Source organism: Citrus clementina, unplaced genomic scaffold, assembly GCF_000493195.1.
Source record: "Citrus clementina cultivar Clemenules unplaced genomic scaffold, Citrus_clementina_v1.0 scaffold_1, whole genome shotgun sequence".
NCBI classification, from domain to species: domain Eukaryota; kingdom Viridiplantae; phylum Streptophyta; class Magnoliopsida; order Sapindales; family Rutaceae; genus Citrus; species Citrus x clementina.
In genome coordinates, this window is record NW_006263303.1 from 4,819,200 (window position 1) to 4,888,985 (window position 69,786).

The 69,786-nt window shown below is 34.8% G+C and overlaps 8 protein-coding genes across 18 annotated transcripts in view; 4 read left to right on the top strand and 4 right to left on the bottom strand.

Annotated features, from left to right (window-relative positions):
* Positions 1 to 10,062: 10,062 nt before the first annotated feature.
* Positions 10,063 to 15,435, bottom strand: LOC18055696. Its single transcript, XM_006450924.2, has 8 exons — positions 13,575 to 15,435; positions 13,385 to 13,483; positions 13,159 to 13,311; positions 12,005 to 12,168; positions 11,639 to 11,786; positions 11,378 to 11,500; positions 11,193 to 11,280; positions 10,063 to 10,530 (listed from the first exon to the last, which is right to left on the bottom strand). Exons 1-8 carry the CDS (start codon positions 15,417 to 15,419, stop codon positions 10,364 to 10,366), a joined length of 2,787 nt encoding a protein of 928 aa, XP_006450987.1. The 5' UTR covers positions 15,420 to 15,435; the 3' UTR covers positions 10,063 to 10,363.
* A 10,620-nt stretch (positions 15,436 to 26,055) lies between these two features.
* Positions 26,056 to 30,549, bottom strand: LOC18055698. Of its 2 annotated transcripts, none has more exons than XM_024178652.1 (3): positions 30,271 to 30,543; positions 30,032 to 30,180; positions 26,056 to 26,331 (listed from the first exon to the last, which is right to left on the bottom strand). In XM_024178652.1, the coding sequence occupies exons 1-3, from the start codon at positions 30,394 to 30,396 to the stop codon at positions 26,289 to 26,291; spliced, it is 318 nt and encodes a 105-aa protein (XP_024034420.1). In that variant the 5' UTR covers positions 30,397 to 30,543; the 3' UTR covers positions 26,056 to 26,288. The 2 variants fall into 2 exon arrangements, with proteins under 2 accessions (XP_024034420.1, XP_024034421.1); XM_024178653.1 differs by lacking the exon at positions 26,056 to 26,331 and adding an exon at positions 26,683 to 26,894 and having other exon boundaries at positions 30,271 to 30,549.
* A 2,201-nt stretch (positions 30,550 to 32,750) lies between these two features.
* On the top strand, positions 32,751 to 35,963 carry LOC18055699. The gene is made up of 3 exons (XM_006450927.2): positions 32,751 to 32,933; positions 34,428 to 35,568; positions 35,667 to 35,963. The coding sequence occupies exon 2, from the start codon at positions 34,489 to 34,491 to the stop codon at positions 35,512 to 35,514; it is 1,026 nt and encodes a 341-aa protein (XP_006450990.1). The 5' UTR covers positions 32,751 to 32,933; positions 34,428 to 34,488; the 3' UTR covers positions 35,515 to 35,568; positions 35,667 to 35,963.
* A 1,957-nt stretch (positions 35,964 to 37,920) lies between these two features.
* On the top strand, positions 37,921 to 41,073 carry LOC18055700 (deSI-like protein At4g17486). 3 transcript variants are annotated; one of them, XM_006450930.2, is made up of 4 exons: positions 37,921 to 38,331; positions 39,596 to 39,883; positions 40,235 to 40,315; positions 40,456 to 41,073. In XM_006450930.2, exons 1-4 carry the CDS (start codon positions 38,190 to 38,192, stop codon positions 40,590 to 40,592), a joined length of 648 nt encoding a protein of 215 aa, XP_006450993.1. In that variant the 5' UTR covers positions 37,921 to 38,189; the 3' UTR covers positions 40,593 to 41,073. The 3 variants fall into 3 exon arrangements, with proteins under 3 accessions (XP_006450993.1, XP_024034283.1, XP_006450994.1); XM_024178515.1 differs by having other exon boundaries at positions 37,921 to 38,322; positions 40,453 to 41,073; XM_006450931.2 differs by having other exon boundaries at positions 37,924 to 38,331; positions 40,453 to 41,073.
* Positions 41,074 to 42,246: 1,173 nt separating this feature from the next.
* LOC18054822 (acyl-protein thioesterase 2) lies at positions 42,247 to 46,960 on the bottom strand. The gene is made up of 10 exons (XM_006450933.2): positions 46,845 to 46,960; positions 46,358 to 46,446; positions 46,023 to 46,137; positions 45,368 to 45,404; positions 45,167 to 45,236; positions 44,805 to 44,909; positions 43,923 to 44,073; positions 43,751 to 43,833; positions 42,707 to 42,800; positions 42,247 to 42,625 (listed from the first exon to the last, which is right to left on the bottom strand). The coding sequence occupies exons 2-10, from the start codon at positions 46,386 to 46,388 to the stop codon at positions 42,538 to 42,540; spliced, it is 774 nt and encodes a 257-aa protein (XP_006450996.2). The 5' UTR covers positions 46,389 to 46,446; positions 46,845 to 46,960; the 3' UTR covers positions 42,247 to 42,537.
* A 2,814-nt stretch (positions 46,961 to 49,774) lies between these two features.
* LOC18054824 (probable receptor-like protein kinase At5g20050) lies at positions 49,775 to 51,684 on the bottom strand. The gene has a single exon (XM_006450934.2). It carries the CDS (start codon positions 51,445 to 51,447, stop codon positions 50,086 to 50,088), a length of 1,362 nt encoding a protein of 453 aa, XP_006450997.1. The 5' UTR covers positions 51,448 to 51,684; the 3' UTR covers positions 49,775 to 50,085.
* Positions 51,685 to 54,756: 3,072 nt separating this feature from the next.
* On the top strand, positions 54,757 to 59,992 carry LOC18054826 (protein arginine N-methyltransferase PRMT10). 2 transcript variants are annotated; one of them, XM_006450935.2, is made up of 8 exons: positions 54,757 to 55,277; positions 55,432 to 55,624; positions 55,731 to 55,836; positions 56,539 to 56,728; positions 57,446 to 57,631; positions 57,733 to 57,816; positions 58,245 to 58,465; positions 59,427 to 59,992. In XM_006450935.2, the coding sequence occupies exons 1-7, from the start codon at positions 55,041 to 55,043 to the stop codon at positions 58,419 to 58,421; spliced, it is 1,173 nt and encodes a 390-aa protein (XP_006450998.1). In that variant the 5' UTR covers positions 54,757 to 55,040; the 3' UTR covers positions 58,422 to 58,465; positions 59,427 to 59,992. The 2 variants fall into 2 exon arrangements, with proteins under 2 accessions (XP_006450998.1, XP_024033743.1); XM_024177975.1 differs by having other exon boundaries at positions 59,430 to 59,992.
* A 6,154-nt stretch (positions 59,993 to 66,146) lies between these two features.
* The window catches only part of LOC18054828, a 5,836-nt gene continuing 2,196 nt past the window's right edge, over positions 66,147 to 69,786 (top strand). For all 7 annotated transcript variants that reach the window (XM_024178001.1, XM_006450939.2, XM_006450937.2 and 4 more), the window contains exons 1-3: positions 66,147 to 66,354; positions 67,205 to 67,646; positions 68,013 to 69,786. The exon at positions 68,013 to 69,786 is cut by the window's right edge. In XM_024178001.1, coding sequence (XP_024033769.1) covers positions 67,245 to 67,646; positions 68,013 to 68,858 — 1,248 coding nt within the window. In that variant the 5' untranslated portion in view covers positions 66,147 to 66,354; positions 67,205 to 67,244 and the 3' untranslated portion in view covers positions 68,859 to 69,786. The remainder of the gene's footprint in view (positions 66,355 to 67,204; positions 67,647 to 68,012) is intronic.

The following is a 69,786-nucleotide window of genomic DNA, read 5'->3' on the forward strand; positions in this document are numbered from 1 at the left end:
TCAGTGTTGTGCATTCTCTTCTATATAGTCAAAATAATCTAATGCATCTTCAGGACTTTTATCCTTAAACTCACCATTACACATCATTTCAACAACTTGTCTACCTTAGGATGTTAATCCCTCGTAAAAATAAGACATTAATCTCTATGTTTCAAAACTGTGGTGTGGGAAAATGTTAAGTAGTTCTTTAAGCCTACCCCAACATTGGTAGAGTGTTTCTATTGGTTTTTGAGTGAATGTGGATTTATCTTTTGAAAGAATTTGTTCTGTGGGGTGGGAAGAATTTTTTCAAAAATTGTGCTTGCATTTCATCCCAAGTTCTGATAGGTCCTAACCTAAGATTTTGTAGCCAAGTTTTAGTTTTATCCTTTAATGAAAAAGGAAAAAACTTAAGCCCGATTATATTCATGCTACAATTTTGATCAGTACATGTGTTACAGACTTCCTCCAATTCTCTTAAATGCAAATATGGATTTTCACACTCAAAACCATGAAAAGTAGGAAGAAGTTAAATAATACCAGGTTTGAAATTAAAGCGTGATGCATAAGGAGGGAAAACTATGCATGATGGTGACCCTGTTCTAGTAAGATGCATGAAGTCTCTAAGAGTCCTAGGTTGTTCATGAAAATTTTGCAAGGCTTGGTCATTTTCGTACTCCGAAAAATTTTCAGCTCATGTGTCAGTCATATCTAAGGGTGGTGAAAGTGATCTTCTAATTAATCTGCTACTATGTGTACGAGACCAACGACGCATGCAATGCTAATGATGTGTGTTAAACCAATGATGCATAAAACGCTAAATAAAAATTGCAAAAATAAAAATAAACTGGAAATTAAATAAGCAAAATAAAAAAAACTGAAATTAAATAAATAAATAAATTAGGCAGTGAAACCAGCCATAAACAAAGAAATTAAAAGAAACAGTTTAGGCGATATTTTAAAACCAGCCATATAATCAAAAATAAATTAAATAAATTAATGTACAAGAATAAATAAACTGAAATTAAAATGATAGGCGGTAGAACCGACCATATAAAGAAAAATACATAAATTAACAAAATTTAAATAACTGTCAGGGGGTAGAACCGATCATTTAAAATAAATATAAAAAGTAAATTGCAGAAATTTAAAGAAATAAATTCGATTTGAGGACTGATTTGCAAAGGTTTCTGGGTTAAGATGAAGTTTCTCACAAATTTTATGGATAATGTTAAAGTTTGAAGAGATGAAGGGTAACTAAAGTTTTGCAAAAAGAAAATAAAATAAAATCACGGAAAGATAGTAACGACAAAAAAAATAATAAAATAAAAATAAAGTAAAATAAACTAACACTAAATTTAGAAAACTCTCCGGCAGAGGCCCCAAAAACTTGACACGACTCAAAAGTGTATTATTCTCAAGTATAAGAGTATCTAGTTATAATATAACCCGGTGAGTCCGGGGTCGAACCACGGGGAATTTTAAATCCAGTAGTTAATTTAAAACTAAGAAAATTAATTGTGGGGAAAAGAAATTATTTGAAATCAATTTAAAAATATGCTAAGGTTCGGGATCCACTCTCTGTATTTAAACTAAAATTTTAATACTCTCTCATTTATATTTTGCCTTCACTTTTACTAGTTAATTATTATATTATTTAATTTTATGTGTGTGGATAAATATAGAATAAAGTATCTAATGTGCCACACTATATTAATGTGTCGACATTATGTCAAAATACCATACAGATCCAAAGAAATTTATAAATTAACATACATAAAAATAACTTTAAAATAATTTAAAAAAACTTAAAAACTCATTTGAGAAAATAATAAATTTAATAGTTTGAAACATTGAGCTTCACTTTTAACCTCAGCTTAATAAAATTAGTCACTCATATTGAAAGAAAACACAACACTCTTTTTATTTGATAAATTTTGAAATATGTTACAAGGAAAATTGATACAAAAGGAAACAAGAAAAGAAAAAAAAGAAAAACAGAAATTCTTCAGTTCCCTATTGGCTACAACTCTCTCTCTCAGAAATCAGCTTAACCTTCTCAAAATAGCTTCCTCCCCCCTTCCTTGTATTTCCTTGCCTTTTATAGGCAAAGAATTGCATTATCTTTATTTATTTTATTATTATTTTATACATATATTATATATTGAAATGTGTGATGGTCAAGAGGAGTGATGGCCTCCTGACCATCACCAACATGATTTTGTTCTTTTGTTCTTTTTTTATTTATTATTACATCTCTTTAATTGTGTTCTAATAGTTCTTCTTTGTTCCCGCTTTCAATTTCAATTCCATCTTTATTCCTGAAAAATATTTACAAGATAAAAATTAACAAATTGTGAATTAATTTAACATAAAATATATTTGGGGAGTATTCAAATAATTTAAAAATAATGAGCGCATTAATCTACACAATAAGTGTAAAACTAATAATTTTATCTTTATTACACGTACACTTTTTAATGTTAATCAAAAGGCCTTCTATGTGTGTCTCATGTTTCTACAAAAGATCAACTAGCTTATGCTCTCACTAAACTACTTTCTTCCTAATACTTTGATTATTTGCGGTCCAAGATTGGCGTTCTTAATGGAAGCTTAATCTTGCAGGGGCATATTAAGGATGAATTCTCACCAAACATATCTCAATGATTATGGTCAAACATATGATCCCTATGATAGAATCAAATTTTTATAGTCTCCATGATTATCGCCAACATATCCCAATGATTATGGTCTCCATAATTATTGGCTTTGACTTATTAATTTCTAGCTTGTATATTGATCATTATTATGTAAATAGCTCCTGGAATATAGCTTGTCTATAGCAAACTTTCCTTTTTTAATTTACTTCACTCGTGTATATATAATGATGAAAACAATTGAATAAAGTTGAAACTTTTCATTATTCATTTATCTTTTACATGGTATCAGAGCATCAAAGCTCCAATGAGCGATTCAAACCTAATTTTATTATGGTTGAACAAATTGCCAATACTACTTAAAATTCTGAGATCATCACTCTAACAATTGAGGCCACTTCCAACATCCACCTAATTTTAATATGATTTTCAAGGCTCAAAAGTGCTATTAGTAGCATATATCTATCTATCACTAAAAAAAATTATTCTAAAAAATGTTTATTTTTTCTTATTTGAGGTTATATTATAGATTGAATAAGAAACAAGTAAAATTGATATATGTAAAATCACGAAAATGACTGTTGTAAGTTCTATTTAGACTTCAATTAATTATGCACATACCATAATTAAATTAGTAACGTTTATTTTTCTTCATTCTTATTTTGATTTGCTTTATATGATCCATTTTAATTGACAGAAGTCTGTACTTGAAAAAGACGAGAGAGAGAGAGAGAGAGAGATAAACATGAGGGAAAAGAGAGAGGATAACATGAAAAAATAAAAAGGAGAGTGATTAAGTGGGGTCAGCAAGATGCAAAGCCTGTTGATTGTCAAGAAAAGGCTTCTAGAAGCAGCTCATTTTGAAGATCTAAAAGTTGTAAATGTTTGAAGAAGAAAGAAAAAGAAGAAGAAAGAAAAAGAAGAAGAGAGAAATTGTGGAACATGGCTTTGACAACCACCAACATTGAAAAAAAAAAAAACTAATAGCCAATTTTGGCTATAAATAAAGGGGCTCACCCCCTCATTTTAATCATCTTATTTCGTTGGATCCTCTTCTCTATTTTAAGAAAGGTAAGAGTTTGAGAGCTAAATATATTTGTTCTTAAATTGAGAGTGTTGGGTATAATTAGGGGTTTCATGAAGTAAGAGTAGTTTTTCCTAACTATAGAAAGAATATAATTGTTTTCTCTTATTATTAAAGAAAAGTTGTAAATGTCCCAATATAGTAAATCGATCGCCATCCACAGCAATTGAGTTAAAGACATTGATGGAGATGTAGACAGGAAAACCAGCTGATTACTCTCACTTACATACATTTGGATGTCCTGTATATGTAATGTACAATGCCCAAGAAAAAATAAAGTTGGATCCAAAATCTAGAAGATGTATTCTCTTAAAATATGTCGATTGAGTGAAGGGGTATCGCCTGTGAGATCCTACTGCCCACACGATAGTCATCAGTAAATATGTTGTTTTTATAGAAGATCAACTGCAAATGAAAGATGAAAATGTTAGCACTGTGAAGAAAAAGTCAAAGACTATACCGGTATATGTGGAAAATAATCCAGAATATTCAGATTCTTCTGAAGCAACACTAGAGCACGAGGAACAAGAACCAATTGAGTCTGAGGCTCCAAAAGTTCCTCGATCAACTCGTGAGAGACGACCGCCAGCATGGCACTCGGATTATGTCATAGAGATCAATGTTGCATATTGTCTTCTAACAGAGAATGAAAAGCTATCAACTTTTCATGAAACTTTAAACAGCTCAGATATTGCTTTGTGGATGACAGCAATGCAGGAGGAAATTGAAGCTCTACACAAGAATAAAACATGGAAACTTATACCACTACTACATAAAAGAAAAGTCATTGGAAATAAATGGGTCTACAAGATCAAGCGTGATGGCAATGACCAAGTAGAACGGTATCGTGCAAGATTGATGGTAAAATGATATGCTTATAAAAAAAGTATTGGGTTCAACGAGATATTTTCTCCGGTGGTTCGACTCACGACAATTAGAATGGTCTTGGCGATGTGTGCTACATTTGACCTACATCTAGAGCAGTTAGATGTGAAGACTGTATTTCTTCATAGAGAATTTGAAGAAAAAATTTATATGCTCCAACCAGAAGGTTTTGCTGAAAATGGCAGAGAGAACTTGGTTTACAGGTTGAACAAATATCTATACTGTCTCAAATAGGTGCCAATGTGTTGGTATAAGAGATTTGATTCCGTTATTATAGGCCTTGAATACTACAGACTCATTTCAGACCGTTGTGAATATTACAAGAGGTTTGAAGATAATGCTTTCATCATTTTACTATTGTACGTGGATGACATGTTAGTAGCAGGCCCCAATAAAGAGCGAGTCCAAGAATTGAAGGCACGGTTGTCTAGAGAGTTTGAAATGAAGGACTTAGGACTAGCAAACAAGATTCTAGGGATGTAAATTTACTAAGACATAAATAATATAAAGATTTGGCTTTCTTAGAAAAATTACTTGAATAAAATCTTACGGCGCTTCAACATACAAGATTGTAAGCCAATTTTTACCCCACTTCCTGTTAATTTCAAGAAATCATCAAGCATGGGTCATAGTAATGAAGCAGAGCGGAAGGAAATGTCTCGAGTACCGTATTCGTATGCATCAGCGGTGAGAAGTTTAATGTTCGCTACGATATGTACTAGACCGAACATTACACAAGCAGTGGGAGCAGTCAATCGATACATGGGGAATCCTGGTGGAGAATATTGGAAAACTGTGAAAAGGATTCTAAGACACATCAGAGGAACCTTAAATGTTGAATCATGTTACGGAGGATCAAAGTTTATTATCAGGGGTTATGTGGATTCAGATTTTGCAGGAGACCTTGATAAAAGGAAAGCAACTACTAGCTATATGTTTGCACTTATAAGAGGAGTTGTAAGCGGGGTTTTGAAATTACAGACCGTTATGGTTTTATCTACAACAGAAACAGAATATATGGTAGCTACACAAGCTTGCAAGGAAGCTATTTGAATACAAAGATTAATAAACGAGCTCGGGCACGAACAAGAGAAAATTTCTGTGTTTTGTGAAAGTTAGAGTGACTTGCACATTGCGAGGAATCTAGTCTTTCATTCTAGGACAAAGCATATAGGAGTTTAGTACCACTTGGTTCGAGAAGTGATAGAAGACGGAAGTGTGGATTTATAGAAAATCCATACAAAGGAGAACATAGCATATGTAATTACCAAAGCCAATCAATACTGACAAGTTCGTATGGAGTAGATCCTCTCATGGCTTAGTATAAATGTAAGCAACATGACAATGACGAAGCAAAAAAGATGGTGTGGAGATTGATTGGTTCTCAATTAAATTTTCAAGTAGGAGAATGTCAAGAAAATGCTTCTAGAAATAGCTCATTTTGAAGATGTAGAACTTGTAAATGTTTGAAGAAGAAAGAAGAAAGAAAAAGAAGAAGAGAGAAATTGTGGAACATGGCTTTGATAGCCACCAACATCGAAAAAAAATAAACTAATAGCCAATTTTGGCTATAAATAAAGGGGCTCACCCCCTCATTTTAATCATCCCATTTCCTTGGTTCCTCTCCTCTATTTTGAGAGAGCTAAGAGTTTAAGAGCTAAATATATTTGCTCTTAAATTGAGAGAGTTGGGTATAATTGGGGTTTCAGGAAGTGAGAGTAGTTTTTCCTAATTATAGAGAGGGTATACTTGTGCTATCCTATTATTAGAAAGAAGTTGTAATTTTCCCAGTATAGTGAAATATTTTCCTTCTGTCTTCACCCGTGGACGTAAGATAAAAGTCGAACCACGTAATATTCTAGTGTCCTCTTTGTGCTTGTTTTTCATTTTCTTTCCAATTTCATTTTAGTTGTGGCCCTTCTTCACCCACCATCGATTTTCTAACATTGATATCATTTTCAACCCACTAGAAGTACCCCCACGAATGAATATAGGACATATATTTGAATGCTCACTCAGGTTAGCGGGGGTATGCTAAATCAACATTATCAAACAAGACATTTCGATGAAAGATATAAACAAAAGGGTTCGAGAAAACTCGTGCTTTCTAAATTATATAAAGCCTGCAAGCAAACTGTGAATCCATGGTTGTTTGAGCTGGAATACTAAGAAAAAGCAAAACACTTGATGGACAAATGGGAAATCCTTTTAAAGAACATGTTCTTTTGTGAGTGTGTGTGTGTGTGTGTGTGTGTGTGAAAATGAACAAGCCATGAGAGAGAAAACATATTGTTAAGAGCATGAATTTTGTTGTTTAATATGATTACAAATATTATTTTATTACCTATTTTGCTTTTCTTAATCTTTTGTATGTTTTAATCGATTTTATTAAAGTATATCTAAAATTGGAATGAGGACTTGCATATGAAACTATGGAAAGAGTACAGACAGATTGAGCCATGGGAGAACAATTAGAGAAAAGGAGAAAGGGTTGTACACATTTCTAGATAGTGCTATCGTTGTTCAGTGAAAATGTAAGGTAAAAAAGTAAAGGAGAAGATTACCTCTTTTTAAGACTATCCTTACTCAATTATTTTCCATAATCGAGAAAGGAATTAAGTTCTTACAATTTTTTACGGAGACTCGAACCATTACCCTCACGATCGTGAGTTCAAAATTAGAATGCCCTACTAACAAAATCTTGCGAAAACTCGTAATCATGATTCATTAATTACCGATATATTAAGCCCGGCAAACAGCTGTATAAGTGCCTGTTTGGTATGGCTTATTTAAGAGCCATAAGTGCTTATTTAATCGTATAAGCACTTTTTAAAAATTTTTATGGTGTTTGGTTATTTTTTTAGTAGAGTTTTTTTAGCTTAAATAAGCTAATTTACCTCTACTAGCAAAAGCCCAAAATTTGAGCTTTTGGGAGTAGAGGTTAGAGAGCTTTTCTAAAAATATATAATAAAAAAATATCACACAGTTTAATGGTTCAAAGGTACTTTTTTTATTGACAACCAAACACCCAATGACTTTTTGTCCAAAAGCTCTATTGGTATAAGTTCTACTGCTATAAGCTCTACTGTTATAAGCTCTATTTAATAAGCTGTACCCAACGGAGCCTAAGTAAATAAAATTCTTTCCTTTTAATCAATGTGAGCATATGGACCGCATGTTTATATGTTCAAAGTGCAAACAGCGTTAATTTATTTGTTGACTTCAAATCCAACTTGCCATGAATGAATCAAATTGATTATATAAATTTCAATTTTTATTCAATATATGTAAAAGTGAAATTGATTTTAAATTGATGGATTCCGCTGATTTCAAATGTGCTGTGCCATATTTTTGAGAAGTACATTCAACTTTCTGCCTACATTATTCAAATGCTTCGATATGATGGCTGCCTACGCCTATACTTAACTCCTTTGATTATTAATATTTCTTTTTTCCCAAAGAATTTAAAAATGAAATATGCGAGAGGCTTGGGGCAATGGCAATTGTGGTTAACATTATAACGTATGCTGTTGGCAGAATGCATCTTCCTAATGCAACTGTTTCCCATGTTGCAACAAATTTCGGGGGCCCATCATGATATCTTTTGTGGTTGTTTGGTGAGATACTTGCAGATAATTATAGTAAGCATTTCATGAAGTTTTCTACAATCAGTAACAATAATTTTCTCAATTATCGCCTATGTATAGATAATATTCAAGTCTTAGCTAGAGAATATGAATATCATAATCAGACCTAAATGAATACATTAATATGAGGCATAAACACAAATTTTTATTCACCGGGGCGGCAGCGGCAGGGCCCATTCCATGCATGTTGGCTATCTCTACAGCGCTGCCACAACTGCGCCAGCCTACTTGCCACCCTGCTGCTGATATTTCCTGCAAATGTGAAGAAGCCAGCAGTTGGCAAATGGGTGTCTTCTATTTGTACGGAGTAGGAATTGGTGGAATCAAGTCAAGCGTTTCTGGTTTCGGAACAGACCAGTTTGATCAAACAGATGACAAGGAAAAGGCCCAAATGGTGAATTTCTTCAACAGGTTTAATTTTTTTATCAAACAGCTGTCACAGTTCTTGTTTATGAACAAGACAAAGTGGGTCGAAGTTGGGGTTATGGGTTAAGTTCAGCTGCAACGTTTCTTGCATTTTTGGTGTTTCTGTCGGGGACTAAAAGATACAGATACAGGAAATGTGTTGGAAGTCTAGTAATTCAGATTCTTCAATTTTTGGTAGCTGCTTTAAGGAAAATGAAAGTTGAAATTCCAACTCACGTTAGCTCACTGTATGAAGATTATGCTAAAGGAACAATAGTTCTTCGTACAAATAGGTACTGGTACGTAGTTTTATTTATTGAATACATAGTTGTTTTTTTTTCCCTTAAATCTTCTTCTATCATCACACAGTTGCTTGGACAAGGCATCGATCATCAGTAACGTTTTTGAAATAGGGGGCAATTTGATTCAGAAATGGAATACACAGATATTTGGGGAAATTCAATATCCCTGGAGCGGTGTTACCTCTTATTAAGTTTTTGAAATAGGGGCCAATTTGATCACCCTCGGTATCTATGATCATAGATCGCATTTTTATGCTTCTGCTCAAAAAATTTAAGAGGAAAGAGGGTACATCATACAATCTTAAATTCAGTTAAATGGTTGATCCTGAGTCAAAAAAATTATCAGTTTCTGTATTCTTCAGGGGTGACAAGCTTACAGAAAATAGGGATAGAACTCTTCAGTGGAATAATGAGAATGGCAGCAGCAGACATAGGTTGCTAGAGCCAGAGAAGGCACCATTACCGTAACTCTACCAATAAGTGCATTTGATTGGGCCCCTCTTTCAAAAGCATAGTAAGAGGCCGCAGGGATATTGAATTTCCTTGAAAATCTGCCCATGGTAGAAGCTTGATGCACTGAGAAGCTGGACATCTGTGCATATACCAATCAAAATGTGATCATTGCACCCAAATTGGCAACATTCCATTGACATCCTCACTTCCTCTACCCTTGTTATGGACAAAGCCGCCACGGATAAGATGTCAATTCTTCATTGCTGATGATCGATGCCTTGTCCAAGCAGCTGTCACAAAATTTTTAATGATTGCAGATTGGATTCATTTTACAGGCTTGTAGCTGGCTTGGACCTCATCAACTTTGGATTTTTCCTGATATATGCCATTGAGCATAAGCCAAATCCTGGTCTAAAAGCTGAAAAGACAAATGGAGAAAATGATTCTGCTGTTTCTTCTACTCTTAAAGAAGAAAATAGGGTATATTTGTGGGGCAATTGTTGTAGTTTAATTTTGCTCTCAGTATTAATCTGAATTAAAAACTTATGAGTAGCCTCTTTCTACTTGATTGTCACATTTGTTGCTTCATTCGTCTAAAACAAGTCCTGAACTCATATTAACAGATTAGTCTAAACAGGAGGATTGGAAATCAGAGACCATGAGTTGCCAAGGCAAAAAAAATTCCAAGCTCACTCAAGGTCTCGCCTGTTTCTCCTTTACGAAGATTTACAAAATTTATGTACACTACAGCAGCTCTTCTCAGCTTGCATATACACTACCAGCCCCCTAACATGATAAACTCGTGGCCATCAATCTTTCATCTTTCATATCAGACATGACAGTGGACGACACAACAACGTCTCAGCTTGCCGAGTTCCAAAGGGTCCTTGTAAATTTACATTATATGCTAAAGGAGTAATAGTTTGCTGGGCCTATGGCTCAGCCTTTAAGTCACTTAATGTTCATGGCTGCTGCCATGGCCCGAAGCTCTTTTGTTATCTCTGAGAAGGCTGGCCTAGATTTGGGATCTGATGACCAGCACCTTTCCATCAATGATCTCCAGGTTGGTTCACACCAGCTTGGGATTTTAGGTCCAAGATTGCCCTTTATTATGCCGGCTAAAAGAATCCCCAAGAATTGAATAAGTACATGTGAATCAGCCAAAATGATGTAGAAATTAGCAAACAAGTAAATGTTAAAAGGGATAATTCTGCCAAAAAAAATGTTAATCTAATTTATTACTTTTTACACCAGTCAGCACAGTAGCGTGAACCCTATAACCATGAGAAGCTACCCAAAATACTATCTGTTTGACAGAATTCAAAAACATCAAGGCTGAAAAGGTTAGATCCCTGGCCTCCTGCCCATAACATCTCACCAAAAACATAAACAAAACAAGTTGTCAAAACCCACAGCTAATGATGGGATCTGACAAAGTTTAGTTCAAAACCATCTAACAGAGTTTCAATCTCTCAGATAAAAAACCAATAATATATGGAGAAGTTTGAAAATGATTACAAAATTGATAATAGCTCTCAAATGGCACTGTAAATGACAGAAAGGACACCAGAATAAAAGGAAAACGGAGAAAAGAAAATTATGAGAAGACATTTGCCGAAGGAACTTAAATCCCAGTCCCCAGAGCCATGGAATTGAGAATGTGTCCTAAAAAAGTACAGTGATGATGATAAGATATCATTATAGATGTATTCAGTTATATTATGTGAGCATATAAGTTAATAAGTAGTTCGAAACCATATTAATCCAATCATAAGAGTACCTATTATTTCCTCAGAATGCAAATCTGCATAAGGTTCCTCCCCCGTTAGAAGTTCCCACATGACAACCCCAAATGAGTACACATCAACCTACCAGAAAAAAAAAAGTCAATAAGAAATTAAATAAAAATACAGTGATGTGATTGGAATATATTCACAACTATAAAATTCAATTAGCGCATTTTACCTTCTCTGTTACTAGGTTGTCCTTACTTTTGAAAAGCTCCGGTGCCATCCATGGAATAGTTCCTCGTACTCCTCCAGAGATAAGTGTCTTCTGTTTAATTTTTGATAATCCCAGATCACCAATCTGGTAAAAGGGTTAAAGTTTAAAGTGTTTAAATGAAACCAATAAGTGAACACAGTTGGGTTCGGAGTTATTGATCAACCACTAGAAAAGAATGACAAAGAATTCACCCAAACCACTTAATTTTTTTAAGATATATACCTTGCACACTGGTCGTTGAGGATCCCTCATATTCACAAGGAAATTATGAGATTTAAGGTCGAAGTGGACAATATTCTTCTCATGTAGGTATTCTATACCAAAGGCTGCATCCATTGCTATTATTATCCGCTTTCGACGATCAATTGTTCTGTAAATTGGAAACTACATCTTTTATGAAAACTAAACACAAATGGGTGCCCATAAAGAACAGTTTGCTACAAGATTGCATAAGGGGATATGATGTCAGAACTAGTAAACTTCAAAAAACAAGTTTGCTACAAGATTGCACAATAAGTGCCAACAAGTATTGAGCATATCTGCATAAACGAGCAAAAGCAAAAAGACACTTGAATGAGATTGTAATACCGATCTTTCCTTCGAAGAACTTGTTTTAGAGAGCCATTAACCATGTACTCTGTAACTGTAGCCAAATTTGTCACAGGTCCATCAGTAACTACACCATAGAATGCCACAACATTTGGATGATGAATCTGACCAAGCATGTGTGCTTCCCTCCAGAAGTCTGCAATCTGCATGCATGTATGAAACAACAGAATGAAAAGATAAAGCGCAAGCCTACATTTGCCAAACAGTAGTACTGATGATCATAATACATCCCTTTGGGGCAAGATTGAGGATATGGACTTCGATACTACCATTGATTTAGGACAAAGAAGGGTTCAATTATTTTAGTAAGTTTTTAATACTTGCCAATTTTAAAAGAGTCTTGTTCAGTACGTTATGTAAGTCTTTGATTTCTTGTTGAGGCATGATTTATTTGCTTTATTTGATTGACTAAGGGAAGTAGTTGTACCCAATTGTAAATAAGGAGATTATGTTACTCGTTTTCAATTGTTGTTGATAAAAGAAAACTCCTCTCCATAAATTTTCCACTTCAGATTACATATTTTACACCCGTGTTATTGAGTTGTTTGAACTACAGTGATATCTAACCTCATATGCTAGAACGTTTACTGAACATCTAATCACTGCAAAAAGAACCATTGGGTTCTTTCCCAGGCTCAACAGCATGAATTATCACGCTTTCATTTCCCACTGCGTAAACCATTAAATGCCCACCTTCTCCTTCACGAGAGATTTAGATTTTTTCATTTATTTATTTTTATAGTATTTAAAATATAAACTTAAATCCGGGTTGTCTAACTTGAAGGCGGAATGGAGGGAATCAAGGAATGGTAAGGGTTCAAGCTTAAGAACAAGAAAAACATGAATAAGTAGCCTTACAGAATAATTGATCAGCAAATACGGTGTACCCAAATGTATCAAAAGAAAATATATTTTAAATCATTAACTATTGAGCTGTCCGCATTATACGTGTTAGAAGAATCGAAGACTTCAGAAGAAACTCCTCATGCAAAATGATCCTTATACTGGCATAGGAGATTCTAAATTCAAATCTTGGTTGTAAATGCTCCAAATCAGAATAACCATATAATAAATAAAATTTGATGATGAAAGTCTTTTAAGAGTTGATTTTCAGAGGACATAGGGGTAATTACCAGTCGATCCTCCTGCAACGAACCTTCAGCGAAGCAGCTTGGCTTTATCCTCTTAATGGCAACATCAGAACCCTTCCATTTTCCATAGAAAACAGTTCCAAATGTACCCGATCCAAGTTCTTTTATATATTCAAGATCCGAAGTTTTTATAGTCTGCAAAATGTAACAGAATTATAAGTTGTTTTCATATAAAAGACATACAATTTGCATATGTTTAATAGGATACCTGCAGTTCTGCATTGGCTGTATTAGTGAAGTATGCTGCCGATCTACTAGAGATTTCACCAATTACCTTTGAGCATTCACAAGTCTTTTTGGTCTCGACCTAAGAAAAGTCAGAAAACGGTGCTATTAGTCTGGAAAACATATGAATATATTCATTTAGCTCCAATCGTAGCATAGCTTTTAAGTAATACCTTTTCTTCTACAGGGTCCAGATGAATTTCTTCTTTATGCTCATCATTTCTTTCTGTAGCTGCATTCTGCAAGGCAGAAATCTGGGGAGGTTCTATTTCTTTGGAGGATGACAAAGAAAGGTTATACAAAAGATCCATCGAAGACGCAACTCCACCTTGCAAATTTTTAGTGCCGTTCTTCATGTTGCATCCCGATGCTGTTCCATTTCTGTAGTTCATATTATTTGAAAGACCAGATATGTTAGCACTCTCCTCTGAGTCAATCAGTAGCTTTTCATTCTCAAGTTCAGGATGAATGGGTTTGCAAGTTATAGGCATTCCATGAAAATTCTCATATAGAGCCTGACATTGAACTTCATGTCGCTCAAGCTTAGAGCCAGTCAACATATCATCCTTTGTGTTCATTACTCTTACAAATGTTGATGGATTGTTAATAGCAGTATGCGACAGGAAAAATTGATCACCTGCAACATTACATGTGCTATGACAAGCTAATTGACTCTCCACCAGATTTGAAAGCCCATATTGTGAAATTGTAGGGCCACCATGTTCTCTAAATTTCTCACCATATTGGACATCAAAAGTGGAGATGCCTTTATTGAAGCAAGAACCCATCACACTCACCACTCCTTCTGAAGCAAGCTCAGTAAAACCAGCCCAGGGACTCGACAAATTGGCATTGTACAATCCCATAGACTTTCCTTGCTTTGAGATGTTTGACTTTGGCCTGATTCCAAGATAGCATTTCCCCGCTGGAATTTTCCCATCCAATCTAGCACCTCTATAGTTTCCCACTTCAACCAAATTGTTATTTTTTCTCGCATAATTTGAATAATTTCGCTGATATCTAGCATCATTCACAGCAAACCTATTGCCGCGAAGTCCACTTTGACAAGCACAACAAACTCTGTCACCAACACAGGAAGAATTCACAGGACAGCCACTTCCAACCGGCAGATTACTGCAAGACTGCACTCCCAAATGATTATTCACCGATCCACAAGTTGCGCCCCATGGCATGATATTTTCGCTATTGAAATTACTAAAAGGCATCTGCCCAGTGTTCCCAAAATCCCACTTACAATCAACACTGTTTCCCATCAATGTAGTATTTCCACCCCCATAACAGAATCCCTGAAAAGATCGCCCCACCAAGCATTCTACCGAAGCATTTGCCTCAACAGCTATGTTTCTAACATTCCCATCCCTCGGATTCAATGGCCGCAAACGCCCATTCTCTAATCCATTAGCCACATTCACTCGAAAAGGGTCATTTTTAACCACCAAATCATTTGGTTCTTCCAGGCCAAAATCTAAATCAATAAGTGGGCTATCACAAGATTGTTTGGCTGACAACTGTTGTTTCATTACCTTCTTCCTCAACGAATCATCAGCAACACCCTTCCCTTTAACAACCCCATTATTATTAAAACTACATTTATCATCATCACATAAATCAGTGCACACAAAAACCCAAAGCCTTGCGTGCTTACCGCACGATTCGAGCTTATCATACTCTTCGACCATGCACCGTACGTCGTCGTCGGAGGCGATCAAGACAAGAGGGGTGTCGTCGCCCTGTTTCCGGTCCGGGTTGAGGGGCAGCCGGTACTTCAGGGTAAAAGAGGGAATACTAGAGCAAATATCGGAGATCTTTAAACGGAGCTTGGGGAAAGAGATGGTGCGGTCCACGGAGATGATGCGAGTCTCGCCGCCAATGTACCTTAGATTGTTGGAGGATGGCTGGACGTGGAATGCGCCATTGAAGCTGCAAATTAGCTTCACTTTTGAGGCCGATTTCTTGCGGAAACGAGAAAGCGAAAGCGAAAGCGAAGGTTCTTTCATGTAGAATCAATTTTCTTTTTCGTCAGCAGTGTCACTGTTTCGTGGTTGTGTGTGTCGTATAGTTGTTGCATGCGTAATGTGTGTTCTGAATTAGGCTCCAGGTTTAGTTTAATTACGATGCTGCCATTACTTGATTCTCAGGTGTTTTTCTGTTGTGCCAAGCGAATCTTGGAGTGATTGCTGCGGCTTGGCGTGGATAGACATTCGGTTCAGTTTGACACAACTCAGATTTGTCAGTTCGATTTAATTCGATTCTGTAAGTTAAAAAACTCACCCGTTCTCGTCTCAATTAAAAAAAAAAAAAAAAAGTAAATATAAACGAAAAATAGCAAAACACAAAACCCCGAAAACTGATTCACTCACGGCTGGTCACAGCCTCACACCACTGACCACATATAAGCGCTCACACTCCATGCAACCACCGTCAGCCCTTAGCCGTCCATCAGCCACAACCCGTTCGTCATCCTCACACTATACACACAGGCCGCTCCTCTCTCACACCACCCCGCGACAGTCGTCCGTCAGCCCCATTTGTCACAGCCCGTCGACTTTTTTTTTTCTTCTCCCTTTAATCCATTTTATAAATATTCAATAAAATTTAACATCAAAATTTTCGATTTACATTTTAATGTATCTCATTAATCTCTGATTATGTAAAATAGTTATTATTCGACGGAATTCTGGAATTGGTTAAATTTTCATAACAGTATCAAATTTTTATTTTGTTTCTTTTTTTTTTCTTGGGTTTATTTGACTATTGCCGGTGCTTGGCGACCCCCAAGGGTAGGATGTGTTTGGTTATTGCGAAAATATTGAAATTATGGGAAAGTGTTGGAAATGTTGGAAAAATGGTGAAACCCATGAGATTCTTGGAAATTATAGAGTCCAAACCGAAAAGAACCAAACAAATCCGAACTAAACCGAACCAAATCAATAAGGATTTTAGTTCCGGTTTGCATTCAGTTCCTACTTCCTACTTCCTACATTAAGGAACCGATCCATTCAACTCAGTTCGCCGAGCAGGATATTTGCCCAACCCGACTTGTGGTTGTGGCTTCATTATTTTCTGAATTGGAATTTATTATCCTTCGGTTTATGCCTAAATTACGGTAGTACCCTTCCTCGCATACGTAATAAATTATAAATTATAGAAAAGATGAAATTGCTTTAAAAACAATGAAACGCTATTTAATTAATTTGAATAAATTGTACCTCAGAAACCCCTCTTCCATTGAAGCAGTAGTTTCCTTTAAAAACAAAAAAAAAAATTGCTTTAAAACAAGAAAAGAAAACATATAATTAAGCAATTGTACCTTGATGCCTAAAAAAACCTTCCTTGACCTCTGAAAATCAAGAAACCTTCTCTTCAATATCCTCCAATAAACCCCCAAATTAATTCTTTTTCCACTTATATGATCAGAATGTAAACTCTAAATCACTTGTACTTTCACAAAAAATTTTATCTAAATCGCTTGTACTTTCACAAAAACTTTTGTCTACTAAAAAATTATTATTATAAAGAAAGAAGAAATTAATAAGTGAAAAGACGCACAAGAATATACCAAAAAATTAGAATGAGCCTATAAATATAAAACAAAGATATTGTTAAGGATCCACTTATCTTACATGCATGTAAGATAAATCATCCTCACATAAACAGTGCGTGGACTCCACACATGCACTGTTCATGTGAAGGGGATGTATCTTATATGCATGTAAGATAGAGATTGCCTATTGTTAAATGTGTTGTGTGTAAGAATATATCACAGTGAGATAACAAATTATATGTTAGCTAATTTAAACAATAGTGTAAACTAGCAATCGGAAATAATAAATGAAGAACAGAAGAGGAAGAAACCGAATTGAAATAAAAAAAAAACGGAACCCGAGGCCTGCACAAAAACAGTCTCCTTAAAACAGATTTACCACCTATTCGGAGTGCTTAAGGTTTGTTGGTATCTGTTTCTCAGGATGCAGCGGGTACGAACTTCCAGTCAAGCACAGGCTGGAAATTCCGGCGAACCACAACAGTGAACTCAATCAGAGAAAGACGAAGAAGAATGAAGGGAAAACAAGTGTGCTTTGTGCTCGTTTTTGCAAGTGGAAAAAACAGAAGTGAAGGTGCCTTTTTATACTCAAGGGAGGATGTAACAGCTTTTGTATTGAATTTTCGAATTCAATACATTTTAATCAATTGTTATAACAGCCAAATCAATTTAATGAATTGATTTCAAAATTGAATTCAAAAAAACGTGAATAACAACTAAAAATAATTGTAAAAGCTGTTACCAATTCTTTGAATTCACATGAACTGTTACAATAAAAAATTCAAAAGGAATTAAAAACGTGCCTAGCTTGCATGGATGATTTTGGGCTGACATTCGTGTACACAGGACGCGCGGGCGCACACGAGTTCAACCAAATCGGGCTTGAATTCGCACCCCCCCTGCGCACGCGCGTGTGGAGAGAGCATCTATCCTCATAATTCTTACTCATGCATGGTTAAGTATTTATATTTAAACACTAATTCCTAGGCTTCTTTTTCCCATGTGGGATAAGACTCATTTTTTTTCAAATTTCCAACTTCAAGGGTGAACTTTGAGAGACAATTTCTCATTCACCCAAGCACCATTTTGAGAAAATAAAATTATACTATTGAAGTATCAACGGAGTAGAATCCGAACCTCACAATATTTTCCACTTTCGTTAAGTGGGACCCACTCAAAATGTGCTCTCAAAATAGCATGTTATGCTATTTTTTCAACAATCCCCCACATGAATGAAAATTGGCAGTAAAACAAGAAAACCGCTAAATTTTGACATCAAAACTATTTTTAACTCTTAATGATCGAGTTTATTGGATTGATACCTAGCACATGATAGGTAGGTGTTATCCTTTGAACCTTCTCTTGTAATAGTATAATTACTTTACTAGCTTATCAGTAGACGCGATGTCTTTGAACTGTTCTGCCATTAGTGTAAACGATCATATACTACACATAGGTATTTCTCCTAACACTGTTGAGTTCTCATGATTATGTTCGTTTTGGCCTTGAACATCTGCCTGGTTCTGCAAGAGTTTCTAAGAGCTGAACCCTTTATAGCTCCCTTTGAAGCGGCCTCACTTCTCTCTCACATAGGTGATATCTTAATTAAGAGTAACCCGCATTACTCTGCTCGAATTTTCGATGCATAAGAATCATTAAGAGCCTAGCTCAACCTTATTCCCCACAGGAATCACTGTTTCATCATATGAATGGTTAATGAGGTAATCATCTCAAGAGAATGACCCCACAGTGATCAATCTTTAGTCTTTAACAAATAGGTTATCTAATTGAACCTAGATCTTGGGATTTCCAGTCTACTAGGTTAGGTTTTCCTTCGTTATTGACTAATCAATCTATAGGTTTTAATCACATCCCCCTCGATGATTTTTCTACTAGCTCTCTATTTAACCCTTTGGTTAGCGGATCCGCTATGTTATCCTTTGACCTTACATAGTCAATAGAAATAACTCCAGTATAAATAAGTTGTCTAATGGTATTATGTCTATGACGTATGTGTTTACACTTATCATTATACATATTACTTTGTGCCCTACCGATAACTGATTGACTATCGCAATGTATACAAATCGTAGGCACAGGCTTTGGCCATTTTGGAATACCTTCTAAAAAATTGCGTAGCCATTCTGCTTCTTCACCACATTTATCTAATGCAATGAATTCAGATTCCATTGTAGATCTAGCAATTACTGTCTGTTTAGAAGATCTCCATGATACAACTGCACCTGCTAGTGTAAACACATAGCCGCTAGTAGATTTTGAATCTTTTACATCTGATATCCAGTTAGCATCACTAAATCCTTCTAATACTTCTGGATACCTAATATAGTGCAGTCCATAATTACGAGTATATCGAAGATACCTAAGTACTCTTACGATAGCTTTCCAGTGATCAGTTCCCGGATTACTCGTATATCTACTAAGTTTGCTTACTGTATAGGCTAGGTCTGGTCTGGTACAACTTGTTAAATACATCAGACTACCTATTATTCTAGCATATTCAACTTGAGAAATACCCTCTCCTCTGTTTTTTGATAGATGAATACTAGTATCTAATGGAGTTTTAGACATAGTATTATCCTCTTTATTAAATTTCCCAAGAATTTTATCTACATAATGAGTTTGACTTAAAATAAGTCCATTAGAAGCCCTTGAGATTTTAATTCCCAAAATGACATCTGCAAAACCCATGTCTTTCATGTCAAACTTAGACTTCAACATATTCTTAGTAGATTTAATCATATCATCATTACTCCCAACAATGAGCATGTCATCAACATATAAACATAAAATTACATAGTCATTTTCTGTTTATTTAACATAAACACATTTGTCACACTCGTTGATCTTAAAGCCACTTGTGATTATTGTATGATCAAATTTCTCATGCCACTGTTTCGGTGCTTGTTTCAAGCCATATAATGACTTAACCAATTTACAAACTTTTTTCCTTGTCCTGGAGCTATAAAACCTTCAGGTTGCTCCATGTAGATTTCTTCATCTAAATCTCCATTTAGAAAAGTCGTCTTTACATCCATTTGATGTATCTCGAGATTGCGCAAAGCTGCAATTACTATTATCATCCGTATGGAATTTATTCTCGTAACAGGAGAATAAGTATCAAAATAATCAAGGCCTTCTCGTTGCCTATAACCTTTAATTACAAGCCTAGCCTTGTACTTATCGATTGATCCATCAGCTTTCATTTTCTTTTTGAAAATCCACTTATACCCCAAAGGTTTACATCCTGGAGGAAGATCTATTAGCTCCCAAGTATGATTTTGTAAAATGGATTCAACTTCACTGTTAATGGCTTCTTTCCATAAAGTGCCTTCAGCTGAAGTTACAGCTTCTTCGAAGCTTTGAGGTTCATTTTCTAGCAAATACGTCAGAAAGTCTGGACCAAAAGACTTTTCTATTCTAGCTCTTTTACTACGTCTAACCTTAATTTCTTGTTCTTCTTCTTCTGGTGCTTGATCATTTTCTTCATTTTCAAGGGTTGTTTCATGAAGTTGTTCCAATTCTCTCAATTCCACTCTAGAATTGCAAGAATACACATGTTCGAAAAACGATGCATTTCTTGATTCTATTATCGTATTTTTGTGGACATCTGAAACTTTAGACTCATGCACCAAAAATTGATATGCACTATTGTTTTGTGCATAACCAATGAAAATGCAGTCAACAGTTTTTTGTCCTATTTTCACTTTTTTATTTAAAGGAACCACTACTTTAGCAAGACACCCCCACACTCGTAAGAATTTATATGAAGGTGATCTACCTTTCCATAACTCATATGGGGTTTTATCTTCTTGCTTTCGGGGTATCTTATTTAATAAATAATTAGCTGACAAAACAGCTTCTCCCCACATATTCTGGGGTAACCCAGAACTTATCAACATTGCATTCATCATTTCCTTTAAAGTTCGATTCTTTTGTTCTGCAATCTCATTAGATTGAGGTGAATATGGAGCCGTGACTTGATGTATGATTCCACTTTGTTCACATAGTGACATAAACGGAACAACATACTCACCACCACGGTCACTCCTTAATTCTTTGATTTTTCTATTAAGTTGATTCTCAACTTCATTTTTGTAGAGAATAAACTTTTCTAAAGCTTCATCTTTACTTTTCAACAAATATAGATAGCAATATTTTGTGCAATCATCTATAAAGGTAATAAAATATTTATTACCACCTCTTGTTTGAATAGATTTAAAGTCACAAATATCACTATGTATTAAATCAAGTGGTTGGGTATATCTTTTAATTATTTGGAAAGATGACCTAGTTAGTTTTGCCTCAACACAAGTTTCACACTTATGTTTCAAATCAATTTGAAATTTGGGAATATGCTTCATGTTAATTAATTTACGCAAAGAATTAAAATTAACATGTCCTAATCTACCATGCCAAAGATTAGAAGACTCAAGCAAATAAGCAGAAATTATAGCTTTATTATTAATTGTTGGTTTCAAAGTCATTACATTGAGCTTAAATAGCCCATCATCAACATAACCCTTTCCCACATACATCCCATTTTTAGACAAAACTACCATATCTGACTTAAACACCATTCGGAAACCATGTTTATTCAGCAGCGATCCAGACACCAAGTTCTTCCGAATTTCTGGCACATAAAGCACATTGTTCAGAGTCAGTTCTTTCCCAGAAGTCATCTTCAAAATCACCTTCTGTTGACCCTCAATCTCAGACGTAGCCGAATTCCCCATGAATAGCTTTTCTCCATTGCTAACAGCTTCAAATGAAGTGAATAACCCTTTGTCCGAGCAAACATGTCTAGTTGCTCCTGTATCTATCCACCATTCTCTTGGATTAGAGCCAACCAGATTCACTTCTGAAACCACTGCAGAGAGGTTTATATCTAAAACATGTTGAGTGATGTTTTCCACCACATTCGCCTCTCGCTTCTTTTTAGGCAATTTACAATCTGAAGCCTTGTGACCCATCTTATCACAATTATAACATTTTCCTTGAAACTTTGTTTGTTTCTTGGAAATTCCTCCTTTAGGGCCCAATTTTTTTTTTTTTTTTTAGGTCCATGTTCAACAAAATTTGTCTTTGCCATAGAAATAGCCCCTATTCTTTCTGCATTTCTGTTGTCTTCCTCAATTCTGAGCTTAACAACCAGCCCTTCAATATTCATCTCCTTTCGTTTATGCTTCAAATAGCTCTTGAAATCTTTCCAAGCAGGAGGCAATTTTTCAATAATTGCGGTAACTTGAAAAGTTTCGCTTAGATGCATCCCTTCCGCAAGGATTTCAGATAATATAATTTGAAGTTCTTGTACTTGACTTATTACTGTTTTAGAATCCACCATTTTAAAATCTAGGAAGCGACCAACAACAAACTTTTTGGTACCCGCATCCTCGGTTTTATATTTTCGGTCTAAGGATTCCCATAGCTCCTTGGCTGTTTTCTTTCCTATGTATACATTATACAAGGAGTCACTAAGGCCATTCATTACATAATTTTTACACAAAAAATCTGAATCGTGCCATGCATCAATTGCACTTGTAACTTGAATATCTGTTTCACCCTCTTTGGGCTTAGGAGCATCCTCGGTCAAAAACCTCGCAAGGTTCAATGTGGTCAAGTAAAAGAACATCTTTTGCTGCCACTGTTTGAAATTCTGGCCATTGAATTTTTCAGGCCTTTCCGCATGATTGACAGGAATTGCCACAGAGGCTGGTTCCTTCACAACAGATGGTGCAGCAACAGGGACATACGGAATGTCATCAACGGTATCAGTTGCCATCTCAATGTCAGGGTATAAGTCTGTTTTAAGATTGTAAGAACATATCACAATGAGATAACAAATTATATGTTAGCTAATTTAAACAATAGTGTAAACTAGCAATCGAAAATAATAAATGAAGAACAGAAGAGGAAGAAACCGAATTGAAAAAAAAAAAACGGAACCCAAGGCCTGCATAAAAACAGTCTCCTTAAAACAGATTTACCACCTATTCGGAGTGCTTAAGGTTTGTTGGTATCTGTTTCCCAGGATGCAGCGGGTACGAACTTCCAGTCAAGCACAGGCTGGAAATTCTGGCAAACCACAACAGTGAACTCGATCAGAGAAAGACGAAGAAGAATGAAGGGAAAACAAGTGTGCTTTGTGCTCGTTTTTGCAAGTGGAAAAAACAGAAGTGAAGGTGACTTTTTATACTCAGGGGAGGATGTAACAGCTTTTGTATTGAATTTTCGAATTCAATACATTTTAATTAATTGTTATAACAGCCAAATCAATTTAATGAATTGATTTCAAAATTGAATTAAAAAAAAAAGTGAATAACAACTAAAAATAATTGTAAAAGCTGTTACCAATTCTTTGAATTCACATGAACTGTTACAATAAAAAATTCAAAAGGAATTAAAAACGTGCCTAGCTTGCATGGATGATTTTGGGCTGACATTTGTGTACGCAGGACGCGCGGGTGCACACGAGTTCAACCAAATCGGGCTTGAATTCGCACCCCACCCTGCGCACGCGTGTGTGGAGAGAGCCTCTATCCTCATAATTCTTACTCATGCATGGTTAAGTGTTTATATTTAAACACTAATTCCTAGGCTTCTTTTTCCCATGTGGGATAAGACTCATTTCCTTTCAAATTTCCAACTTCAAGGGTGAACTTTGAGAGACAATTTCTCATTCACCCAAGCACCATTTTGAGAAAATAAAATTATACTATTGAAGTATCAACAGAGTAGAATCCAAACCTCACAATATTTTCCACTTTCGTTAAGTGGAATCCACTCAAAATGTTCTCTCAAAATAGCATGTTATGTTATTTTTTCAACATTGTGAAACAGTGGGGTGGCTGTCTTCTACAAGAGCACTCAAATCTCCTAAATCGCATGCATGATGTTTGGCTTATTAGAGATAAATCGGATTTGCTGAACATCATCTACACACACCATTTGGACACGCCGCTTAATACACCGTTTGTAGCTGGTGAAATTCTTGTACGAGTAGTCACGCATGCGTTGTCTTGTAATCAAACACTTGAATTGTGAAAAGAAATACAAAATAGCTTGTTGGTTCTCTTATTCCTTTCACTTGGCTTTACTCCTTTTAGTTCTTCTAATTTATAGTTACAATTTATTCAATACTTCCTGCAACATTATGCAACAAACTGTTCGTTTTTCACCAGACGTTTTCTTGAACAAAACCGTGGAAATTTGTTAAGAAAGTGGAAAACAGATTTGTCTATTTATTAAGAAAGTGAAAAACAGACGTTCTAATAAATGGATTGAGGTTTAAGATTTAGAGCTAGCAAATTGTGACTATTAATGCTTAATAGCCAACTGAATTTTTATAAAAAGAGACATACCATGTGTGACAAAAGAAATTATTATATGATAGCTTTATTCCTTGAAGAAAGATTGATCAAAACTTTTTTTTTTTTGTGCTAATATTGCCCAAACTATCAAGTAGCTTTAATTTAGGATGACTCTTTCAAAATTAGGCTTCTATTTTTTTAAATCAAATTATGTTGAACCTTGATTTAGGCTTCTCATATTGGCATTTCATCTTCATGTCTAATTATGCACCTCTATATTTTTTTTCTAAAATATGTTCACTTCTAAGGGTGGGCATCAACCCGCCCAACCCGTGAATCCGACCCAACCTGTGCGATTTTTTGCGGGTTGGGTTAAAATTTTTTAACCAAACCCAACCCGTCAACCCATATATATATATATATATATTGATATTTTATATAAAAATTAAAAATATATATAAATATAAAAACTTTGAAATGTTGATTTGTTCTAAGGATTTAAATATTTATATTTTTTTAGTTTATCTAATTTATTTATTTATTTATTTTTGTTCACTATTTAATTAGACTATAACAATAGATTTTTTTCAAAAGCCCAATTCAATCAACATAACATAACCGGTCAACCCGTATGTATATAAAAATTATTATATAAATTTTGATATTTCATATAAAAATTAAAAAATATAAATATAAAAACTTTGAAATGTTGGCTTTGTTCTAAAGATTTTAGTTTTTTATTAATTTATTTATTTTTGTTCACTATTTAATTAGACTATAAAAATAATTTTTTTCAAAAGTTCAACCCAACCCGCAAAATTGCAGGTTGGATCGGGTTGAAAATTTTCAACTCGTTTTACATGCGGGTTAGGTCGGGTTAATATTTAAGCTGATTAACTGACCCAACCAACCCGTGTCCACCCCTATTCACTTCCTAAGATGACGAGGATGACTTTACTTGGATAATATTTTACAAAAATAACAAAGCCAGAGGACTGACCTTCTCAGTGTAAACCTTCCAATTGTCATGTCGGTTACCAAAATTTTAAAAAGATGAAATTTAGACTGAGGAACTTCAGCGAGAGGACGTTTGAATTTTCCTAGTTAAATGATTTTTAGCTTACCTTTCAACAATGATAGAGGACTTTTTGATGACTTTGATTTGACTTGAGAAAGTTGGGGCCGTTTGGATGGGTACTTGGACAGGCAACCTTCCCCTCAAGTCGTAGGAGTAGTAGTAGAGTCACATGCTCCCCTACTTGTCCTAAATTTTTTCATAAAACTATTATTAAATTTCAACTAAAAATTTCATATGTCCCTAATAAAATATGTGATTTGTCCGATTAGTTTTGAATAATATACAGAACATATAATGCTTATTACAGACGTGTGATCATTACACTTCAATCAGGCTATTCTATTCCATCTGTTAGAAAGAAAAGAACCTAAATCAAAATACTTAATAACACAGCGATACATTTATACAAAACTTCTACCCCGAGCACATGCTATGGAGTCATAGTGCGTCATCAAAATCACTTTAAAGAGTAATAAATCTAACATTATTTAAAAATATTTCAAATAAATTAAAATTTTCACCGCTGATTAAAATTGGATTAGAAATTTTTAACCCAACCCACGCATTTTGGGTTGGGTGGTTCTGTGGTTCTTCGGCCCACCCCAGATCCAAATAGCTGCCTAGCAGTGAAACTGAAAAATGACAAAACTACGCCCAGGTTCCAAAAACAGGTGGAATCCGTATGTTGCAAGTGTGCATGGTATTCAATTTGCGGTTAAAATCAACCGCCTTGCTCGAGTAGCCTGATCAATTTTAAAAGTTCAAAATATACAAGCTTCCCAGACAGTAATCCAAAAGATATTATCTACGAATGAAATTATCATTTGGTTTTTATTGCTGCAATAATCCTATACATGTTAGTAATTTAGTAATGAGATATAGAATCGCAATAGACCGGTATTCTGCTCCTTAAAAGTCAATCGAAGCCCTTCCCCAGGCAGTTGAGACACCGCTGTACCCTGAAATAAGTAATATGACAAGAAACCAGCAAAATAGTTAAGCAACAATCAAATCATCTCTAAACTAATCTCCTACATAACCATCATTCATAGGGCTTGTAGCTTTTTTCATTGAGAAAAATGCAAATGCCAACATCTAGTTTCCCAAACACTGCATCAGATAGCAATACTTTTCAGTGGATTCTAGTTGTCTAGCACCATCCAGTGAAAATAGCGGTATAGATTTTATATTATCACACTATCATACTGTCTAAAAGATGATGAACCAGAAAAACAAAACATAGAAAGAAAATTAAAAGAAAATGAGTACAAGAAAAATTTTGATTTCCAATATCCATCTTAAATTAGCAAAATACAATAAAGTGTTGGGTAAATGACAAGGCCCCTTTATATGTGAATAAGATCCAGCCCATAAGCCCAGGATTTTAACAAGCCCATAGCATATTCAAATAACTGTGTCAAGATGATTGTCGACAAACTTTGCTACGTCATTAACTGGACAGAATAAAAGCCTGGCCACCTGGACAGACAATGCAGACAATGCAAAGCAGCTTCATGTGCCTCTACAAATCAAAGGAAGCTTCAGGGGTCTATACAATAAAAAGTAGATCAAGAGCTGCAAACCACAGCAAAGGTACAAAGGTTGGTGCGAAGGGTGAACACTATAGAGTCACACAGGAAGAGCTAAGAAGCTTTCAGTATCTACCCCAAACAATCAAAGATTTCAATCAAAGAACTGCAAGCAACAATAAAGGTGAAGGCTACAATGCTACAGAGGAAGAGCGAAGGCTACAATGCTACAGAGGAAGAGGCAAGAAAGCAAGCCTACAGCATCTACGTACTCCAAACAATCAAGAAACCTAGTGAAGAACTGCAATCGCAGCAAAAAGATAAAAGGTACACAGGAAGAGCCAAGAAAGCAAGCCTACAGCATCTACGTACTCCAAACAATCAAGAAACCAAGCAAAGAACTGCAACCGCAGCAAAAGGATAAAAGCTACGCAGGAAGAGCCAAGAAGGAATCCTCTCTGCAAGTTATTTTTACTACTTATAAATATTTATACAAACTTTAGCTTTATATGTTTGTTTTTGTATAGGATCTCTACAACTTTTCTGTATTGTTTGGAAGATATTAATTGTTGTCTGCTCATTTTCAAAGAATGGCTTCTGAATTGAAGAATTCTCATGAATTAACTAAGGGCTTAGAATGTGATTTGGCATGAAGTAATGATCAGTATGTCAGTGTTTAAGGAGAAAACAAGAAAAACCTGTACAAACTTGGGAAAGATGAGACCAATGGGGTTATCAAAAGAATTGTTTGATCTAATCAAGCAAAAAACTCTCTTGAATCAGATTTAGTGGCAAGTCAGAAAGAAATAAAAGGTTTGAAGCTACAATTAACCACTACTGTTAATGAGAAAAATGTGTTAATGGAGAAAGTGGATTGTGTCGAGATTGAGAACAAGAAGGCTCGAGTTATTTTTTAATCAAAAGGTTAATGAAATGAAAGCTGAACTGGAAGAAGTGAAAGACAAGTATAAGCATGTTTCTTTAAAATCTGACTTTAATGAAGTTGATGCTTTTATGCAATGCAGTAAAGATGACGTTCCTACTACTCCACTCTTGGGCGATTTGGAATTTTTTTCAAATGCATCTGATTTTGTAGTTGATGATGTTTTTGCTAGTAAAGGGAAATATCTGAAGTTGTGGAACCTGTTACTTCTTTGACTGATGTGCCTACTTCCCCTGCACCTACTAATTCTCCTAGTCTCTTTTAGCTTTTCTAGTAATGGAGATGTGAGAAGGTATGGACTCAATCTTTGGGTGATTGTACAGTCATTTTCTTGTGTAAATAGTCTTTTTGTAGGCTACAAAAATAGTACTTTTGTCACCTTTTGAGTGTAAACTGGAGATGTAGGACTGTATATGTATTTTGACATGGAAAGGTTGGCTTCCCTGATCTAACATTATATGTAAGTTTGTAAGATAGTGTAGCTTTCCCTTTTCATTGTATATACGAATTATAATTTTTTGTAAATGTTCCCACCTATTTGTTTCATTTAAAGTTTACTTACAATGTTCTTTAACCACTAGACTTAGTTACATATCCTTTAACAACTAGACTGTATTTCTCAAACAAAAGCTCTAAGATGGCATACCGCTGATTTTAGATTTAAAGTAAAATTTTAAAGACTTGAAAGAGCATTTCAATTTAAAGATTTAGAAAGTACCCATATCTAAAGACTGAATGCTCATTGTGAACATAATACTTTCCAGATGCTTAACCATTCCCCCCCCCCACCCTCCAAGTGCCTGGGATCCTTCTAGGGTTTTAGTGCCTAGAGATTTAGCAAAAGAGTTGTTTGGTTCTAATGAAATTGCCATTTCCCACTTATTGCCAGTACCTTATTTCTCCAATTTTTTGGGTTAGCAAGAATTTTGGTTATCAATCTGTCTTTATCTTTATATCTGTGAGAAATATAATACACATGATCTGCATAATGTTTCACAAAGTAAAGTCTCCGAAATTAATTGAAGCCTATATTCTTTCCATGCAAGTGGTTAAAAGCAAGAAATCGCACCAAAATTCTATAACCACTCGGGCAAAGTTGGACTAAAGCCAAATTATAAAAGTTAAAAAACCTTCAAATAAAAAGGGTGAAGGGGAATCTTTAGCCTACTAGCACATATGCTGTAGGAATTTTAACATTGTTGGAGTCGAAACATTAAAACCCAACATCTTTTGATTGATCTATTGAAATTAGGAGACACCCCTTGGAAAGGCATCCTTAAACTTTTCCCTAAGGTTTTTTAAGTTTTTGAAATTTTTCTTTCTCTAAATAAGATACATGTAATTGATTTATCCATCAAACCAAAATCCCCAAAGCAATAAAAAAACATAGGACAAAATTTCTTACTTGAATATCATCGATTGAAGATAAACAAGTAGAGAACTTTAGACTAGAAAAATATATTTGCCGCCTAAGAATATAATGAAAGAGATGAATCTATATCTTTTGAAAGTACAAAACTGTTCTTTAAAGAAAATCAGAGGAGAACTAAAGGAGGGATAATATATTTACTACACCTAGGCAGGTGCTAAGAGCCTTGTTAAAGTCTTAATGAGATTTTGTTTAATATCAAGGCAGGTGCTAAGAGCTTTAGTAGGACTTAAAAATACATTAAGAGCTCTAATAAAGTCTAATGACTTGAGCAGGTGCAAAGAAAATTGGATACCAAAGTTAATAATTAAGTCAAGAGATAAAACAATATATATAACTGCACTATAAGCGGCAAGTTTGGAAAACATGAACAAGTGAAAAACAATTCAAGAGATAAAACAAGAAAGAAACCAAAGAAAAAAGAAAGCGAAGAAGCCAAGAAAGCAAAACTAAGAAGAAAAAGAAGAGCAGTAAGAAGCGAGCTATTGAAGCCAATAAACAAACAAGCACAAGTATTTCAGCTTTTTAGACTGATCCAAGTACTTGTTGTACAAGAAAATTGCTCAAATTTATTGTCACAACAAGCAGAGTTAAACAGCACCCCAGGGATCAAGATTAGAAAGTAAGCATACAATAACAGTTAGAAAAGAAAGCTGCTTTATGATTTTTACATCTCACCTCTCCGAAACCAAACTAATGATAAGAGTCAAACACATTTGAAAAAAATGAAAGAAAGAAAGAAAAGCACAGTGACTAACCTGTTACCCTCACAGGTAGGGCAAAGACAAGGATTGATGAAAACAGGGTCGTACAAAGGCGACCACTCAATAGTTGCATTTCCTTTGCATAACTTGCAAATATAAAACCCTTTTCCTTTACAAACCCCACAAGGCATCGCAAACTTTTTCTACAAATATACAAAATAGAAATAACAATAAGTATAAAAAAAATATGGAAGAAAATATGACTGAAGAGAAGAGGCGCTTCTTGCTTTTACCCGTTTTGCTTCACTGGCAGCACGAAGTGCCCCCAGAGTGATAGTGGAAGCCACATTGAGGGTGACAAATCCACCAAAGATTATTGCAGCAGTTGCGCCTAAGAAGCCAACCTGCTTCAGTATCATCGTTGCCCTTTGATTTCTCACAGGACTTTCCTCAAACAGCTGCAGTGCACGATACTTCGGTTTGGACTTTGGGTTAGCCCCTTAGCACTCCCGGTTTTGTCTCTCCCGAGCTTCCGGCAATAAAGCAACGCAACGTCTTTTGTAGTTTATCCTATCCAGGCTAATATCATCTTGGTCCCTAGATTTTGGAAAAAAGAAAATGAAAGACGCATTTATGTTCTTACTCCGATTCTTGCCGCTAGAAAGTGGAATTCACAAAAAAAAAAATCCTTATCAAAATCAACAATTTACTTTATTTTTAGAATTTATTAGTTTCAAAACATTCATTGATATCTTTATTTACGATTTTGTTTAGGTTTAGAGAGCCAAACGTTGGTAATTATAATTTAACAAATCAATTATTTAACTTTCATTATAAATAAATTTATATAAATATTTATCTATTTCAATTTGACTAATGATAATTAAATCTCCCCACACATAGATCACACCCATGTGAGCTGTGTTTAATATCATACATCTTATTTTCAGTCTAAAACTTTTATCTTTTACCAATTGAACTAACTAGCTTGCACTAAAATTCAAAATGTAAGTATATGTATGTGATTTGCTTAAAATTTAGAGAACTAAAAATTACTAGAGTTTCTTTTAACTAAATCGGTGATTCAGTCACCCTCATTTCCTCATATCTTATAATTTTTTATTCTTTAAGAGGTATAATCTTTTAATAGAACACACACACTCAACTCATTTTTTTTATATTTACCAAAAGAAACTATAGGCAACACGTCCTCTTACTGAAGATACATAAATACTACTAAAATTTGTTTAACTAAATCAATGATTTTTTTTTCCATTTAGGGACTTGTTTGCTTCAAAATTGTCATGGTAAACTAGCTTCCAAAAAGTTGAATGTTTTCTTGGTTAATGTTCTTTTACAGAAAAATGTAGGGACCCAGATGTTATCATGTTCTGGTGTTTATCCAAAATGATATTTGTCTGAGTCAAACCCGAAACGGGCCTAAATGACGTCGTGTCGTTTATTGTTTTTTTTTTTTTCATTTCTCTGTAAAACGGCACCGTTTAGCTTAGAAAAGGCAAAAGCAACGAGAACCCAGCTGCCTTCTCTTCCTCTTCGTTTTACCACACAACCCGACACATCACCCAATTGTAGAACCCAAAAGCAACGAGATGAATAAATAATATGCGTGTGTTTTCATTCTCTGCGACAGTTACAGCCATTCACAAAGCATCACAATTAATATATGTGTGTGTTTTAACAAATTATTTAGGATTGCTAAGATGTGGCTAGAGCTGTAGATGGAGTTGAATAAATTATCTACACCCTGATCTTAAGCGTGGGAATTTTACCGATGAAGAAGATGAACTCATTATCAAGCTTCATAGTTTGCTTGAAAACAAGTAATTAATTAAGCTTCTTCTCTCTTTTTTCTCTTTTTTCTTTTTAAATTTTTTATTTGTTTAGGGGTGGGTTAATTTTAATTATTAAATCTAAAAAAACTCTTTTTTTTTGGGTGGGCGTGTTTTGAATTTGTGTAATGTGTAAGTGGTTGTTGATAGCTGGAAGATTACCAGTAAGAACAGACAATGAAATAAAGAATTACTGAAATACCTACATCAAGCAGAAGCTACTTAACCATGGCCTTTACCCTCAAACTCACCATCCCCTCAACCAAATTCATAACCATAATAATTTCAACAAATACACTATTAATAATAATGGAGAAATAATACATAGCAGCACCCATTATCAAGAAAATCTCTCAACTTAGAGCTATCCAGTGGACTTGCTTCTTCTGATTCTGTGGACTCAAAACCTCTACAGCAACGACAACAGCCGCAGCAGCAGAAGCAAGTTGTTGATTACAATAAGTTTTTTTGAAGTGAAGCAAGCAGTTTGTTTGTGTTGGCAACTTGGTTTTGGGAGAAGTGAAAGTAATAATTGTACTCAAAATTCTAGTGTGGTGAAATGAAGAGGAAGAGAAAGCAGCTGGGTTCTGTAGTTGCTTTTGCCTTATCTAAGCCAAACGGTGTCGTTTACAGAAGATTGATGAAATGTCGACAGCCGTCTTAGGATTTGCCCGGGGCAAACATCCGTGTGCACTGTAGAGTGTTTATTCCTTTCAGTAGCAAGACTGGTGGGGCCAGATAGTGAACAGTTTGACTTGATTCTAACCCACGCGCTTAGATCATGTGGATTCGCCAAACCTACGAAACGGCGCCGACTTAAAAAAATTAACAATTCATTTCAAAATTAAAAATATATATATATATTAACGAACCCCAAACCTTACACGTCAGCAATAATCGAGAAACGCCTATATATACCTGCATCACCGTCGTTTATCTGCTTCTCTCTCTCGCTTGAGCTGAACGAACCCTAGAAAAGGCTGCTCTCTCTCTCCTTCTCTCTGTGTTAAAATGATTTTAATTAATCACTTCTAAGTCTTCAAATCTGATTAATTAGAATCATAAGTTACCGTCAATTAATCAAATCGGACGATTCGGAGTTGCTGGTAATTATCTAAATAGCGCTATCATCTTTTTTCTTTTGTGAACTTTTGACCTATCCTCGTGTCATCTTACAGCCGGATCTTCCCGATTTCTGTGTATATCGATTCAATATTGCGATGGAGTTGGTTTTTTTGACTTTTGATTGGATTCATTTCTTAAATTTTCCCTTTTTTTCATTTGCTTGGATAATTTTTTGTTGCAGCGGGTGAATTGGCGGTTGTTAGGTTACTCTAGAGCTGGATTTTTGTGATTTTGATTTTGGTTAAACAAGTTTAAATTATTGGAATGAAAAGGAGTTTATTTGTTAAAACAAACAACGCGTCTATTCATTTTGATGCATATTTGTATTTTTTACAATGTAAAGTTTGTGATTGAATTGCCTTCTCTTTAAAGTTATCAGTAGATAACTAATTTTCTGTATCGGAAAGGCAAATTGAAGTATACAGGCAGGGATGGTTTTTTTCATCTTCATTAGCTCCTAATGTTGTTGCCTGAATTCATTGCTGATCTTAAATGTCCTAGCAAGTGAAAAAGTTGGAAGCATACTGGAGACTAAGTTTTATGGTAGTGTGACTTAGTAATGAATTTATTTATCCGATGCATTTTCTTGAGGTAAATGCATATAGCAGAAGAAGATATTAAGTTTCTAGCGTTGGAGTTTCGATTGTATGGCAGGAAAAATTGTGTGTGTTAAGATATCGGCTCATGAGCTATAAAATAGTGCTCCCTAGAGGTAGATTGATCAAAAAGATTTGTCCGATCAACTTCAAGTGGTTTGGCATGTAGACTTGTTAAGTTCTGTAGCTACTTTGCTTGATTTCCATATGCTAATGTGCGATTTGGCAGGCTTTTGTAATCATTCGTTTGAAAGATAGAAGTCTAAAAACGGAAAATGGATCTTTCTTGGATCATGAGTTTAAGTCGTGGTGACTCCGAATGCAAAGGAATGATATTGATTTAAATATGAGAGAGCTCATTTAGATTGTGGTCCAGGATGGTGCTGTGAAAATCTTATTATGTGGACTTTTCCAATGCAGATCATGCTTGTTATTGGGATTCACCAACAATGTTTTGGTACTAAAAACTGGTAACTTGATTTACCAGTTCTTTCTCCGTCTTGCCAATGCTTTAGGGCTTTTATGTTGATAGTAATATCCAATTCCCGTGGTTTTGATTCCTCCAAAAAGGATTATCTCATGGGGCATTTAGCAAGGGTTTGCATCTGGCTCATTGTACTTGTGTAGAATGTTTACATCATTTTGTTCATTTTATATTGCTTTGGGTAACTGTTCCATTTATGAGAGAAATTGAATTCAATCATTTTTCTTTGAGTATATGTGTTCTACAATAATGTGATAGCATATGATATTCCAGTGTTCTTATGAATCCATTTCTGTTCTGCTACAATACCTTTCATATCTATTGATGAATCTTAGCTACTATAGCTTGTGCAACTACTTATGTTTTTGTGGTCTTTTGTGGCTCCAATTCTTCAGTTGCCGCTTTGTGAGAGTTGCCAGACTTTAGTGTTTGTGTATGTATATTTGAGACTTCAACATGCCAAAGGATAGAAGGGATCGTTCTGTGTCTGTTGATAGATGCAATGCATCTCCTTACCCATGCAGTTCTAGTCGTACTCAGAAGTCCTCTGCCAAAATCCTATTGGAAAATGATGAAAATTTGAAAGAATGGGAAGAGGCCAGGTGCCCTGTTTGCATGGAACATCCTCATAATGCAGTTCTCCTCCTATGCTCTTCCCATGAGAAAGGTTGTCGTCCTTTTATGTGTGACACAAGCTACCGACATTCGAACTGTCTGGATCAGTTTCGCAAGTCATTTGTAGAGACTTCATCCATGACTGTGATGTCACAGCTAGAAGAATCCCAACCCTCTCCTACAAATGCATCGGTTTTGACTTCAGAAGCAACAGCTACTGGCTTGCTAGAAGAAAGAAGCGAGGAAGGATCCTCTATGCCACATTCTTTGTCTTGCGAGAAGAAGACCCGGCCAAAGCTAGTGTGCCCCCTTTGCCGTGGTGATGTTAAAGACTGGATTATTGTGGATGCTGCTCGTAGGTTTATGAATGGGAAGACTAGAAGTTGTTCTTGTGAGACGTGTGATTTCAGCGGGACATATACGGATCTCAGAAAACATGCTAGGGTTGAACATCCGCTCGTGCGGCCATCTGAGGTTGACCCAGAGCGGCAGCATAATTGGAGAAGATTGGAGCGCCAGAGGGACCTTGGGGACTTGCTTAGCACACTTCAGTCTTCTTTTGGTGAGGAGAGGGATGAGAGCAGTGTTTTGCCTATTGATGATGGTGGTTGGCTTACTGTATTTTTTCTTATAAGAGTGTTTAGGCCTGGTTCTAGTACAAGGAGAAGCAGCTGGTCTGGTACCTCAAGGGCCAGAGCACACTTGAGTATTAGAAGGCGAACTTCCCAACTTTGGGGGGAGAGCTATGATGGAGAAACAGGATCTTCTTCCAGAGACGAGGACAATGAATCATCAGATGGTGGTTCAGCTCCTCTGAGGCGCAGTGAGCGCATTCGGAGGCAAACAACTCCGGACAATCAGCCTTAGTTGCAAACTCTGTGGAATCTGTCTTTATAATCATTTTGTTTGGAGGCTTAAACTGTAAGTGTTGTCAAATTTTTGTTTTTTGCTCTTGGATTAGTAAAAGCTGTTAGATATTAGAAATGTCTTTTGACTTGGGCAATTTGTATGTGTTTCAGGTGGTGGAACAGAGGAAGAGAGATGGAAGTTCTGCCTACATGAGTGTTGGCGTCTGTCTGTACCGTACTACTTGGTATGGAACAGATTTGCCTGATGTGCTGGATATTCCGATGATTGATTAAAACTGTAATTTATAGAAACTTTTAATTAATCGATATATTTTTTCTTCAGCAGCTCTTTATTATTTATAATAATATATATTTTTAAATTTGCATTTGTTGCTATGCTTTTTATGTCGAGTGTCTCCTTGAACAGCTGAGCTTGAAATAAATTTGCACTCTTTTGTGGCCTTGTAACTACTGCTGGTTGAGGGGAGGGCGATTTCCAGCACACATTACTGGGGCGACGGGGACAGCTCACATTACTAATAAGTTGGCTAATTTATCAGTTGTGTGGGCCGTTTGCTGCAAAGTGCGGCTACCTAACTCAATTAAAGCGAATTACAGAAATCGCCAAAGCCATTGTACCATGACACAATATTTGATTAGTTTGGTTTCCTTTGTCCATCTGTGACTCGCGATGAAACAATAGTCATCTGAGAATATTGATAAAAGAAGACAATTTTTTCCCATAAAATTCAATAAATAATGAAAGTGTTAATTTATTTGTATTGTAATAAATGTTAAAATTTTAATACATACCATTCCAATAATGACGAAAGAAGTCAACATTTTCCCATTAAATTCAATAAATAATAAAAATGTTAATTTATTTGCATTGTAATGTTTTTTAAAATTTGAATACCAATCATTGTACTTCATTCCCATCATTAATGTTGCATCACTTCAATTCTTTAGACGAGTAATTTTAAAAAACTTCCCCTGAGGTTTGGGTTTGTTGCAAGTAGATGGCGAGAATTTATTTATTTGTAAAAAATCTCCTACCGTCAGTTAACTTTAACATTGACCGTTAGTTGACTGTGCAAAGACAATATTACCCTTAACAATAATTTGTAGACGAAAATAACTAAAAAAAATTAAAATTATTGGCTATTTTACCCTCTTTAAATTATTGATATTTTCTTAAAGTTCCTACAAGAAAGATAAAATTAAAAATTTTAAAAATTCTCTTTAAATTATTGATATTTTCTTAAAGTTTCTACAAAAAAGATAAAATTAAAAACTTGAAAAAAATTATTGATATTTTCTTAAAGTTCCTACAAGAAAGATAAAATTAAAAATTTTAAAAATCCTCTTTAAATTATTGATATTTTCTTAAAGTTTCTACAAAAAAGATAAAATTAAAAACTTGAAAATAAAATAGTTATAATTTTTGTCTATGATATTGTAAATCTTTGGAATTGACAAGGATAAAATTGTCAAAAAATAGGATTTGTGCTTTTCGCGCCGACAATTTTAAATTTTTTTTTAGTTATTTCCGTCTACAAATTGTTGTTAAGGGTAATATTGTCTTTGCACAGTCAACTAACGGTCAATGTTAAAGTTAACTGACGGTAGGGGATTTTTTACAAATAAATAAATTCTCGTCATCTACTTACAACAAGCCCAAACCTCAGGGGAGTTTTTTAAAAATTACCCTTCTTTAGACAAGTTCAATTCTTTTGATAAAAAAAATTGAGATAGGGTTAAAAACTTAGAATGGTAGCTTATTCTTTTTCTTTTTTCTTTTTTTTTTCCCTCTTTGAAACTGTTTTCATAACATCAACTTGTACAAATTTGGTAAGTAATACTTATAAATTAAAAAAAAAAAAGCAGACTCAATGACTGTAAAGTAGGCCGAGTTTAAATTCGAAGCATACCACACTTTAATGTAGAACAAGGGAAAATATATATATATATATATGTATATATATCATTATTCAACTAAACATTATAATAAACACATTGCGCAAAACAAATAAACAATAGACAACTTATCTTTGCTATATTTGTCCCATTTATTATTATTATTATTTTTTATGGCACGAGACTATTGTTTAAATTACAACTCATATTACATGAGAGTATAATTAATATATACAATCATATATATATATATATATATATATACTGAGTCCTGTTGACATTAATATTGATATGACACCGCTCAGATTTTTTAACCCTCTCAAATATTCAAGGGACGTCAAACTCTCATCTTAGGAGAAAGACTGCCCTCTCTCAGGCTCTAAAACTCTAACAAAAAATATTTAAATTAAACTCATATAATACGTCTGCAGAGGCTCGAACTCACTCCCTCAAGCCACTTAGGCTAAGCCCAAGTGGTTTATTTGTCCCATTTATTTAAATCTTCTTTACTCTCTCTTTTATTCGAAAAGTTCAAACAGAAGTATAATAAGAAATAAAAAGAGTAATCAAACGAAGAAAGAACCAACTTTTCTTTCTTCTTTCGTATTCATTCATTCATTTGCCTGAATTCCTCGAAAGTCCCAAACCTTTTCTCTCTCTTCCCAGGGGTCAGAGACTCAGAATATGCATCTCTGAGAAGAAAGATTTGTTGGTTTTTTTTTTTTTTTGTTTGAGGAATTGAATTGAGTCGATAAGAAATTTGCCTGTGTCAGCGAAATGGTGACAGCACAAATCTCATCTTCAAGCGAACACGATGGTATTAACGAAACCCAGGTGGTGTTAAACGTTTACGATCTCACCCCTGTGAATAGTTACACCTATTGGTTCGGTTTCGGGATTTTTCACTCCGGTATCGAAGGTTTCTTCACCCATCTCTCTATTTTTCTTGTTTTTGCCTTCTATTTTTGTTTCTTTATGTGCTTTGTATGTTTTCGTGATCTGGGTTTGCGCCTTTTTTTGGCTTTATTTGTTAATGTTTAATTAATGGATTTGCTGGGGCTATAGTTAGATCTTTATTGCAAAAAAAAAAAGTTCTTTGGTTTATTTTTTGGTATTAATTTGATGATTGTGCTTAAATTGGTTTACGATTGGTGGCTTGTAATAATAAGTAACAGGCATGCTTTCACGTGTCCGTAGTTCAGTATTTCTCTTTCCTTGTTCTATGGAGTGCTCATTGCTCAATTTTGGAGGTGCGATGCTATATTGTCTTTGGTGACAATTGGTAGGGCTATTTAGTCAGCTGGTGCCTTAAGATTACTAGTGCTAAAACAATGACTAATGCTGTCAGTATTTATTTTGCTTCGATCAAGCAAAATGACTTTGTTGATTGTACGTAGTTGTGTAAACAATTAACCACCTATAGTGCTGTAGGTTAGCACACAACAGACAACAGTTGACCATGAAAGCTGGGTTGCTTGTTCTTGAGCTGGGAAAAAAGACGTTTTTGAAATGTTTGAATTGGTGCTCTGAGTTTTGCTTTCTTTCGGTTACTAGAGCCTCCAGTAATACCAGGTTTAAGTAGATCAGATGCAACTTCAAATTTTGAAATATTGATAATATTGGGAATAAATGCTGGTCATTTGGATTATCACAATCATTGATGGGGGTGTGCCTAGGTGGAAGGGGGATAGGACGTACTACAGGAATGATAAAGTTCAAAATGACTGATAGCGAATATATTTGCTGGTTTCCAACACATGTTTCATTCATGAAGGAACTATTGATTAGAGTCTCCAAGATTTGTTGGACAGGAGGAGATAATGATTTGGAATTGGTCTCAAAGGAGATTACTGGGTTAGGTCTCTTGCCTTGGGAATTTAGGGGACGAATCTCCCTCAAACCAACTTTGGAGGAGGATTAATTTAATTTGTGTTTGTGCTCAGGGTTTGGTGGGGAAAAAAATGGTGATTTGGAATTGATGAATTATGTTTTGTGATTGATAGAAGTCCATAAAGTGTCGTTACATTGTTAAAGGTGTTTTCTGATCGTTAAATCCATCTGGATCTACTACTATTCCAAAAGGGATGAATTTATTTAATTTGAATTTTTATTTCAGTACTAGTTTTGAAATTTCCTATGTTGAATCCAATAAACTTTAACATCTGAATCATGCGTATGAGCAGTTCATGGAAAGGAGTATGGATTTGGAGCTCATGATTTTCCAGTTAGTGGAGTTTTTGAAGTCGAACCAAGAAGTTGCCCTGGATTTATTTACCGAGCTTCTATCCTGTTGGGCCGCATAAATATGCCTCCCTCTGAATTCCGGACATTTATTGAGTGTTCAGCATCTGAGTATCATGGAGACACTTATAACCTCATCTCAAAGAATTGCAACCATTTTACAGATGATATTGCATGGAGATTGACTGGCAAACACATCCCTGGGTGGGTGAATCGGCTGGCCCGGCTAGGTACAAAGAATTCTTCCTGTTTTCATCTTCCAATGTTTGTAATACAGCAAGTGATCACTGCTAACTACCAAATAAAGTTGCTTTCAAAGAAAATATGACTCATTTGTAGGCATATTCATCTTAATACTACAAGCATTTCCTGTATCTATTAATCTTATGTGTTTGGTAGCCATACCATATTATCTGAAATGTACTTTCCTAGATTTCAAAAGAAATACCCTTTAACTAATAATAATCCAGGATTGACTTTTCTTTTTCCAAAAATGGTTTCATATTTGTTTTCATTATTTTTCCCTAAAAGTTGAACGCAGTTAAAATTTAACTGAATGCAACTAATGTTCCAAACTCCAGGTGCTTTATGCGGTTGTTTACTTCCTGAAAGCCTTCAAGCAACTACTGTTAAGCAGCTACCTGAATACCATGACTGTACAGGTTAGTGTCTGCTCTTATGAATCCTTTCTCTTCTTAATATTGTTCAGCTTGATCAGTGCCCTGTCCTTCTTACGATTATTACCTACTTTTTAATATTAGCAACATTTTTGTTGCCTTTTTGGGTGGTTTTCTTCCAGAAGAAGATGGAAGTGAGTCTTTGTCGACTGCGACACCCCGCGAGTCAACAGAAATGGATGATAACGATCAAGAGAAACTCTTGGTAACATCATCAGCTGGCACTGGGGAAGTTGCTTTTGTCAGAGAGGCCACCAAGTGAATTTAAGCTGATTCTGAGGTGAAAGAATTGACCTTTGGAACTGCTGTTCTAATCATTATTGATTATGGCTTCTTGGAATGAAGAACCTGCATCCCACGTTTCCGAGGACAAATTGCCGGAAATGATTTACCATCAGTTGCAAGTGTGATTGCTCGCTGGAATGTTTGATTTTTGTCTTTGAGATTCCCTTTTTTTGAATCATTTTTCCTTCTCTTTCCCCATTCTTTTGTTTGGTTGTCAGGATGAAGAATTTGGAACTAGCAAATAGGTGGTTGTAACTGGTGAATTTTGCGAGTGCTCTGTGATTAGTGTGAGCCTCTTAGTGTTTGATGTAGGAATGCGTCTTCTGTCTGTGGTACATGTCTCCTGTCTGTGGTACATGTAATTTGACTATGCGATTGGAGGCATTTTTGTGAACTTCTAGAGACATTTGTCAGAAATTTCCTGTTAATGCATCTTAAAAGTAACTGTAAATTTTGTACCGAAATAGCCTGCCAATTTCCTTCCCCAAATTGTTCTCGCTAATTCGCACTCTACCGTGGCCTTCAAACCTTAAACCCAGGGACAGCATAATATGATGTAGAGTTTGGTTACTGACTATTGAGTTGGTATGACTTTTAATTTTTAAGGTATTTTTTAAATAATTTACAATAAAATTTATTATGCTTGCTAAATAAATTTTTTTAATTTTTTTAATAAAATTATCGAATGTAATATAAGTTTTAATTAAATAAAGGTTACAAAATACAGCTGCCAAATATCAAACACTTTACAAGCTACAATTGCCCAATAACCAGCAGAACACAATTGGAACTTGATTTTGCACTAATGCCTACAAATGAAGCAAGCAAGCAAATGAAGCAGCTTCAACCTCCACTGCCTTTGATTTGTGTTACAAGGTCAACGCTTGCAAGCTGCGAGTTGAATTGAATTCACTCACTGAATCTTTTCTAAAATCGGCCTGTATACCGAAAATTTTTTAGTGGCATTTAAACAGAGTAATTTTATCCCAAGTCACCGTTGATTGCAAAGTCCAAGGTTGATTGCAAAGTCCAAGGTCTAACTCTAGTGGAAAGCTGCTACCAGATACAAATTTCAGTATGCGTGAGTCTTTCTTGCACGTTAATTGATCTTACTACGAAAAAAAGGATTTTGCTATGTTACATTTACACAACCCACAAGAACCACACAATTATGTGGGTCTCATAATTTGTGTGGTTCTTGTAGGTTGTGTATGTTACATTAAATGTAACATAGGGACTCTCAGAAAAAAATGGGTCCAAGTTTTATTGTTCATTCCTACCAAGCCTGAGATCAGAGCACTTTGACTGCAATACTTTCAGGGTGATTTACGCTAGATCTCAAAACTTTTGGAAAGGGTCATCAGGGCTGCACCACGGGCTCAAATTTCCCTTTACAAACTGAGCTCACGTGTTACCGTGGCTTCAGCTCAAACTTATTAATGTCAGAACCAATTGACAAGGTACTACCAAAGGAAGTTCCAGGGCTACTCAGGCAAACATCATAGAATCAATCCTGGACGAATCATCTCACCGCAGGCAAACTCGGCCAGTAGAAAACAGCAATTCATACTTCAGTGTAGTGTTTCTAGGAAATCATATGAAAAGCACAATTTGAGTAAAATATAGGATTAATGATCCAAATTGCCAAATTAATACAGCTTACTAACTTCAAACGGGAGGTTGACAACGCAAATATATGTTCTCATAGATAATCATACGCAGTTTCCTCCAGATGCGAAACAGTTAAGCAATATCAAACGCACGAGGACTGATAGGAAATGCATGGACTAATGTCACCATATCATGTATACCACACCCAGAACTATTATGAGCCACTAAAATTTCTTCCTTACAACTATAAAATAATTTTTTCCCCCTCACATTTCTTGCCCTTCCAACTTGTAGCTCAAGACTTGGAGGTGTCATGAAGAGCATCCCTCAAGCCCCAGTTTAGTTGTTAGCCAAGCACAGACCTCGTCCATCTCTTCAGGACAGGTGTAGTGGCCAAGGCTGCAGTCAAACAAAGTAATCAAAACTTAATTACTATAATGTATCAAAATTAAACAAACAAGTTTTGCAGGGATTACTTACCCACTGTAAGCTTTGAAGATCACATCCTGAAATGCATTTGAAGTCAAGGCTTGCGAGGATTTCTCACCAAATTTATACTGAACCACATCATCACCTGCAACCAGCCATGCCAAAATCAATTCGTCAACAGTTGCAGCTTACTTCATAATTACAAAGCCAGTGCAGAAACTAGGGCAACTATTCACTGATGCAAGGCTGGATGAGTGACTACAAAGTACAAACTGCTAGTGAAGATATAGGGTAATTGATAACAATTGTTGAAAAATTCTTTAGAGAAACAAATGGCTAGAAGAAGATATAGAAAGGAGAAAAAAGTTATTGCTGCAAAACATTATGAGATGTATTATCACACAATTAGTATGAAACACAAGCTAAGGTGATGATACGGTTAATCATAGCTACTTAAGAACCTAATTGAATATGCTAAATGCCAATTACAGAAAATCAGCTTTCAGTGGGGTCAGAAATTAGGCTTCCTATTGGCAGTATTTTGACTGGCAACATATCATTGTCTTTGTTTATCAATTATTTGAACCTCAAATCATTAACAATTGAAACAGAAAAAAGAAAATTGGAAGTAATATATAAGAAAGCAGAAGAAATCATTCAGTCTATGTCTACATTGACTGTTGCAATTTGGTTTTCTATTGATAGCAATAGAGCAGCACCGGGAACCAAAATGTTGTTTTTGGACCTCTAATTGTAGTGACCAGAAACATATTTCATATTCTGTCCTTACATTCTAATGTCTAGTCGAGTAAAATACTGCTCAGGCCTTGGCCCTTTGAGATGCCAAGCTCTAAGCTTGTAAAACAAATAAGTGAAACCCAGTCCAACAACAAAATTAGCTGAATAGACTGTTCATGAGGCATCTTGGGCCACATCAAATTAATTGAAATGCATTTATTCTGTTTGTGAGTCATCTTGGTCCTATTCCTAGCAATATCTGAATCCCAAAAGAAAGAAGACAGGCATATGCCAAAGCCGCTGATAAGATGCCAACTATAAAATGAATATCTGCCTATTTGAGAGAGTAAGGAAGACCTTTTCCATGGCAGAGCAAAATGGGCAAGGATGCAGCACGTCTTCTAGCTTCATTTTCTCCACCTAGTTTGTTCTTCAAGGTCCTGGAAAAGAATAGGACTTATGACGTGTGCTATTATAAAAGGCAATAATCGACAGACGTTCAAATTGAAGTAAATATATGAAGTCAAACTTTGAGCAAGGAAGCCAGCCACTCAGTCCTACAACTGCACTCAATTTAGCAGGGTATGGATTGCCATTCCCATATTTTCCATGGGCAAAGCAGGTTGCAGAGTACAGTGCGGTTGCTGCTCCCATACTGAAACCTCCAACACCAAGTTTAACTGTACAAGAAAAGTTCCAATTAGGATGATACACAACTACAAAGCATGACTCAATTTTTTTCTGAAGTATGAGTCAATTTTTTTTCTGAAGATTAACTTTAGGGAAATTAGTACATTGCAATGCATGAAACTAAATCCACTGAGCTTCTCAATTCATTTGAAAAACAAGTTAACATCTCCATATAGATCCAGAGCAAAAAGGAGAAACCAGTATCAGCAACTGTAAGGTGAAATAATGCCACTACACTAACATGTAACAAACAAGAAATGTCAAATAGTCACCAGAAATACTATTAAAAAGCCTCTCTTTATTAAAGTTATTTGCAAACGAAATGCAATCATGTTATATCCAATGGAATCTCTAAATATACTCTTAGTTTATTGTGCAATTTAAGAAGTAGAACCTCATAAAACAACCAAACACTATACTGCAATATGTGAGCTTGCATGTAGCACTGGATAAAAAAAAAAACTCCATCGACCTGTAGATTGGAGTAGACGAAAGTAAATTGTGTCTTACATGAAGCAATTTGTTAAGCTGTAGGGCAGTTTTCAAGTTGAAACACCATCTAGATAGATTAAAATTGGAAAGGTAACAATTATCCACCTTGCAATAATTGGCTATCAAAGTGCTCAAAGGCTTCAATAAAATAGACATTTATCAGAAATGATTAGGCAGAGAAAACCACACAGCATTATAACATACTAATACTCAGAAGAAGGAAACTTACTGTCAGTGGGCTCAGTGGACAATAAATTCACAACATGTGCAGCTGCAGCATCTAAACCCTCTAAGTCATCAGGAACATCTTCTGAAAGGTCTCCCACATCAAACCCTGGTTTACATCACATTAGCATTTCCAAAACTTTTAATTTAATGTTTCAAACAGACAATTTTCAGTTAAAGCATGATTTTCTACTATTGTCTGAACAGAAGTGTTCAATTTCCAAGGATTAACAAAGATGTGGAGTGTAAACTTTTTTTTATGGTTGATTTTTTTCTTTTAACTCCCATAAACTTAAACGGCGTGAATATTTTCTTGATTTTTCTAATATAAAACGAAAAGAAATTAAAACGGACAACTACTCTTACAGGCAGTGGATGGAAAGCCGCCAAATATAGTCATTGGTCGAGTAGGGGCAGTTGGGCAAATCCATTTAATCTGTATCACGTAATCAGAACCATAAAAGTTATTAAGTGTCCAATGAAGATAAAATTGAACTTCAAAATAAATTAGGAAAAAGTGACAGAAATTGCGATGCTCATAAAAAAATGAATGTCAATTGTTCTTACATTTGGAAGAGGAAGAGTCTCGAGGAGCTGGGACCAGCTGCCAACAAGATCAAAACATAAATGAGGATCTAATAGCTATTGCATTAATTTTAAAGGCTTTTGTGCATTAATTATAATTGATTCATTCGGTTGTCTGTTGTATTTCCATTTTCTTCTTCTTCTTGATGTGCGTGCATGTGTGTGTATTTGCTTACATATGATTTTGATAAAAAAAAAACCCATAAGTTATTAATAGAGGAAAAAGGAGGCAATTCAGATTCATAGGCAGGCAGCACATATCAAAATGGGAAACTAGATAGCCAGCGAAATTCAGCTCATACTAGTTTGAACAGTAACAGCATTCATGATGTTGAAAGGTCAACTTGAACCATGTTTCATCGACTAGTCAAAGAAAAAAAGGAATATAATACAAAAAGGGAGAAAAGTGTCTTCTACCATCGGGCGATGCAAGTATCACCATACTCAACCAGAAACAGCTATCTCCATCCAGTTACTACAAAGAATATAACTTAAGTAATAGGAAAAAGAAAACTAGATCTGTTTTCCAATATAATTGTCAGGAAACTAACAGAATTAAAACGGCCATCTTAAATTTATACAAACAAGCAGTTGAAAGACACTGCTAAACAAAAAAGAAATGAAAAGGCCATATTACCTTGAACCATTATCGCCAAGCCCATGAAGCCACACAACAGTGGCTTGGTGTTTACCTTTGGGCCTGACCACATAGGTCCTTCCGAACTCAATTGCTCTTCTAACAGTATTACCCCCTGAAATGGAATCATCATAAAGTTCGATAATCAAGAACGGTAAAGAATATCCTATACATAGCAAAAACTCATATCAATCTGTAACTCATGCATAGAAGATCAGAAGGCACGAAATCAGTAAACACAAAACCAAAAGACAAATGAGGCATACAAAAGTGCTCACTTTATAAGCATCAAGTACACCAAACTGTAAGTAATGCAACAAAAGAATTAAGCTAACCAGAACTCATGGATGGCCCTGTAAAGCTCATTTTAACCCTTGAAAGATTATCACCAATGCAGGTAAAGTAACTGAGAAGAGCACAGATCCTGCAATAAAACAAATAAAGACTCAGATAGCATTCGCCATCGATAGTTCATAATGTTCGCAAAACTATTCAATAAATGGCATTATAACAAATGTACTTTAAGAGGTATTTAATTCGAAAAATGAAACCCAAAATTCAGAAATCAAAATTGGTCGACAGCTAAATACAAATACGACAAATTCATTCAATCAAAACTGGCATAATAACCATTACAATTAACCAAGTACCCCTCCCTATATTCAAAAACTTAAAAAAAAATTAATTTCTAGAAACTCCATGGTCCAATTAAGAATTGTCTATCAAATGAAACAAAAAAAAAAATTGTAAGAAACGAAATGGGAATAATATTAATTAATAAAGAAATAAACAACAAGCGGGTTTTAGGGTTTAAGACATTACCAGAAGCAGAACTCCAGAGCTATGTGATAACTCCACGAGCTGAGTTCTCTCTCGTTGCCCAATTTTTTCTCTGTATTGTCTGCCAATTCTGTGATTCTCGTCTTGTGATTTTTGTCGTTTTGTGATGTGTTACTGTTCAACTTACTCGCACGTACGTGTCAGACGACTCTAGGCCGTTGATAAAAATTCTCGTTAACCGTTAGATCAATATGCGGCATAGGTTCCCTTCTGTCTTCGTCACTTTCATTTTTATGCGGGGATATTTGAAATATTAAATAATAATAATAATAATACGGGTGGTGATATTTTCACCCCATAAATTTTATTAACCCACCCTAATTTTAAAAAATTATTACAACAAGTGCACATTATTTTGTAAAAATTCAAATTAAGAAGAAACTTAAAAATTTAACCAATTAAATCCATATTCATTAATTATTTTTTTATTATATTTGATCAATAAGGTTGTTTTAACATAAATTAATATAATTCTTCTTACCTAACAAGGTAAAAGTACCAAAAATATCTAAAAATTTACTTTAACTTTAATAAATTTTTGTACAATTCTTTTTTTATATTTTAATGATGTATAAGTAGTACTTTTTTAGTATGATTATTGATATTCCACTAAACTAACGAGATGTAATTAGGACATTTAGAGTATTGAAAATTATTAAATTTTATATAAAAAATATTAGATTATAAAGCATAAAATTAAATGCCTAAACAACTAGTTACAATAATATATATTTCTTAGGGTAATTTGGTTATTTTATATTATAAGGGTAATAATTAAACTTATCTTAAAGCAACCTTAAATTGTTAAAAATTGTTAAAAGAGAAAATAAGAAAAAAATATTATAAGAATGATTTAATCAATTAATTATTCAAACTTATTATTAATTTGTAATTCTATAAAATAATATGAATTTATTTAATTATTTTATAAAGGCGGGGTGGGTTTATAAAAATAGCGGGGTGGAAATATCTACACCCTAATAATACTAACAACAACAATAATAAGGCGATATTTCAATTTACCCCTGCAAGTTACCATATTCTTCAATTTATCCCACTATATACTATACAATCAAATTGGGACTCAATTGTGGAGATCATATCATTATTGAATTTTTTTTAAATATTAGATACAATATATCCAAAAATTCAGCACACTATAAATGTACAATCAAAGTCTAATACACTAAAGTCTAAATTAGATATGACCAACAAGCCAGGTGGCATGTGTTACGGCACGAGCGTGGCACGTGTCCGTATTGCATTGTATGGCACGAGCACATTTTGGTAGGGTACGCAGTACGGCAGGGCACGCATGCAGGTAGGGCTAGGTAAAAATTTTAGACATGCAATCGTAAAAGTACGGCATAGAGATGGTTAAAACACAGCACATGAAAAGACCTGTAATAAGCACATTTTATTTTTTAATTAAAGTAAACTTAAAATTTTATGCTTTTAGAAATGGTTATATATTGAATCTTTTAATATATTTTATTAGTATAAGTCTTTTAGATTCATTTAATCTTAGTTTCAAAAAAAAAATAATTGTTTTATGTTTATAATTTATGAATCGATTGTGTAATCATTTTAATAATTAAAATTATAAATATCATAGTTTTATAAAATGTATGTATTAATGTTATCATGAACTATGATATATAACTCTATGTAAGTGAATCTATAAGAAAAAAATTTATTAGTCTTATTGTTGTTAATGTTAAATATTAAAAAGTAATTCTAATACGCTAGGGTCTAACTTAGTATTAGTATTACATGCTTTTGTAATTATTAGTTTATTATTATTGAACATAGACTTGAGTTTTAAACTTTTGATTCCATTAAATTTAACTAAAAATTTATGAACCGAAAAAAGGTACATAAATTTTTAAAAAAAAATGCCAACAACTTGGCATGTCATCTTGAAAAATAAAAGAAAAAAGAAAAAAATTTGTTGTCCGTTTTTAGGCACGGCAAGCAGGACAAGTGCGAGCTCGACACCTGTGCAGAGCTAGACACAAGCAAAAAAAAAAAAAAAGAAATTAGGCACACCCAATTGGCCATCTCTAATCTAAATTGAAGCCAACATACAAAATTAAAGAAAATAAACTCTCACAGCCATAGAGACTCGTACTCTAAAAAAAAATTAATCAATTTTACTAATGCCGCTTATAATTGATGGCGTTGAAAAAGAAAAATTAATCCAAAAGCATTTCACATTTTTAATATTATAATTCACATTATACTTAACAAATAATACAATCTAAAACAAAAATTGACATGAGAAATGGTCAAACCGTAGGTCTAATTACGATATCCCACATGAATAGTATTCCATGAACAGTATTGTGAGAACGCCATGTACTAGCGCCCGATGTCATAAACTTAAACACCGTAGGCCCGGATGAAAACTCAATTTTATTTTATTTTTTAATTTTTAATAGGATGAAATCTCATGTTTAATAATGTCTTTGCTCTGAAAATAGGTGAAATGTTGCTTTCAGTCCAGATAATCAAATTATAAATTAGGCACTACATAACAGCTGCACCCTGCAGCTTTGTTGCCTGACCAGTTCAAGTAGGTCGCATGGTGTGGCGTCCATTAAATAGAAAATGGCCCAAAGCAAATATTCCCCTCACCCTCAATAAGAATTTTTTTTTTTAGGTTTCTTTATGCTTTCCTTTGTTTTGTAGTCGGTATTTTATTTCGAGTTTTTTTATATTACATTATATGATATCTGAAAATTATATTGCGTTCCGACTAATTTAAATTTGAGCCAAGTAAGACCTTTAGGGTGGCAAAGTTCTCCCAAAAAATATTTAACACAACTGCATTTATAAGTTTCGAATCAAAAACTTTGATTAAATTAAAACAACCTCGTGCCAACTAATTTACGCGCTTGTGCCAACTAATTTACGCGCTTGTCGGTTATTTCAAGTTTTAACATCTGGGCATGTGTTACATTTGCTAAATGACGTTCCCAATGCCAAAAAAGAAGTTACGGCAATGTGTACAATAATAATAAAATAACTGGGAACCCTTACCAATTTGGTACAGAGTATGAACTGGGAACCCTTACCAATTTGGTACAGATTATGTATCCATTAAAAAGCGAGAAAGCTGGTTAGCTTTTTAATAACATGAAGGATTATCATTACAGTTCTTTTTCCTATATGTGCTTAAACTTGCACAAAAAAGACTGTCAAGTTTATACTTTCTTAAAGACTACCTTCCGGAGAGAACTGACATGGTAAGTGAGCACGGTGCTGAATCAGTGGCAAGATTTCTACCTAAGTCTGATGCCAATGCTGCAAGTCTCCTCCTTCCAATGTCACCACCTGCATCATCATCTTGATCAATCGACAACCAATCAACAATGACCATTTGGGTATCTGGCGGATCATCCACTGCCACGCGGCCTTCAAGCATTTCAACCACTCGGGCCATGCTAGGCCTAAGCCTAGCCCTCTCTTGTATGCACCAAAATGCTACATCAACTAATCTCCTTACCTGAGTTTCATCAATTCCTCCCTCATCAGTTAGTCTTTGATCCACAATTTCCATTAGCTTCCCTTCTTTCATTTTCTCATTCACAATTTTCGGAAAGTACTGCCACTTATTTTTAGACTTATCATTCCCGTGTTCAATCAAGCTTACATTTCTTCTTCCCCCAGTCAGCTCCAAAAGAACCATACCATAACTATAGATATCACATTTCTCAGAGACCCCTTGTTCCAGTATCCACTCGGGAGCCAAGTAACCTCTAGTCCCACGGATTGTTGTGATACATCTGCTTTGATCTCTACTCATTAACTTCGACAAACCAAAATCCGATACTACTGCTCTATAATTCTCATCAAGAAGTATATTTTCAGGCTTGACATCGAGGTGTAATACCCTTGACCGGCAATCATTATGAAGATAAGAAAGTGCCTTTGCCACATCAATGGCAACTCTATACCTCAAATCCCATGACAAACACCCACCAGAATAATGGCCTTCACTTCTCCTGCTTGTAGGAAAAATCCAATGATCCAATGAACCATTTTGAATGAACTCATAGACTAAGTATCGAGGCCCTCCAGGGACAACACAATATCCAAGCAACCTTACAAGATTCACATGTTGCGCACTAGCAATGGCTGCAACTTCTGATCTGAATTCTTTCTCCCCGTGTTCCTCACCGTTAATCCGCTTGACAGCAACCGAAGTTCCATCACTTAGGATCCCTTTGAAAACTGAAGCTGATGATCCATGGCCTAGCAGTGCTTGAAAATTGTCTGTTGCTTCTTCAAGTTCTTTGGATCTAAACTTTATCGGTACCCCAGCAACTTTTCTTAGGAAACTATACTCAATCCGAAGCTCTCTGCCTTCTGTTACAAACTTTGATTCTAACAACAATCTTCTTTTATGGTAACGCCTTCTTATGATTACACAAGCGAAAACAGCAAGGACAACTGCAATATCAGCACCTACAATAAGGAAAAAGGCCTTGGAAAGTTTGAGTGTGACGCGAGCAATAATTATAAAGATGATGAGGGCAAGAACTAGAGAAGCAGCAATTATATTAGCTTTCTTGTCCTCCATCTAGAGCTTCATTCTTGTACCAATCTAAATTGTGAGGCTAAAGAGTTTAGTTTTTGAAGCTCTTGAGGTTTTCATATTCTATGTACTGTGAAAAGAGCAACCAATGTTTGACTGTGAATAGTTTCCTAGAAAGATAGAGTGTGAGAATATTGAACTTGGAAGATCATATTTGATATCATTGGTAGAGGAGCCAAATGTTGAATAGAATTGGGTTACTCTTTGAATTTTTAAATTATGCATGTGGGATAAAAAGAAACAACCAAGAAGTTCTCCTAGTTCCTCATATTTTTATATTTAAAAGTGGGCATTTTCACATAAATTTCTCATTATAAACTCTGAGTCCAACCATATTGTGTATATTTTTTTTTCAGCTATCTTGTAGTCAGTTGTCAGTGGCATGATTCATACTTTGTAAAAATAAAAAAAATAAAAATTAAGTCTTCTGAAAAGTGAAGAGCCAACAAGCAATAACTTATACATAATTATAAAAAAAAGATGAATATTATTGTAAACAAATACTGTTTCACATATCAAAAAAAAAAATGGTGAGACAAACCATCATAGAGGCATTGATGAATAAAGATGAACTTTTATTTGTGGATTTGTTTCTACATTTTAACCTTAAGTCATTCACCATAGAAGGATTCACCATTCGTTGTGAGCTGTAAGTTTTAATGTATTATGTATTGACCAATTCAATAATCCCCTTTGGTTCATGTAATAAAGTCGAGACAAGTCTTGTAGGAATAATCAAATATGGAGGTGGGTTGTCGCCTTCATGAGACTTTATACTGGTTTTGTTAATACAATTATTCTATAATTTAATGCCTATTAATGCATATGCATTGTATACCGATAGATGCTTTTTCAATAAATAGACCAAGTCTTGTGACTTGTGAGCATAGACAACGCAAATGAACAAATAGATGTCAATTGGGTAAGCATGGTCTCGGCATTTTAAATTTGTATCCAGTTGACTAATTTGTATTGGTGAAGGAATAGGTCACTCGACATAAATGTGAAAGAAAAAATTGCAAATGTGTATTATGCTGGCTCTATCGTCAATCAATGTTGAAAATGAACCCTTTTTTCTTCATAATAAAATGCCATAAACAGGCATTGACCTCGTTTATTGATTACCATTGCTATAAACAAGTTGTTGTTTTTTCTTTTCACATCTAGTTGTATATCAATAATCCTTTGCAGTAGGATAAATTTCAATTTACCTCCCAATTAGGAGCATTGACCAAGAAGAGAAAGAAAAACATAAAGAAAACACAGAAGAAGAAGAAGAAACGAAGGAGAAAAAAAATAGAAGGAAAAGAAAAAAGAGAGAAAAATGGAAGATTAGCATTTATTTTATTATTATTGATTTTTTTTAAATAAAAAAAGGGGGTTGATTTTTACTAGTGATGCAAATAAAGTTTGAATTAATTTTCTTTTAGAAATACTAAGGGGATAAAAAAAAACATATGCTTTCAACAGCAGTCATTCTTCCTCAAAATCTACAAGAATATTATGGTATTTTATTAATTCAATACTAGTCTTAGAAAATAAGATGAGGTTTTCATGCTTCTAGGAATAAATTGAATTTGATCATTATAAAATTAAAGTAAATTGAAGTTGACCTTTTTTGCAATATTGCACAGAAGATTATTCCCTTCAATGTGTATCCCTCCGGTTGCATAGCTGAAAATCTTTAAATCCACACGCCGCCGCCCATCTAGAAATATATTTTGCAAAATTAGATTCACTTGAAATAGATTTGATACACAGATATTAATTGAAGAATTAAGGGCTATCAATTAAAAATAAGGAAAATTCTATGATGTCGTCCGCATCATAGAATGACCTTAAAAATAATTTATTAGAATTAAAAGTTTGCTACCTTATAGATGCTGTAAGGTATATAAATTCTGTTTGAAATTAAAATACTGTAATTTTTTAAGTTACAGTTACTGTAAAAAAAATATTTATAATTATAAAATAAAAATTAATAATATATAATAAATATATAATTTTAATAATAATTTTAATAAAATTATTTAAAATATAATAATTTTTTATTATATAAATAAAAAATTATTTTAATATAATTTTTAAATTACGATATTTAATATTTATTAAATATTTTAAAACTATAATTTTTAAATTATAAATACCTAGCCTCAATTTTAAAAATACTCGTGGTCCCATTAAAAGTAAAGTGATGGCCCACTAGAACCCACCTTTCATTTCCCTTATTTATTTTGTGCGAATCTTACAGTATCTGTAAGGCAGATAGGTGCTCAGGAACTGAGGCCTACAATGCAGCTGCGAAAGCGTTTGTCCCAGCCTGGAGTGTCCAATGTCCAATCGACCAAAAAACACATCATAAACTCATTTATCATTTCGTAGGACCGGTCTATGGTACAGATTCTGTAACAAACATCTCCCGTCATCCCACCATCCGATCTTCTATTATTTAGATTCTCACTCCACATCCAACGGCTGATGCTGCAGTCTGTAGCTTACAGATTCTGTAAGCTAGTCAAGTCCCATTTGGTAATGGGCCTAGAAAGTAGAAACTAAAGGAAAAAAAAAGTAGGTGAAAAAAAAACCACAAATAATAATAAATAACAATTACATGTTTAGTACAATTAGCACTAAAAAGAGCACCGGACAATATTTAAAATCAACATTTCATCAACATAAAAAATTAAATAAGACAAAAAAAATTAAATTATATCATTCTAACTTTATCGTATTTTTTATCGGATTAATTTTTATCCGATTAACACAATTTTAACGAAACTTGAGACGCCCATTGCACTCTTTGCCGCGCCAGCCTTAGTTATCTTGATTCCAAATTACCTTGGGTCTTGATATTGTCGTGATAAAAATAATTCAGGAATGATGGACATCTTTGATAGCAAAAGGGTTTGGAGATGGAGTGAGACAAGATTCAAAATGACAGCAAGGGCTTTGGATCTTTAGAGCGCATGCTGGTACTAAACTAATTCAGTTTTGTGAAGTGAAAATAAATTAAAACAACCGAGTTTATTTGAGTTGTCTTATTTAAAAATTTTAAGTTAGACAAATGCATGTATTAAATGTCTTTTGGTGCTTTTTGTGGTGCTAATTATTGTGAACAAATCATTGTACAAAGAAAATGATAAAGATTCCAGAGGTTTAAGGGCTGAAAGAAATAAAATGCGTCTCATTTAGATTATTGTATTAATTAATTTTTTTCTGTGGTTAATAAATTAATTTTGATTATTGTATTCATTAATTTTATCTGTCAACGTTGGTCAAAATTTTATGTCAAAATATTTGCAAGAAAAATATCTTCCTCGGCTCAGCCCTCGCGCGGTTCAACGATCAGATCAACCGAAGCGAGAATAATTAAATAGAAGCGCGCGCACCAAGTGTCGACGTGGCATGCAGTGATGGCAGAGCGTTCTCCCACCAGCCAAAACAAACACAGCAGCTAAACCCTACATTTCAATAGCGACGTCGCCCTAAAGCCCTCTCTCGCACTCTCTCTCGAGCCTTCTTGAATCTCTCACTCAATACGGTGCGTAGCGAAACACCGTGTGCGAGTAGACGCAGCCATGGGGAGCCACACAAACGGCGTCGTATCAGGTGATCTTGCGGGGAGCAGCAATGGAGGAGGAGGAGGAGGAGGAAGAGGAGGCGGAACAGCAACGGTGGACAAAGAAGTGGACTTCGCGAACTACTTCTGCACCTACGCGTTTCTCTATCACCAAAAAGAAATGCTCTCCGATCGAGTCCGCATGGACGCTTACTTCAACTCCATTTTCCAAAACAAACACCACTTCCAAGGGAAAGTAAGTTTCCTTTTACTTTCGTGTCTCTACTTAGTTTGCATTTTTGCAATTGTACAATACGCGCTCTTACTTCAGCTTAATTAAATCTTATTAGTTAATAGTTGTAGGCTTTGGTGTAGAAATTTGTGATTAATTCTGTGTTGTTGTGGTGAAGACTGTGTTGGATGTAGGAACTGGTAGTGGCATTCTTGCAATTTGGTCCGCACAAGCTGGTGCGCGGAAGGTATATGCTGTGGAAGCTACCAAGATGTCGGACCATGCTCGGACACTTGTCAACGCGAATAATCTTCAGGATGTTGTTGAAGTGATTGAGGGCTCTGTAGAGGATATTGTCCTGCCGGAGAAAGGTTCATGTCATTTGCTTTTGCTGTAGCTAGATGATTTTGAAATGGATTGAGTTCATTGGGCCTTGTGGTTTTCGATTCTGATAATAGATTTATGGTCAATGTGCAGTTGATGTGATTATCTCTGAGTGGATGGGATACTTCCTTCTGCGTGAATCTATGTTTGATTCAGTGATATGTGCTCGTGACCGCTGGTTGAAGCCAACTGGAGTTATGTAAGTAATTTGAGATGCCAAAGGGTGAAGAAACACTTTATATATGCGGTGCAACTGATCATCTTGTGGATAGTCTCTTATTTGACATTTCAACGTAAAAACACCTAGTACAAAGTGATAGGACTTTTGTTCTCTAACTGTTATCCTTGACTTGATTCTGACTAGTGAAAGACAGCTTATATGTTAAATTCTGAGAGTAGGTTATACAGGGATATAAATTTGTACCTGTTGGCTGATGAATGATGTTTGATTTTCCTACGGTAAATGTTGATTGTCAATGGCTAGAATTGACTACCGACACTAGTAGGGGTGAATGCTATGTTAAGATTCTGGAGCGATTTCCCATCATAGAAAAATAATTTCTCATGATGAGGGGGAACAAGTGCAATTATGATTCAGATTGAGTGCAATTAACTGTAGGAAGGAGTATAGTGGGAATTTATCATTTCTCAGCAAGTTAGTGGAATTACCTCAACTAGGGAGCGAATAACGACAATGCCAATCACATGGTAGAAGGGCAGATTAGTGAAGGTGTTCAAATTGACAATTGGATGTTCTACTGAGCTTATCATTCTCTTGTCCTTAGTTTCCTTTATATTGCAGACTTAATGTTTCTTCTGTCTTTTGGTTTGAAAAGTTTATTGCTTTTATAATCAGTGACTCATTTGTGAATGGTTGACCAAACAAGCATTTTTCTCTCAGGTATCCTAGTCATGCTCGCATGTGGGTGGCACCAATTAGGTCTGGTTTGGGGGATCAAAAACAGCAGGATTATGAAGGAGCACTGGATGATTGGTATAGTTTTCTGAAAGAGACTAAAACTTACTATGGTGTTGATATGAGTGTTTTAACAAAGCCCTTCTCTGAAGAGCAGAAGAAATATTATCTGCAGGTAAGTTTTAGAACTTTGTTGCTTTTGAATTTTAATATTGTGAATCTATTAAAATCAACGGCACTAAATCTTTACCTTTGATGCTGCTTAAATTTAGGTTAAATTTTATGTATGATGTTGTATGTTGTCCAAACACCTTTCCATTAATGTAATTCAGATTTCAGAAGCTATAGCAATGGGTCTAACATCCCTATATTACACTCTTTCCTCCCCCATGCCCCCTTTCCGATCACTCTAAAGTGTTGAAGTGCTAACAAACTGTGCCTTTATGTGAGATTGGCTGAGTGAATGATGATGTGACTATACCTGCTGATGTGTTACTCAATTCATGTCATTTTATCAAAGGAGAATTTATCTTTGAAATCTCTGGCTGATTGGAAGGGAGTTAGGTCAGTGTTTTATTGGAGTTAGGTCAGTGTTTTATTGACTATGTATCTAATTGATGCTTTTTTATTGAATACCTCATTCAATAAGAACTTGGATTTCCCAAGTCTTGAGTATTGTATCATCGAACTTGTGAACCATATTGGACTTAGCTTCTTGTATAGAAGGTACTTTCTAAAGCACCTGACAAAAATCCACTTTGTTACTCTTATATCACATTCCCTTGAAGAATGAAAGAGCTTGTTTATCAGATTGACCTTTTATGCACGAGACATTCTGCTTTCTCCTTTTTTCTGTCCTGCATTTAATGAGAGAATTCTATTAATTTTGCAGACATCATTGTGGAGCAACCTTCATCCTGATCAGGTTATAGGGACAGCAGCTGTTGTGAAGAATATCGATTGCTCTACTGCTACTGTGGATGACATTTGTGAAGTCAGATCAAAATTTTTGTCATCAATCAGAGGAGAGGGCACAAGGCTTTGTGGGTTCAGTGGATGGTTTGATGTCCATTTTAGAGTAAGTTGAGCTCCTGTGCACCCTTATTATGGTGCATGCTAATGTTCTCAGTCATCCACATACTGAGGAAAGTATGATTCTGATGCCTTTTTGTGCACCAGGGAAGCACGGAGGATCCAGCTCAGCAGGAGATTGAGCTGACAACTGCCCCTAGTACTTATAATGGCACACATTGGGGCCAGCAGGTGTATATCTCCCAAAAATATATCCTCTTTGGATTATCTTCAAATTTAAAATGCTGAATTGATTCATGGATGGCTTAATTTACCTGTCTTTATTTCTCTGTCTCAATATCATCAGAGTTATGCATGTCAGAAATATTAGCCACATTGACCTGTATATCATGCAGTAGCTAAGTGTGTGTTCTGCTGGTGTGCAAAATGGTCAAGCTTGCACAGCATTTAGCGACTTCCATAAACTTTTCATCATAGGATTTGTTGCAATACTATTGCCCTTGTCAGACTTTAGGCCTCAGCTCTTTTTCTTGCATGCATAGTGTGTTCCTATATAACATTTTGCAGTGCTGGTATGTTTTGCTTATTTCTTATGTTCGTGGCTTCTGCTGGTGCACCATCCACTCCTTTCTAATTTTTCTGTTTTCTCCATTTAACAGGTTTTTCTCTTCCGTCCTTCCGTTCGTGTTAGTGAAGGGGATGATCTGAATGTTTCTTTCTCAATGACTCGTTCTAAGGAAAATCATCGGTTGTTGGAAGTTGAGTTTAGCTGTGAGATTAGAGAGTCTACTGGGCAGATACTTCCGCCAATCAAAAACAAGTTCTATATAGAGTGAAGAAGGAAACAGGTCACATAATTGGTACTCTTCCATTCGCTGAGGTACATATTATAGCTCCTTTATTTTATAACAATCACAAAGCATGATTTGTACAGAGAAACTATGTTAAAAGAAAATGAGTATTCTATATTAAGCCTTAGCACATAAGCCTGGGCTAAGGCCATAGATTAAGATAATGGCACTCTTTGCCCAATCTCAGTTTTGTGGGCCTAATCCTGTGCTACTTGTTCTTTTCGTGTCCTCTTGCCTATGTAGCCTAGAATCTTCCCATGCGTCCAAGAACTTTTGCACTCACAGGCTTATTATGACTAGAGTTGGCAACATAATATAGTCTGTTACTTCTTATCAAATATTTGAAATATTTATTAGAAATCTGTTTAACTTGTAATTTCTAAACATTTTAAAGCACTTGATCTGAATTTTGGAAGCTATTAATTACAACTTTTTATGTTATTGTTTGCCTAGATCTAGCTAGTTTCTAAAGGCCTCATTTTTAAATTTGCAAATACAAAATTTTGATTACATTACGAAATTGGATTGGCTCATATGAAAAAAAATTATTTTTCTTATTATTGTCTGTAGATTTCAGTGTTTTGAGGTTGGATCCTCCTGTTTCAGAAACTGATTGTATGAACAGAAAAAAGTTTTGCCATAAATAATCCCATATAGACTGGAAAAGACGAAGCAACTAGAAGAAATAATAATTTGGAAGTTAGAACTCCATGGTTATGCACGCATATATACATTTTTTTTGTTTACGTGCATCTTCATTCCTGTGGTTTAAAATCTCTTACCCCAGTAGTTCACCATCAGTTGCAAACCAATTTTTGCTAAAGTCAGATTGTAAGTATGCTTCCCTGCTGCACTGGGGTCAACATGTGATTAGTGTGCTAATATCCTTTATATGGCAATTCCTTCTTGGATTTTTTTGTTTCGTTATGCATTTGATATTTCATTCTTTAGTATAAACTCTCCTGACTATGTTTCATTTCCCTTTCCCAGCTGTGCCTGTATGCAAGAGATGTGACCTTTATGTTTTGGCACTTCTGATCGTGTTCTTGGATATGGCTCTTTCCAAAATCCCATAAAATGGGTGTTTTGGTTCCTTACTTTGCAGCATGAATGTTCTGGCCTTCCTGTTGTGTTTGAAATGATAGTTTTTGTTAACTTTACTGGAATTGTCTCTATAGTCTTTCTTTCCTGCTTTCCTTCTCTATAATTTTCCTTAGTTTCCCCACCACCACCACCATCCCTTCTCAAGTTTTTCGTTTTTGTTCTCTTGTGGGTTAGGTGGGATCTGATTTTCATACAAGGTCAAAAATATACAAAACGCTGCTGCTTTTGACAAAGGTTTCAGGCAAATGTTTATAAATGACTTACTGCTGTTGTTGCAGTGGTTTTCAGACAAACTGTTGGACAGAGGACTGGGAATTGTATATCATTGATAGTTCTAGCATCCATGGTTTCAATCCTTTGTGGGGGTAGTATTTGTTATTTACAAAAACTCCCGCCAGTACTCAATTACGGGATTTATTCCCACGAAATCTTCAGATTCCGACTTAAATTAACTTGCTTGCACATTTCGGATTGAAATTCACGTCATTTTTTTTTTAAAAGTGTTAAAAGTTTGTGGAAGCCCCTGACACCGAGTCTAAAGAGAGTTTGACGGACCAGACTTTCTATGCACTGTGTACCCATCGCACGCAGAAATTGAGATTGGGTTGGCCTTTTTCGGTGCTAGGAATGAATAAGAAACATGGCAAGTGGAGATTTTTTTTTTATAAAATAAAATAAAATGCACGGCTGGTGGCGAAAGTCATGTTATGCATAACATATATCCACCATTAACTAGTGGCAACTTGCAGTAGCGTCGTTGTGCCAAAGCTGTTCTATTTTGACGGCTAAAGATGGCTGGCCGTTGCCAGTTTCATCTTTGGGTTCAAGTTAAAAGACGTTGTTGCATACTTGGTTGTCATCAACAAACACCCTTAAACTTCAAAATAAACCCATTTGCTGCGACTTCCCACGCTTAAGGATCAATATAAAATCCGTAATTAAATTTCACATGCGCATGCATACAGATGCACATGCATGGGCTTTAATTAGGCCGGAAGCAGCTTTCCTGCTAATTATTGTATAAATAAATAAAATCACACAAAATTTTCAATTTGTCAACTCATTCAAAGTCCAACCCCCAATCTGGCTATCTCTCTCTCTCCTACAGCATTGTTTGGCTATGAAAGCAAAGTTGTTTATTTCTCTCCTTACTTTACTTGAGGCTTTGTTTTCCTTACTCAATCCCCACAAGCTAACTAATTAAGCCAGTGCTCCTGTTAGATATATAAGATAAGATCTGTAAAGTTTCTTTACAACTCTGCACGTGTTTGCTTTTTATCTTTCTGAGGACCCGGTCGATCAGGATGCATAGATCATCGAGCAGTACTTCGAGAGCCTCAGATGAGTTCATGGTCAACATGTTGCCAGCTTCTCTAGGTGTAACCATAGCCTCTTCGTCTCCTTTATTAGCGTCCGACCACGATCGTGACATGCCAACGTACGCTAATATTCCCATCTCTGATGCCACCAAGAAGGAAATGGCAGCTATGCATCGGAAGTCGTCTTTAGGAGAGAACGCTATTCATCTCATTCCACTTCTACTCATTTTCTGTGCTTTAATTCTCTGGCTCTTTTCTCTTCCAGGTAATTAGCCGATTAATTCATTGATACCCTCATATTCTCATGTGATGAACGAGTACTCTTGTTTCACACTCTTATTAAGCTGTTATTATTATTATTATATTTTATATTCTTCTATACAGAATTTGGGTATGTACTCCTTTTTTTAATTTCAATAATGCAGTTGAAAGTTGACCGAACTATAGAATTAACTGACCTCGATGATGTTATTGAAAATTTTTTTTTTTTTTTTTTGAACTGGATGTTATTGTAATTTGCTACCATTAGTTGGTGGGTTTTGGGTGCGTATTAAACGACGTATCGTCTATGCTAAACTCTACAAACGTCATCTCGTCTGTCTTTCAAATATCTCAACGACAAGAGGGACAGTGTGCGATCACTCGTTCTCATTTTTGAAAATAAGAGGACATTTCGTCCTTTTACTTCTTTAGCCACACGTCGCCAACAAGGTCCATTAATTGTTTCATGGGCTGGACTTGTTCAAGCACTTTGGCCCATTAATGAAGTCACCCCAGATTCGGTCATCACAATTCTGAAACAAATGGCATGTGACACGTCACATAGAAAAGAGTAACTGCTGACTAGTCCCTGTTGGTTAAATTAATCTGAAAACGGTCAGAAATGATTTATCTACCAATTACCAAAAGTAAGAAATGGGATGTGTCTTTTTCGATTTACGATTTAGAATGGGACATGAAACTGATTGGCGGTGGCTGGTGTTGGCAAAGTTGCAATCAAAATTCTGTCAGCGAATACGATTGATGAACATTGAAAGACTTGCGCCATAATGAGGTCGATCTATATTCTGTAGTAATAACAATCATTAAGATAAGAATGCTACCAATCATCATTGTCATCATGACTGCTATTAGCCCACCATCATTAATTACATGAATGAATGGGATCGGGCTTCAGGGCAACAGTCGTTGGATCCACTTAAATAAATAGAGTCTACTTAAATAGATGAGAATCCAACGGTTGGGTGTAACTGTAGTACGATACCACAGTTGCACCATAATTTTATCCGAATGATAGATAAACTGGGCCGCATGTAATTCATGGGAGTTTTAAAATCTTTACATAATTAATTTGCCAAAATAGAAAATGATGGTAAGATATACCCTACGTTTATATATAAATAGATTTTAATTAAAAAAAAATAAGCCACACAAGATTCTGCTCATTTTCTTTGGAAACAAAAAATTAAAGTGGATATTTACTGTTGATATATATATATAGCATTTTTTTAATGAGATTTATAGTGTTATATTCGATAATTAATTTCATTTGTTGCTCGAATGCTTTGAAATGCAAAATTTTAGACTTCTTGACCGAGCAAGAATATGGGTCCTCCCTATAAGTTGGCAAGGCCTCACGTAGTACGTTTCTTTCCTTTCGAATTAGGAAAGGATAAGTAGTTAAAACAAACGGAGGGGGAGTGGGAATCGACTCGTTCAATATAATTTCAAAGAACAATAGTCTAATTGAGATTTTGAAAAGGTTCGTTGTGTAGGAGTCATTCTCTTTCTTATATTATTATTAAAAAAAAATTCTCGACTTTTCAACTAAATTGATCAATTATATATTCATTTTTCTCTACAAAATAGTCAAAATCTTTACATCCTTTTTTTTTTTTTTTGGTTACTATCATACTTGAATTATATAATTGTGTCTTTAAAATAGGGATAAAAAAATAAAAACTTGCACGTATTTACAATGAAATTTGAAAAGTACTTTTTTTACGAAACATTTGTATTCCATAGTGCTTTTTTTATTTTCATTTTTTTCAAATATTATCATTTAGTAACCTATTGTACATGGGAAAGAAAAAAATTACGTGCATTGTTATTTTTATTGTGAGCTGAAAAGTATTCCCAAGAAAAAGCAAAACATAGAAACAATCAAGCAAGGCCGTGAGCTATGTACATAACAGCTTGAACGTGATTCATGCCTCAATTTCAGGGCAAGCAGAATCTTGTTTACAAGCAACACATACACAACCAAACCCAAAAGAAAGAAAAAATAAAGGGATGATCTCTAACTTTAGCACAAGAATATTGCCTTTTGTTATTTGTTTGTTTGCTTGAAAATGAAATATTGTGTTAAAAGAAAGAGAACGGGTTGGGGAGCGAAGAGTGAGGCAAATTAATTAAAAAGCTTGGAGATCCATTAAGCTGGCTGGGGATATCTAAGAGGAAACGTATATCCAATATTAATGCCTTTAAGGCACGTTTACTACTTCCAAGATATTTTCTTATATGATTATTATCACTTTTTGTGAACTTTACTCGAATACAACTTGCCAACCGTTCACAAAACCCAAATGCACACACAAACCTTTCATTTGATTTAGGGTAATTTATTTATATTATTGTAGAGTGACAGTTAAGTTCCTAATCTACTTTTCAAATGCCTATAATATCCATTTCTTTACAAAATCTTTTTTGACAAGCACATTACATTGGATTTTTCAACAAATATGATAGTAACTTAAAAACCCAACAAGCATGTTCTTTCTTGTATACTATATATTATAGTGTCAATGATGTTATGGGTAATTAAATATAAAAAAAAATTAAAGACCAAAATGGTAAAAATAAAAAAAAATTAAGAACTGAAGTGGTATTTCGGATTTAACCAAGTGATTTTGAAATAATGTTATTTGATCGGTGGTCTATATCCAAATTCTGAGAGTAGTAAGGATTAAAAAATCAATTCAAACTTGCACTACTTTAATTTTTAAAATAAGGGTTATTTCCACCCAACCCCCAAATGTTTTAATATTTTTCACTTCGCCCCTAAATGTTTCAACAATTTCTATCCCACCCCCATTTCGGTTAGTTTGACCATTATTTTTAATGGAGCTGTTTAAAATTTAAGTAAATATCAGAAATGACTCTTATCTTGAATTGAAGAAGAATTAAATGACATAAAATGTTAATCCAATAATTGATATTTATATTAAAAATTCTTAATTAAAGCTAATTACACACTAATTCCATCAATTAAATTATCAAATAAATTTAATTTATCATCACCAAATAATATTTAGGACATAAATTTTCAAATTTATCCTTTGGTCATTAGAATAAACAGTCAAATTTATGGATTTGGGTGTGGGGTGGCGATTGTTGAAACATTTGGGGGTGCGGTGGAAAATGTTAAAACATCAAGGGGCAAGGCGAAATTAACCCTTAAAATAATAACAACGAAAAGAAAAGAAAAAGTGTTATTTTCATAGGCTATATGGTCATGACCCTCTTGACTGTTTTTCATTGGATACACATGATGTGAATAATTGCGCGATTGTTGGTTGACATGTTCAGAAGTCTAATGCCATCAGTCAAAATAAGGCAATTACCCGGTTGGCTGCTGTTGAAATTTCGTTGTTGTATTATTAGCAACAATCTTGACCACATTTTTTTTTTTTTATCATTAAATGAATGTTTAATTGATCAGTCACATATTTCAATAATCAATATTATATAAAATCTGAGGACATTTTAATTTTGTTAAAATGAGGGTATTGAAATATTTATTTTTTATCTTTTAGTGGCATCCACACTTTGTAACTAAAATATAAAAAAATACAAATCTCAATACATTAGAAGCTGTGTTTTATATAGTCTTTCTCTAGTGTATGCGTTCTTATTTTTTTAAGATAAACACAAAATTTGTAATTTTTAAACTGCACGGTTTAAGAAAATATCCGTATTAAAAAAATACGGGCACACGCACCTGAGAGTAAGGTGAGGGTCATTATAAATTTGAGAATTTGATACTGAAAATACTATCATATAACTCTAACTCTAAGATCATGAAACTATGTTTCCCTTTTTATTGACCAATTCAACATGGGTTCTTTTCCTTTTTATGCTTGGGTACACTATCTCACACTTACACGCATTGTTGTATGAAAATAGCAATTTTTTTTTTTTTTTTTGAACTCATTGTGTAGTGTAACTCACCCTTAAAAAGCAACTTAGAAAAAACAGCCTAAGTTCCCCTCTAGGTAATTAATTATGTTTGGCTCGTGTGAGATTGGTGATTCTAACATTGATGCTCTGCAATGGATGTTCACGAAGCCATAGCTATATTGATCCCATACCCAGCATAATGTCGTGCTCGATTTGGTGGCACCTAATCTCATGCTCGATTCGGTGCTTGCTTCGACATTAATTGTTAAGAATCTATGGATAAAGCTCACCACAAAGATCAGACTTACAAAAGAAAGTCACCCGTAGATCTGTCTGTTAATAACGGATAAATTATTTATTCTCAAAGACGAAAACAAAAGTTTCGTAATTCACTCCTCTCACGAGTAGAAGAAATTTTTTTCTTAATTTAAAATTACGTTTTTTTTCTTAATTTAAAATATAAATGTCACATTATTTATCATTATATTACTCGAGAAACAAAGTATTATTACTTAGTAAGACGCATTAGCTAATCTCAACATTTAATTTAGTATCGACGCTATTATGATGTCAATTAAAATATAATCCATCAGAAAATCTATTAAAAATTAGCATCACTAAAAATTTAAATACAAAATGAAAATAATGGATTCCTAATAAGAAATAAGTTAATTATTATCTTCTAATCCAAAAACATTTCAAACGTTATCACTCAAGCTTCTGGTCGGTCGAGTGATGTTCGAGCCTCCTCTTATATATTCTTATGATATGAGGTTAGGCATAAATTTTCAAACCATACTCGATGTAGCTCTGGAATAAGTTTTAATGCATATAGATTCAACCCATTCACAAAAAAAGAAAAGAAAAATGTGGATAACATAATTAATCCAAAAGCATGAAAAAATAAGAGAGACAGAGAGAGAGAGAGTGCTAATACACGATAAGAGGGAACAGTTAATCCCAACTCAACAAGCTATTCTTAGGCGGTTTGGCAACTTGGCAGAGAAGCCATGCCATCTTCCCTTTTTTTGGTTTTGTTTTATTAATAAATTACTTAATACATACATACATATATATATATATAAGTACATAAATACGAATAATTCGCTATAATATAATCTTTCTTGTACTGCATTTTTATTTTTGAAAAAGAAAGATCCTATTAACTTAAGCCTACTAAAAATACACATAAAAGCTCCCGTAAAAATAACCAAACCACAAATATAATAAAAACAACAAAAAAGAAAAAACTCTTTCAAAAACAACGACAGCAATAATCTAAAACCGGACGAGCGTTTCTCTTCAATCGATACAAGGTCAGTCAATTTTTCTTCTCTTTTTTTTTTTTTTGGTTCCTTTTTTTTTTCTGTTTCGTAATTCAGTTAATTTCTTCTTTCTTTTTTTTTTTATAACTTTTAGGATCTGATTTTGCGTTTAATTTTTATTATCTTTGTTTGGATTATTAATGTTTACTGCGCAAAGTTTAAATTTTGCTTGTTTACTCCTTGTTTTGTGTTTTCTTTGATAATTCAGTTTCTGTTTGGTTGCTGAGAAAAAAAAAAAACGGAAGGATACTGAAAGAAAGAAACATCAGCATTTTTTTATTTTTATTTTTTTAAATATAAAAGAGTTAGAACTTAGTAAAAACACTTATTTGAAGCTCGGTTTATTTTAAGCTTTGTTTATTTAAGATTTCTTTGATCAGTTTGATTCTTTTTCTTTTTCCTGCATTTTCTCAGCAACCAATCAGAGGCTGTAAGTGTGTGTATGTAGTGCCGTTTCCATTTTCTGATCATTGAATCTGCTTTGACTGATCGCTTCAGTATTGTTTTTGTTCTTTGATTTTCCTATTAAGGTCTCCATTGTTGATTTCTGCATTTAAATTTTTGTAAGTCTCTGTTTCTTTGGCAAAAAAGAGATATTGAAGACCTTCACATTACTAAATGCAGCCGTATTGTTGCATGGTGGATTTGAATTTGATCTTATAAATCTCAGTCATACATGATTAAGATCAATGTCTTTTAATTGATTAATTTCTTCTGAGGATTTCATTTGTCTACAAAACTTAGCATTTTGATCATGTTATATGAATCTTGTTCATTGTTTGTTATGCTATCTTCTGGCGTGCTTCTTGTTTCTTATTTCAGTCACTTTGTTTTGCTGCAGATTTGGAAACATTGGGATTTCAGGTGATAATACAGCACCAATGAGGTTTAAGAAAGGAGATAAAGTGGAAGTTTTAAGCCAGAAGGAGGTGCCCTCGGGCTCCTGGCGTTGTGGGGAGATAATTTGTGGAAATGGCCACAACTACACTGTTAGGTATGATGGGGATGCAGCTTCTACTGACAAGACAGTGTTTGAGAGGGTATCCAGGAAGGCCATCAGGCCATGCCCTCCTTCACTTGACGTTTCTGAATATTGGGTTCCTGGTGATGTAGTGGAAGTGTTTAACAATTATTCTTGGAAAATGGCAACAATTTCAAAGATCCTGGGGAAAAAGTACTTTTTGGTTAGGTTACTTGGATCTTCCTTGGAATTCAAAGTCAGCAAATTTGACATTCGGGTGAGACAATCCTGGCTAGAGGACAAGTGGATTGTGGTAGGAGAGGTATTTTTTGTCTGACTCTGTTTCTTCTACTAAGCTATGTACTGATTTATTTTTTGCAGTTCCTTGTTCACACATGGTGCAATGTCAATGTACTTCTTGTATGCATTTTATTTCTTTTATTTCTGTTGAACATTCATGTTGTACTTGGTTAACATCTTCTGATATTCATCAGTACTTTTATAGAGTGAACTTGAAGTTGAGTTCAAAGTTGAATATTTGAACTGTGCAATTTATCTAGGGATTGTAGTGATATGGATCTTCTTGTAATTTTCAACTGCTGTACATCTTCTACAGATGACTAAATGATATATCGAGTATAATTAAATTATTAATCAAAATCTTCATTTATTTTGGTTCTGTATTCAGGGTTCTAGCAGTCGTGAAGATGGGAAGTACTACAAAAGTCCAACTTTGAAGTACTGCCAAAATTCAAGCTTCCAAACTAAGAAGTTGAACACGAGGATTAATCTTCACACAAAAGATGAAAGCTTTCCTGTGAAGAACAGAGTGAATATCATTTCCAATATTGTTTCATCTAGAATTCTGAAAAGAGGGTCTTCTTATCATTATTCTGAGGTTGAAGGAACTGGAACTGCAGAGAAATTTAGAGCGGTCGACAAAGATGGCAGGTTGCTCCGGGTGCTTGCTGCAAATCGATCCTTGTTGCCTGAGCAGGCAGATGCTGTTGCTTTTCCAAGAGAAATGCAGGATGAAAGTAACATGCATCCTTTTTTTAACGATGGAACGACTGGGTTTTGTGATGGGGAAGTGGAGAGGAGAAGATCAAGTGCAGCTGTTGGATGTTCATTAGCAATGAACTTAGATTCAAATGATGCTCATAGTGTTGCATGCTCTGTTGGTAGTTGTAGTATCAGTATCAATAATTCCTATAAATTACCTCGTCATGTTTCTGCAGGTCCTACAGAAGACAGTAATGGTAATTTTAGTGATGCTGAATCTTTTTGTCATTTGGCATATGACGAAGGAAATTGTCACCTTCCAAGAAAAGAGGATTTGGCGGCTGAAATCCATAGGTTAGAATTGCATGCGTACCGTTGCACTATGGAGGCATTGCATGCGTCAGGTCCACTAAGCTGGGAACAAGAAGCATTGGTTACAAATCTTCGTCTTTCACTCCATATATCAAATGATGAACATTTAATGGAGTTAAGAAGCTTAGTTTCTGCTGATAATAGCATTCCCATTAGATGATAGGAAAATCTGGATTTACTTTTTGTCAAATTATTCTTTTCTAGTTGTAGAATCTGATAAAAATTTTCCTTGATTGCCCCACTTCATTGTAAGATGCAGGATAAAGGAAAAATATTGTTTGTCTTGTTAATCCTTGGTTTTTGGTTTTATGCATATAGTGGTCTAGTTCGAAATTAATGTAACATAAACTTTGCAATTAATATTTCTGAGCTCATCCATGTGCATCTACAATGTTTTCTTACTCTCCCTTTTTCTTTCTTTCTTTCTTTCTTTCTTTCTTTTTGGATTTGTATCAGTTGACGTCCTTCATCTTTTTTAGTTTAGCAAAATAAATATTGAGATATACGAGGATTGAAATTTCCGACCATGTTGTACTTTTGAGTTGTAGGCACACAGATGTATGCTTGACCATGTGATTCTTCTGCCTACACCTGTGCGCTTATATTATATAAAGGAAGTTACTGTTTCTCCAAAGGGCAGAGAAGATTATTCTTATGATTCTCGCTGTCATTTTAATTTGCCTATCATTTGCATCTTTCTGTCATTTGATCCCCTTAACCAGGGTTCAGTAAGTTGGAATTAGTTAGTAAGGGAGTTGTTCCATGCTTTCTCGTGGATATGAATGTTCTATGGGACTGATACTTTTTAAATATTGATATCCTTTGTACGATTTGGTACTGTGATTATTTTCATATGAGGAAATTATTGATACTTCCCCTGCATTTTCCAGGCCCGAAGTTGGAGGCTTGCACACCTCACTTCCCAATGTCAGCAGATGAGTTGGGGTTTGACACCTTTTCTCTTGGTTTAAAATGAGGAACATTAATAGGATAGTCAACGATGAGTCGCTGATGTTGCTTATTCATGTGGTGGCCGGATTCTTCCATTTTGGGCGACCTGTTAGCCTTAGATACCTGAGTTGAATGAT

What these genes read in the sequence shown, in the direction of transcription:
- LOC18055696 (XM_006450924.2), bottom strand. Translation starts at nt 15,419, where the DNA reads ATGAAAGAACCTTCGCTTTCGCTTTCGCTTTCTCGTTTCCGCAAGAAA. An exon ending in CAGCCAATGCAGAACTGCAG is followed by an intron (nt 13,312 to 13,384) that starts GTATCCTATTAA and finishes TACATTTTGCAG; the next exon opens with ACTATAAAAACTTCGGATCT. An exon ending in GCATTCTGAGGAAATAATAG is followed by an intron (nt 10,531 to 11,192) that starts GTACTCTTATGA and finishes GGATTCTTTTAG; the next exon opens with CCGGCATAATAAAGGGCAAT.
- LOC18055698 (XM_024178652.1), bottom strand. Translation starts at nt 30,396, where the DNA reads ATGATACTGAAGCAGGTTGGCTTCTTAGGCGCAACTGCTGCAATAATC. An exon ending in CTGCCAGTGAAGCAAAACGG is followed by an intron (nt 30,181 to 30,270) that starts GTAAAAGCAAGA and finishes GTATATTTGTAG; the next exon opens with AAAAAGTTTGCGATGCCTTG. An exon ending in CCTACCTGTGAGGGTAACAG is followed by an intron (nt 26,332 to 30,031) that starts GTTAGTCACTGT and finishes TACTTATTTCAG; the next exon opens with GGTACAGCGGTGTCTCAACT.
- LOC18055699 (XM_006450927.2), top strand. Translation starts at nt 34,489, where the DNA reads ATGCCAAAGGATAGAAGGGATCGTTCTGTGTCTGTTGATAGATGCAAT.
- LOC18055700 (XM_006450931.2), top strand. Translation starts at nt 38,190, where the DNA reads ATGGTGACAGCACAAATCTCATCTTCAAGCGAACACGATGGTATTAAC. An exon ending in TTTTCACTCCGGTATCGAAG is followed by an intron (nt 38,332 to 39,595) that starts GTTTCTTCACCC and finishes GCGTATGAGCAG; the next exon opens with TTCATGGAAAGGAGTATGGA. An exon ending in TGAATACCATGACTGTACAG is followed by an intron (nt 40,316 to 40,452) that starts GTTAGTGTCTGC and finishes GTTTTCTTCCAG; the next exon opens with AAGAAGATGGAAGTGAGTCT.
- LOC18054822 (XM_006450933.2), bottom strand. Translation starts at nt 46,388, where the DNA reads ATGAGCTTTACAGGGCCATCCATGAGTTCTG. An exon ending in CGGCTTTCCATCCACTGCCT is followed by an intron (nt 44,910 to 45,166) that starts GTAAGAGTAGTT and finishes GATGTAAACCAG; the next exon opens with GGTTTGATGTGGGAGACCTT. An exon ending in GGCTGGCTTCCTTGCTCAAA is followed by an intron (nt 43,834 to 43,922) that starts GTTTGACTTCAT and finishes ATTCTTTTCCAG; the next exon opens with GACCTTGAAGAACAAACTAG.
- LOC18054824 (XM_006450934.2), bottom strand. Translation starts at nt 51,447, where the DNA reads ATGGAGGACAAGAAAGCTAATATAATTGCTGCTTCTCTAGTTCTTGCC.
- LOC18054826 (XM_006450935.2), top strand. Translation starts at nt 55,041, where the DNA reads ATGGGGAGCCACACAAACGGCGTCGTATCAGGTGATCTTGCGGGGAGC. An exon ending in AGAAGAAATATTATCTGCAG is followed by an intron (nt 56,729 to 57,445) that starts GTAAGTTTTAGA and finishes TTAATTTTGCAG; the next exon opens with ACATCATTGTGGAGCAACCT. An exon ending in GCACACATTGGGGCCAGCAG is followed by an intron (nt 57,817 to 58,244) that starts GTGTATATCTCC and finishes TCCATTTAACAG; the next exon opens with GTTTTTCTCTTCCGTCCTTC.